Below are 72,089 nucleotides of genomic sequence, written 5' to 3'. Positions count from 1 at the left end.
GGCGTGTCCCTCCCCTGTTCTTCTGATAGGCCGCAGGCACTAATGCCTGCAGCCTATCAGAGGCCGGCTCAGGCAGCGCGATGATGTCATTATCATCGCGACGCCTGAGCCCGGCAGCACACAGCAGGGACACAGGCCGGAAAAGGCTTGCATCGCTGCTGAGCTGATGGAGGTAAGCATTAGTTTTTTTGGGGTTTTTTTCCTCTTTGCGGGGGGGGGGGGGGGGCTGGCACTATGGGGGGGAGATCTGGCACTATGGGGGAACTAGCACTATGGAGGGGCACTATTGGGGAACTAGCACTATGGGGGGGCACTATAGGGGGAGCTGGCACTATAGAGGGAGCTGGCACTATAGGGGGGGCTGGCACTATGGGGGGAGATCTGGCACTGGGGGAGATCTGGCACTGGGGGGAGATCTGACACTATGGGGGGAGATCTGGCACTATGGGGGAGATCTGGCACTATGGGGGAGCTGGAACTATGGGGGAGCTGGCACTATGGGGCAGCTGGCACTATAGGGGGAGCTGACACTATAGAGGGAGCTGGCACTATAGAGGGGGCTGGCACTATGGGGGGAGCTGGCACTATGGGGGAGATCTGGCACTATGGGGGAACTAGCACTATGGGGGGCACTATAGGGACAGCTGGCACTATAGGGGGAGCTGACACTATAGAGGGAGCTGGCACTATAGGGGGGCTGGCACTATGGGGGAGATCTGGCACTATGGGGGGGCTGGCACTATGGGGGAACTAGCACTAGGGGGAGCTGGCACTATAGGGGGAGCTGGCACTATAGGGGGGCTGACACTATGGGGGGGCTGGCACTATGGGGGGGAGCTGGCACTATGGGGGCATTTCTTACTGGCACATTATGGGGGGGCACCATGGGGGAGAGGAGCACTATGGGGGTATCTGGGGGCTCTAAAGGGGCTTTTTTTTAATTATTGGCACATTCTGGGGGGCACTATAGGGGAGAGCAGCACTATGGGGCATCTGGTGTTACTATAGGGGCATTATTTGGGGGCACTATGGGGAAGTGGGGGCTCTAAAGTGGTCTTATGTATTGGAACATTATGGGGGGCACTATGGCATTTGGTGGCACTAAGGGGGCATTTTTTACTGGCACATTATGGGAGGCACTATAGGGGAGAGCGGCACTATGGGGGAGTGGAGCACTATTGAGGCATATGGTGGCACTAAGAAGGGGCATTTTTTTACTGGCACATTGTGGGGGAGGAGCACTATAGGGGCATCTGCTGGGGGCACTAAGGGGCATTTTTTTACTGGCATATTATGGGGGACACTATGGGGAAGGGGAGAGGAGCAGTATGAGGGCATTTACTGGGGCACTATATAGGGGTATTTTATACTGGCATACATTATGGGGACATTAGCTCAACTGCGGGCACTAAGCGGGGGTATTTCATGTACTGTCATATTATAGGGAAAATTAGTACTACTAGGGGGTATTATGGGGAGCTTTACTACTACTGGGGGCTATGAGGAACATGATTACTAGGGCACTATAGGGGCATTATTACTACTAAGTGTGCTCTGGCAGAGAATTATTTCTCTTGGTGGGATTTTGGGGAGCACTGTTACTTTGGGGGCACACTGGCATAGTATCAGCTTAGAACAATTATTTTGGGGGGACATTATCTTTATACTATTAGTGTCTGGGCGCAGTTATTTTTATTTTTTAGAGCACTGTGTGCCAATAATTGTTTAAGGGGCACTATCTGTGTGGTAGCAGTATTCCCAGGGGTACTGTTTCTGCAGTATAGTATTGGGGGCACTATCTGTGTGGTAGTAGTATTTCCAGGGGGACTGTTTCTGCAGTATAGTATTGGGGGTGGCAGGAAACTAATGTCTGTTTCTCAATCTCTGCAGAGACGGGAGATGGCAGAAAAATCATCATGGCGGTCTGGTCTGAATGGAGAAGATGAGGAAAGAGAACGTCTACATCAAAGGTGACATCACTGGATGTAAGAGGTATGTGGCGCTATGTAGGAGAGGAGATGCCCCTTATGAACCACTGATCACCCCTGATCACCCCATATAGACTCCCTGATCACCCCCCTGTCATTGATCACCCCCCTGTCATTGATCACCCCCTGTAAGGCTCCATTCAGAGGTCCGTATGATTTTTACAGATCCACTGATACATGGATCGGATCCGCAAAACACATGCGGATGTCTGAATGGAGCCTTACAGGGGGGTGATCAATGACAGAGGGGTGATCACCCATATAGACTCCCTGATCACCTCCATCATTGATCACCCCCCTGTAAGGCTCCATTCAGACGTCCGTATGATTTTTACGGATCCACTGATACATGGATCGGATCCGCAAAACACATGCGGATGTCTGAATGTTTTGTAATAAATATTATTCAAAACATTGAAAAAAGTTTGTGCATGTTTTCTTAACTTTCTTGGGGGGGGGGGGGGGGTGCCAAATAAAGGGTTCGCCCCGGGTGCCAAATGCTCTAGGTACGCCCCTGCCTAGGGTTCCCAGTCTGACACTGAGCATGGTGTATGTGCTGTACACATCTGTTTGTCCATTTCGTGGCATCCGCAAAAACATAGAACATGTCTATTTTTGTCCTCTTTACAAACAAGGATAGGACTGTTCTATTATGGGCCTGATGTTCCTTTCTGCAAAATGTGGAACATGCACGGCCTGTATCCCGGTTTTTGCGGATCCGCAATTTGCAGACGGCAAAAAACGGTCACTGCCATGTGATTGAGCCCTTAGACTTAGTTCACACTTCAGTGATACGGTCAGTGTTTGGTCAGTGATTTCCATAAGTGATTTTAAGCCAAAACCAGGCTTGGGTTAAAAACACAAAACAGATGCAGATCTTTCACTTATCCCATATATGTCTGTGGGGGCTCCACTCCTGGTTTTGGCTCACAATCACTGATGGAAATCACTGACCAAACACTGATTGTGTGAACTAGGCCTTAGAAATAGAAAGCTAAATAGCCAACTCTCCCCAGATTGAGAAAGCCAGCTGCAGTTTCCACTATGAAGCGCCAAATAAATACTTTACTGGTGGTAATGATAACGATTAAGGGATTTACACCATTTTAATGTGCTGGAATTCATCTTTACTTACCAGATATTAAAGACTTCCGAAAATGTATGATGTTGTACAAATTTCAACTTTCATTTCTTAAAATGAATTATTAGACGATAGGAGCAATCCTTGCATCAATATTGTGACCTATTCGGGCTCATATGAAATCACTGATACATAATAGGTTCTTATAAGATAATTACACTTGTAAAATACAGACCTGTCAGAGTGCCAGTCCTATTGTGTTGGAGACTGGCATCTTGACTTGCTTGAAACAAGTGTGGCATGCATATCAGTTAAGTATGAGCGGATTGAAAGAAATAATTAGCTGTGTGTGCATTACGGATGATAATGAAGGTACCACTTATAATCAAATCTACAAGGGTCAATATAACACCTCTCTAATTTTTATATAAAATTAACAAAATCATAATGGAAATTAATCATTAAAGGGGTTGTCCACTTTCTTGCTACTGTTGGCCAGTATGTAGGTTAGATGACTATAAGGGTCCATTCACACGTCCGTTGTTTCTTTCCTGATCTGTTCTGTTTTTTTGCGGAACAGATCTGGACCAGATCTGGACCCATTCATTTTCAATGGGTCCTGAAAAAAAATCAGACATTGTGCTGTCCGATTTTTTTCAGGACCCATTGAAAATGAATGGGTCCAGATCTGGTCCAGATCTGTTCCGCAAAAAACGGAACAGATCAGGAAAGAAACAACGGACGTGTGAATGGACCCTAAGGTACATACTTTGTTGATATTCTGTGCTCTTCACTGTATTTAATAATCCATACCGCTTGTTTCCTAGATCTTCTGTGCTGTCCACATGAAGGTTCTGTCCATAAGATGGCAGCTGATGGAGGGTCATGTGACCAGGCACATCACTCAGCCTCCTCCATTGTAACACACTAAACGCCAAACAGTGCAAGTGCAGAAGGCAGGAGTAATGTATTTGAATTGAGGAGACATCACATGGAGGTGATCTGCCTGGTCACATGACCCTCCATCAGCAGCCATTTTATGGACAAGACTTCTGTGTGGACCGCACAAAAGAGTTTGCAAATGCAGCGAGCCCTTGTGGGAGCTGGTGCAGAGGATGGGAGTGTTAGTGGCCTGGATGAGATTTTGTAATGTCACGGTATGCTCCCTCAGGCCTTTGCTCCCTTGTTGGGTGTAGTTAAAGGTTCTTGTGAAGAAACAAGGCAGAGCTTGCAGAGCAGGCAGAGATGTCCCAGCTAGTGTTGAGCGTGAATATTCGAATAGCGAATATTAATCGCGAATATCGCAACTTCGCAAATATTTCTAATATAGTGCTATATCGAATATTCATCATTATTTTACATCTGAATACATGATTCCTCCCTGCTTCTTTCTTGTGGGTCAATGAGTCATTGGCCCACAAGCAACTTAAGCCAGGAGGAATCATGTTTTCATATGGAAAAAAAAGGACAAATATTCCAAAAAACAAATATATAGCAATATAGTGAATATATTCGCGTTATTTAGAATATTTTTTTCCCCCTATCTGTACAGTTGTTCGCATATTCCTCCCCGACAAGCTTCCCCGTCACCATGGGAATGCCTGCGGGTTAGAAAATACCGTCGGATCTGAGTTTTCCCTGAGATTGTGAAAACTCAGATCCGATGGTATATTCTAACCCACAGGCGTTCCCATGGTGACGAGGACGCTTGTCGGGGAGGAGTATGCCAAAGTGGAATAACAGTACACATAGAAAAAAAAAGACGAATATTCTAAATAACGAATATATTCGCTATATTGCTATAACTTTGTTTTTCAGAATATTCGTCATATTCTAAGACAAGAATATATAGCAATATATTGAATATTCGTAAAATACGCATATTAGCCAATAGCCATAGCTAACCAATAGGAAAGTTGTCTAATACAGTAATAAAAAAGAAAAAAAATCGCAATACGCAAATAATTAACTCGCATATTATTTGCGATAAATAGAATAATGACGAATATTTGATTTTGACGAATATAAGACGAATATTCAATTGAATATTCGCAAAATATTGCAAAACCGAATATGGCACCTCCCGTTCATCACTAGTCCTAGCATGAGCTCAGTGGATGGTTAAAGCAATGGCCCTCAATTAATTCTCTCTTTTGCTACAGTCCCTTATTCTAGGATAACTGGCTAGCAACTGTCACAAAGTCTGCAATGCACACGACTGTAAAAATAGGGCACTTTTTTCGAAAGTCTGTGAAAAAAAAGATGTGTCCGTGACTTTTTTTGTGGCTGATGGTACTTGAGCAGATCATTATGTCTGTAATTATCATCATTTTATGGCGCACAGTCTCACACTAAAGACTACTAATGCTTTCATATCAGTTTTGAGCCATAGACATGTATTATTTATAATCTTTATCATTTATCATTGCGGGTTTCCAACCTGTCCGTAAAAAATGTTGTCTGTCCGTGATTTAAGGATTCATTGTCCAGAAAAAAAAAAGAAAATTTCAGGTTGGCAGCACTGGTTCTAATAATACGATTGGCCAAATTGTACCTGTAGCATGCAGGGTGTCTTTTAGACGTTTTCCCTCCACTGCCGCAGTGCCTGTAATGCTTGAGGTTGGTCACCTTGCTGGCTAGAACGCTGTGGTCTAGTGTCCGTTAATCTGGGGGTGCATCGGGTGTCTTGGCTTGTTATCCCATTGCAACAATAGGGAGTGTAATGCTTGACGCTGATCGCTCTGTAGCTTTACAAGTTTGCAGTCTCTCGTAGGGTTCCTCACGGGAGATCTGAAAAAGGCTCTTACAGTAGGAGCTCTGCCATGAGCTTCCTTACTCCACTCTGTCTAGCCTCACACTACTGAAATTTTCTGGCACCAGGAGGTTGGGCCTGGGTAGAAGTCCTGGTCACATGCAGCTCATGTTGGAACTCTCTGGGTATGTAGTTCATTATATGAAATATAGTGCAAAACATTACATGAACATACATTACCAACAATTTGCAGATATCCCCAGCTGCACAGGAGTACTGCACAAACAAGGAGGCATACCTTATGAAATTGGCCAACCTCTTCAACTTGTAATGTATTGTTACGTAGTAAAATAACTTAACAATCCCATATGAATGAATGGAGTGGTGGCTGTGCATACATGGTGCACCCTCTAGGACTGTGTTCCTCAACTCCAGTTCTCATGGCCTGCCTGCTGTCATGTTTTCAGGATTTCCTTAGTATTGAGCAGGCGATATAATTAGTGTTAATGCATCAGGACTTACCACAGGTATTTATTCTGTGGGATATTCTCAAATCATGACTGGAAGGTGGGCCCTGAGGACTGGAGTTGAGGAACACTGTTCTAGGACTTTGCCGGCTCTATTCTAAGTATAGATGCGGGTCCCAGAGGTGGGACCCGCACCTATCAGACACTGGTGGCATATCCTAGTGATGGGAAAACCGATTTAATAAATTAGGCGCATCTTACTCCAGCACACAGGAGACCAAGACTGATGTAGACAATGCTTGTCTTAATAAATCTCACCCTATATGTCCTTCCTGAGTTTTCTTTTGCAACCCTAAAATATGCTCATAGATTAAATAGTTTAAAGGGTACCTGGACTTTTTGAAAAATGTATACGTCATAGCGACATATAGCAAAGGTTTTGATTGTTCACACTCTCGCTGATTGCTGCAGGAGACGGACTGGAGTCGGCTCATAGACTTTCTGTTGAGCCAGTTTCCTGCAGCAAGCAGAGGCAGCACTCTATTTCTCCTTGTTCTAATGATCGATGGGGCTGTTCATTTTAAACCTGATGAAGGGGGTTGCTGTCCCCCGAAACACGTTGTTTTTAATACATTGAATAAATAAGATGATCTACTCCATTGCTTCGTGTCATTTGGATCCTTGCACCAAGGGGTCCTCCTGCACAATGTTATATCAAATGTTTTTTTTTTTAAGTACAGAGACACTTTAAATGCCTTCTACATGGGCCAATGATCAGGAATGAACAACGCCTGTAAAAATGACACCAATCACCCAGCAAATTAGCAAATGATCATTTGTTGGGTGATTGTAACTTTTATGAGGCATGAAAAATCATCAGTTGTTGGCAGCACATTGCCCTGTGTAACCAAGCATGTGCGGTCGACAATAATGAACCTGTATGTGGTGAATAAACGGAGCTAAACAAGCGCAGATCAATTTCAGATATCTGATGTCAATCAGCTATTGTTTCATCCCCAAAAATGTGACCATAATGTGTGTTTGAGATGAGATTGTCCATGGACCAAAAAGCACAGAAACTGATAAGAGTGATGACAGTCTGTACACTGAGGCTGAATATAAGCAACTGGAAATAAATTAAAATAAAATAAAGATGGATTAAAAAAATCACCAGTAAATAATGGTCGTAGAGTCTGTCAAGTTGTGAACAATCCCATTCTCTAAATAAAGGAAATGTGTCACCCACATTTTTTTCTGCCAAAGCCAGATAGTGACGCATACATTTCTTTCTAATCTGCTGTTAATTTTCTGATTGTAGATTTTTTTATTCTATTTCCTGAACATGATTATGGGGGTGGCCGTCTTGCCTGAGGTGTTCTTACCAGCATTTAGAGAGCATTTAGATATGCTTTATGGCAGTCACAGGGGCCATAAACACAATGGACAGGAGGGGATTTCGTTGACTTCTATGGGAGAGTTTTCTAGGCATGCTATGTGTAAAGAAGAGGCAGCACAGTATAATGGGAACATTGTTGTAATGTTCAGCAGGTGCCATGTTACTAACCTCCTCAGAGGGGGATAACTAAGTTCTTCACAATACCTCATTCTTCACAATGCCTCTGATAGTGAGGATAGATTTTCCTAAGGTGTACACCAGACCCTGGTGTAGGAAGTGGAGGAGGGAGTGGAACATGATGAAATGAGAAACTGGGTGTGGACCCACTAGACTGGCCTCCAGATAGTACGGGAAACCCAAAGGGGGCTAGGTGGCCAGTGGCTGATCAGATGGAGGCAAGGTCCGGGTACAGACTCTAAGGTCAGGGCAGGCAGCAATATGGCGAAGTCTGTAAACGAAGTCCAGGCAAGTGGCAAGATAGCAAAATCCGTAAGACAAGATACAAGGTCAAGGCAGGTGGCAGTAAGGCAAGGTCCATTAAACAAGATCCAGGGTCCACAGTAATGGCAGAAATAACAGTGACACCTTGGCTCACAGGAACCAGACAAGGATAGGAACCAAAGTTACTCAGGTGCCTTTCTGTAGAAGGAGGCGCCTTTAAATACATCCTGCAGACCAGCCATAGGCTGGGGAAGATGGGAAGTGTGCGCATGCTGCCTCACATAAGGAGGAGAGACTTGTCCGCACACACCCTATATGCACACAAGGAACTCTGAGCCAGAAAGCAAGGATTGGCCATAGACCTTACAGGGAAATTTCCTGGTGGGCCGATGCCCAAGAGGCTGGCCAGTAAAAGTTTTTGGGGATATACTTTCTGCTGCCGACAGTATTTTGTGTTGGACTGTGGTATTTAGCTCTGTTGGGGTGGTATGATGTGCTGCAATATGGTATTGCTGGCCCTGTCTAATTTGGAACCGACTACAAAACAGGGCCATTTATAAGTATTTTTTCCAGTGCCACTTTAAGTTCCCAGTCCGCCCCTGGTGTAGACCCACTCTGCCAACTAACTGGTTTGGCTTAGGGCTAAATCTTAAGGGTGTTATTCTGTCATTCTAATCCTTCCTGTAATGATAAGCAGATGACTACAGTAAAGTGATCTGTACAGACCAAGTAGTGCCACCTATTATTAGACTGTGTGGCCAGTGCAAAGATGCAGGATATTATGTTTATTAATTTAGATATTGACCTGGAAAATGAAAAATAATTTCGCCAAAAATTCTTTAAACATATATTTTACATAAAAAAACGTGATTTAAACAATAGGTCATTTTCTGATGACACATTCTCTTTCAACCCTTACAAATTTGATGGATGTAAACCAGTCGCCAAATGTACAGCTGCCTGCCTAATTTTACTTGTCAGATCAGGAGACTGAGCAAGTTGGAAGACAATTCCAGTGACAACCATAAGGGCAGCCATATTGGATTACACAGAGCTGTCCTAGAAATTGGTATCACTAAGAACGGTTTTGTTATATTTTTTTTTTACAACTTGACAGAGGACAGAAGTCAAGGACTTATATTTAAAGGTGATTTTATTTTTTATTCAGGGGAATATCGTGGTGCCTGGTAAGAGACCAGTGTGATATAGACTAAAATTGTATAACAATTACATAGAACATACTCTAAATGGCCGCATCATGATCCCTTTTAAAACGAATCAATCTTTGGGACGGATTTTGTACAATTAATGATCTTTGATCCTCATCACTATGGGATGTTCTCATGGCTTTCATTTCCACACTGTCCTCTACACCTTCTGCATTTTCTTTGCATTATGTCCCTGATAAAGGCACACAAGAACTGCCGACACTTGCCAAGTAACATCAGACATCGGGCTATTAAACTGTTAAAAGCAGGAAAATAAAATGATAGGTCACTAGAAAGAAAGACAAAGAAAATGAGGATGCTGAGGATTCCTGATTCCCAGGAGGAGTATTGTATGATACATTATTACAAACAGCAGCTACAGAGGGAACTAAGGTTTCACATGAATCACCCTCTAAATTATTCATGTTCCTCTGCAGAACCTGTCCTCCAGAATGCACGGCTTGCATGTAGACAGGAAGCTGCCAGATATGTAGACAAAGATTATCCATCACGATGGCTAAGAACTATTTTCATTTGTCCGACATTGTCTTGCTATGCCGTCCTGTGAATATACACTCAGGTGGTTTTGGCATATAGCAAGATACTTTAGAATATTAAAGGGTTAAAGGGGTTATCCAAGGCTTAAAAACACCTTAGAGAGTGGTCTTTACTTACTTACTGGTCCCTGCTGCTGGCTTCCCACTCCATTGCTCACCGGCTGTCTCTGCATGCTCTGGAATCAACATCCTGTTGATGAGTGCCACATAACCGCTGCAGCCAATCACTGGTCTCAGCAGTGACCTGTCACCCATGTGGTACATTGCTAGATCATGTGCCATACAGGTGACAGGTCACCCAGTGGCAGGAACTAGGTAAGTATGAACCCCACCGCAGGTCAGCCACTCTCTGAGGTCTTTTAGGCTCTTGGATAACCCCTATAATTTGTATTTTTAAGTGGGATCCTAACAACAATTAAAGAATAATAAATAATAAAGAGAAAGAATGAAAGTTTGTGTCATGGGGAGGATGGGGTGCAACTAAAGCTACAAGCCGGATGTGATGGGAGCGGAAATTTAAACTTTAGTCTTCACCCACATTACTGGGAAGACTAGATAGACTTTAATTGGTTCTAAAAAGGACCGTGTGATAGCCGTTAAAGGGTATAGTTTCTAGAATTCTAGAGAAGAGTTGCCAATCCTGGAATCCCCTTAAACAGGGGAAATTGGTTTCTATTTTATGAGGGTTTTTTGCCTTCTTCTGGATCAACTTTGTAGGATAACAGGCTGAACTAGATGGAGAGATGTCTTTTTTTAGCCTTACAAACTATGTTACTCTGGATTTTTTTCACAGTTGTGTAAATAAGGCCTTACGACGGGTTTCTGTGTTCAGGTTTCTGGTGCATTTTTTTTAAGTCAAGGCCAGAAACAGATCATAGATGGAAGACTCATACTGTATAAAGGAAAGACTGAATCGTTTCCTCTTTTTGAACCTACTCATGTGTTTGGCTCAAGAAATTGAACCTGGAATCCAACCTTACCATAATAATTACTTAGTTAGAAAGGCATATACATTAATTTACTGCCATCAGATGTTAGAAGTAGAAGTTGCTTGACCCTCCGCCTTCCATCCATGTAGAAACAACATGCATGTTAAGCCAAAAGTGCATGCACTTGGTGGACTGGGTGCAACGATTCTTGGCCAACAACTTTCACATTTCTACTATCTAATGGTCAGGTTAAAGAGAACCCGTCAACATGTCTGTTGAAGTAAATACTTGTTCTCTCCATAATATAAAAATTTGAATAAAATGGCTTATGTATGTATAAATGCTGCCAGGATTTACAGAGTGTAGGTAAGGTAAAATAGAACTTACAGGCTTTCTACATGAGTCCAATGCAGCTTATAAGTGGATTTCCATGGAACCATGGAATTAGTGAATCAAGTCATAGAAAATTAGTTATCTCCAAGCTTAGCATTTCCACCCTATTTTGCTCTCAAAACGGCAAAGATAGGAGATCTGAATGGGTTACTATAGCCTGGTGTGATACCCTCACCATGTACTATACAATAAATTACTGCCAGGTCATTAGTCTATCAAGGATGAAATAATGGAGGGTTTTATAAGTAAGATGTACATTGTTGTATTGGTGATTCAACTCTGCCAGACATGAAAGAACTAGGTAAAAGTTGATTCAAATGGCATGAATCATCATATGTAATCTACATACACATAGAGACCTGTACTGTAAGTAAAAAGCTTTAAGCACGCAGTACTCTATGGGTTGTTGGCAAACACCCAATTTTGACAGTATAGTAGCTTCTAAAAACCCATATTCCATATGTTTGTATCAGACACTTAAAATTTCTAAAGTTTTCTATAAAACTGCATTTTAGATCATGCTTAACATAAATTCATGGAGCTTTCCAGTGGCAATCTATATTCTGTAATACTATTGTCAGTCACTTGAAGAAATAGCATTGTCCAGTGAGTGCAACCCCTTTCATTGTACATTGAGAAGCCACTGTTGCTGATACAGTTCTTTCTCAAAGGGTGTGTCCTTTTTACTGCAATTCTCTCCCTATCACAACTCAGCACGGTGTACCTTCTCAAAGCGTGTGTCCTTTTTACTGCAGTTCTCTCCCTATCACACTTTAGGGTGTGCTTTATTTATCAATGGGTGTGTCCTTTTACTGCAGTTCTCTCCCTATCACAGATTAAGGGATGTGTCCTACCTCAGGGGGCATGTCCTTTCTGCTGCAGCTCTCCCAGTAACTGTAACAGCTCCTAAATATAGCTAGTGGATGGAACTGAGTATTCATACTTACCAATGATTAAGTTGGTAAAACTGGGGCATCCAAAATCTTGCCCCTAGGAATGCCCCAACTGCACCCACTTATGGGCTGGCCTGTCATTAACCATGCCCATTTTAAGCTTGGGGAAGACCGAATTTTCCGGGAGTGTCTCTGAAAATCAGGAACAGTTGGCAACTGCATGTGCATCCTTTTCAGCGATGTTATTGAGTTTGACAGAGAAATAAGGAAAAAACTAACAGCAGGTGGTGCTATACAGATAAATTTAATTGAATAACTAAGTGGCTTTACTAAATTTTTTATTACATGCCATTACTTGAATATTCAGATCCAGGTGCTAGTTTGAAAACTGTAGAATATATTTCATGAGACAACCCCTTTAAGTTTTACCCAAAGAACGACGTGTAGTAGATCCTGTTTAAATGCCCTTCAGTGTGCAGTGTACAGTATATTTGATAACCTCATGGGTATAGGAAAATCTAAAATATGTGGAAATTAAAGTGAATCAGTCTTTATACAATAGCCAGATACTAGAAGTACTGTAGACTGACGAGCTTCTAGAAATCCCCAAGAGAAAATAAAGGAAAAAATGAACAAAAATAAAAACAAGCCGTTGTCTCCAAGGATTGCTAGCAATTAGAATCATACTGGGAAATCAAATACCCCATTCCTTCAATATTTCTTTAAGCATACAAAATAAGACACTCTATAGATTCTGAAGTGCCGTTGCCAAAACTATTACATTGGGCCGCAGGCATAGGAATGACCTACTATAAAGGCGGGTGGGGCTAATAGATCCACTGTATGTGTCTATGGGACAACTGTCTCTTTCTTCTTACTCAAAATTCATAGTCAATTGCTGGGGGAACGACTGACCTCGAGCTAGCTCAGTCATAAACAATAGGAAAACAGTACAGTGATGAGCCCATCTGTTCTAGAGGAGAGAGACGAGGAAGCACACAACAAAAGGCAAAAGCAATGGAGCTGACATGCAAAATATTTAAAACTTCACACTCTATCGCTTCCACGGTCCTACGTTTGGAGACTAGCAGATGTAACATATGTTCAGGGCTTGTGGTTAGTGACACTGTAGGATCAAACTTTTTGCGTTACTGTACTAAGTGGAAGTAGCTGCACCTATAACAGGAGGCTGTTTTTCCATCATTTTAAAGTCTTTGGCTGGTTGTCTTGGTGGACATACTATTCAGGATAGGTCATCAATATCTGATCGGTGGTGATCTGACTCCCGGCACCCCCACCTATCAGCTGTTTAAAGACGAGGTGGCACTCGTACAAGTGCTACTTCCTCTTCAGGATTACAGTGTGTGTTGTGGAACAAGCACTTGTAATCACACTGCACTTGAAACGCAGCAGCAACGGCCAGGGCCCCTTTTGTAATTGGTGGTGGTACCCAGGTGTAGGAATGGCAGAGTGGTATAGGGTGGCCTAACATGTCCCTTTATGTTGTATGAAAGTGTCACGGTGCTCCTACCTGGATATGGCTGGACTCCAGGTAGGGATCTGCATGACTAGTTTCTGCAAGGAATCCTTTTATTGGCGATCTCGTTGTCTCTAAATGTGCATAGTCCGTTCTCAGTGGTAAGTAATGTAGGGGCCTGAAAGTTTGTGAACCTTTTTAGAATTTTTTTGTATTTCTGCATAAATTTGACCTAAAACTACATCAGATTTTTCAGACAAGACCTAAAAGTAGGACAAATTAATCACAAATACTGGACTTTATCAATTGTTTATTGAGGAAAATTATTCAATATCACATGTCTATGAGTGGCCAAAGGATGGGTACCTTGATTAGTCCTGCACATTGGCTTGGAGGAATTTAAAGCCATTTCTTGATACAGAATAGCTTCAACTCTGAGTTTCCTCCTTTGAACTGCTCGCTGCAGGATCTTCCAACATTTCTTTTGGATTAAGATAATGACTTTGACTTGGCTATTTCAAAACTTTACCTTTATTCTTCTTTAACCATTCTTTGGTAGAATGACTTGTGTACTTAGGGTTCTCTCGCAGCATGATCCACGTTCTCTTAAGATTAAGCTCACGGACAGATGCCCTGATATTTTCCTTTACAATTTGCTGGTATAATTCAAAATTCATGGTTCGATCAATGTTGGCAAGATATTTTTAAATATAGAACATTCTTGAGGGTTCACAAACTTTCAAGCACCACTGAACCTTACTTTGCATCCAGTCTTGGATGAAAATAGTTATATCAAGGATTCAGTTGAGGTCTTATTTGTGCTGGTACTTTTAGAAATATTTACAGTGGTCAGCCCTAATAAATAGTGATATGTTGTTCATCCTGGTGGTCCTATGGTACAAGCCCATGTGATCTCAAATGGGTCTGAGTTAGAAACTGAGGCTTGACTCATCTAGCTCAAGTGATAAAACAGCATCCTGAGGTATGTGGTCTAGTAGTAAAGTAGCATCTAGATGTTGTAGAAGCACCTGGTCCAATTTAAGCACAGGCAATATGGACATAAAATGTACTTCCATCCGTGTTCAGTGTTGTCATCTCCTACAAGCCATCCAGCTGATTTTTGTAAATGGTTCATGGGGATACCTTTTGTTCTAGACCAGTGTATGTACTGCTTTAAATGAAATATACCTAAAGGCCTAAAAATCTAAAGTGATAAAATATTAATTATTTAGAATCCTAGGGAAGTAAACTGTCTCGATTAATTAGTTACGCTTACTCTTCAAGGGATTCAATGATAAAATGAAAACTTGGATGAGTTGTTGTGCATTGCACAGATACATTTTGAGAAAAAGCAAGACCTGTATTTTTCCATAAAAATGTATATGAGATATATTTTATTATAGAGGTAACTACCGGTAGGTGCTTGTATCAGGCCCTGGACCTTGAAGGGGTTTCAAGTTACCTCTTAGGTTATAAATATGTATATATTCAGAACTAAATGCATTATTTCAAGGAACACACCATAAAGAGATATGTGCCACGAGGTAAGAGCTTAAATGGTAGTACTGATAGGAGGCATCATGTCGGTAGAGATGTTTGTTTAGTGGAGAACGACTACAAGGAATGTCTGCAGGACCACAATGTGTTACAAAAAATATTGCATGAGTTTACACATAAAAAATGTGAACATTAGGTATCAGTGCATCAATACCAAATGATATATTAAATACTTATTAAAAATAAAGAAATCACAGTTATTCATGATAAGTAATGTGGTATTGATGCAGTGTGCATTAATATGTATACACTAATGTAACTGTAATTGTGGAGGCACTGCTTCTCACTCTGCCTCTCATCTCCCTTGCTTTACAGAATCTCTTCCGTCTCCCTAAATGTGCTGTCTAAAAGATAAACTGTTGCCCATCGCAACTAATCACAGCCCAGCTCTCATTTTACTACAGTGCTTCTTACAATAGTGTATGTTCACCAATCTTTGGCTCTCCAGCTGTTGCAAAACTACAGCTCCTATCATGCCCTGATGGATGTAGGATGTCAGTGCATAAGAGAAGCTTAGGAAGCACAGGTCTACAGTAGTGTAAGAAGCTCTGCTGACTTCAAAAGGGTTTTTCAGGATTTTTATACTGATAACCTATCCTCTGGATAGGTCATCAGTATCTGATCGGTGAGGGGTCCTACACCCGGGAGCCTCACCAGTCAACTTTTTGAGAAGGTACTGATGCTACTGTAAGCGCTGCTGCCTTATCGCAAACTTACCAAGCACAGCGTTGTGCATTGTATAGAGGCTGTGCTTAGTATCGCGCTCAGCCCCATTCACTTCTATGGGGCTGAGCTGCTCCTAGGCCACGTGGCTGATGAAAGAGACATCACTGGCCTAGGAAAAGTGTGAGAAGGCCGCGGCGCGCTCACAGGAGCATACTTCCCTTTCACGTTGGGCCTAGCTGCAGCCTCTACGAGCATAAGGGTCCATTCACACGTCCGCAAATTGCGGATCCGCAAAACATGGACACCGGCCATGTGCGTTCCGCATTTTGCGGACCGCACATGGCCGGCACTTTTATTGAAATGTCTTTTCTTGTCCGTTTCTTGTCATTGCGGAACAGATCCGAACCCATTTTGCGGACGTGTGAATGGACCCTAATTGTTACGGTATTTTTCCCATGGAGATCAAAAACTTCACTAAAAACACCACTGTATGGTGTGCAGTCCTCATAGTGTTTGGGTGACGTAAGATACAGCAAAATAACTACTTCACACTCAATGTGCAATAAAAAGTGATAATGTCCCTTTAAGACTGAGATGTGAAGTGAAAACTCTCGATGGCACGCGAGTAACTGGGGGGTCCTGGAATTAATATTGCAGAACAGCACTGCCCTGATTTTTAATTGTCTTTCCTTTGTCACATCCATTTATAATAACACTTTTTTGTATAGAGCTGTTTTCTACCAGACAATGACAACAAAACAATAGCTAGACATATTTGTCATCGTATCACAAATGACTCTTGACAACCACGTTCACTAATTTAAAAGAGAATTTTTTTCCTCGATTTGAAGTAGCTTAATGAAAACCACATGCACAATTTAGAGAAGCCACAAGCTATGCTTTCTAGACATGCTAATGTATTATGCATGGCTGGGGGTGTTGACAGCACGGCGCTACTGTATGTCAGGGTTACTTTGTGCTGCACGCACACAGTACAGTCCTTACAGATTTCTTGATTATTTTATCTGGTTGTACTACAGTGCATGAAGGATCTGGCTAACAATGGCGGCTCCTGTAAGATAGATGTCTTCACTTTATATCCTGGCAGTAATCCCGGGGATAGTATTCTTCTTCTTATTCCTCTGCACTGTACATAATCAGGGAATGAATACAGTAATAGACCTGATAAGTACAAGCATGTGGTGTGAAATTTAAAGAGGACCTGTCAGCAGCATCAACCCTGCTATACCAGGCATACTGCCTGTTGGGGATCATCTTGCTTATTAAAACGATACCTGGATAGCGAAAATCTGTTACGCCATTCCACAGAAAACAGAATTGAATTCCATATGCAAATAAGAGCTTCAGTGCACCGAGGGGTGGAGAGGGGGCGTGGCAAATGCAGGAAAGTAGAGGAGTTGAGGTGCACTGAGGGGCTAGGGCCCACCTCCTTGTGCACTGAGGTCCTAATTTGCATATGGATTTAAACTCTTTTTTCTGTTTACACTTGAACGGTGAAACAGATTTTTGCCATCTAGGTATCGTTTTAATCAGCAGGATCAGCCCTTAATAGGCATTATGCTTGGTTCAGTGGAGTTGATCCTACTGATCGGTCCTCTTTAATAATATCAGATTTAGTACCAGTATTATAATTTACAGTACCATTTTAGGAAGGGTTGTGATTATAGATCAGAAAACCTTTTTATTGCTTTTTGGTTAGTGTTCAAAACATCTGTAGACAACAACCCTACTATACAGTACATTAGGAAAGTATTCAGACCCTTTCACCTTTTTTTACATTTTGTGATGTTGTGGCCTTGAGCTAAAATAAAAATTGTTTTTCCTCATCGTTCTGCACTCAGTATCCCCTAAGGACAAAGTGAAAACCTGAAAAACTAAAATCTTGCATTGACGTAAGTATTCAGACCCTTTATTCATTTCTTAGCTGAAGCCCCTTTGACAGTGATTGCAACCTTCGGTCTTCTTGGGCATGATGCCACAAGGTTTGTACATCTGGATTTGGAGGTTTTCTGACATTTTTCTCTGCAGATCCTGGGAACCTCTGTCAGGTTGGATGAGGACATTTGGTGGACAGCCATTGTCAGGTTTCTCCAGAGTTATTCCATTGGGTACAAGAACAATTATGAAGGCCACTGTGCTCTTGGGAACTTTCAGTGCAGCAGAAATTATTTTGTATCCTCCAGATCTCTGCCTTCACACAGTAATGTCTCTGATCTCTACAGGCAGTCCTTTCCTCCTCAAGGATTGGTTTCTGCTCTGATATGCATTGTCAGCTGTGAGACCTTATACAGACAGCGGTATGTCTTTCCAAATCATATCCAATCGACTGAGTTTACCATAGGTGGACTCCAATTAAGGTGCAGAAACATCTCAAAGATGATCAAGAGAAGTAGGAGGTCCCCAGAGCTGAATTTCAAGTGTCATAGCAAAGGGACTGAATACTTATGTCCATGTGAACATTTACTTTTTCCTTTTTAATAAGTTTCCAAACATTTCTAAAAATCTGCTTTCACTTTCTTATTATGGGGTATTGAGGGCAGATTGTTGGGGGAAATTAGATTTTTATTTTTTATTTTAGCACAAGGCCACAACATAACAAATGGGAAAAAAGTGAAAAGGTCTGAAGACTTTCTGAATGAACATGAACTGTTCTGCATAATAACAAACTTTTGGAAATTCTAACAAATGCCGAGTGCTGCACAACTACCAGGTACAAGACAGTGACTTTACCACTTACCCCTTAGGCTAGGTGCCATTTACGGTGAACTAAAATGGAGAGTTATATAAAAATGGTCTAAAATTAGAAAGTGCAAAATAGAATAAGCGTGAAAACTGTGAGCTAAAAATAAGCTAAATAAATATTTGTGAAATTTGGTGTGAAACGCTGCATCAACTTATTTTTGACAAGTTCTTCAAACCAGTTTTTAAAATGCTCCACTCTTCATACTAAAATGTCTATTAACTGTTTTTATAAGTTGGACATACAATATTTCTGGCACGATTGCCTTCAAGAATCTGATGGAAGGATAGTATTCCATTGTTTTGCTTAATGAATATCCATCTAAATGCTAAAAATACCAGAAAACAGAAACTTGGTGTACCACCACTGACCTTTACAAACCATGTGCTGGACCTGACTCAGAGCAAAGGTTTCACAAACCATGTTCTGGACCTGACTCAGAGCAAAGGTTTAACTTTTGGTACTCCAACCTATTGGGATAACAATACAATAGAAACAAAACAGTAGTAATAGCTTTCCCAATGCTAAAACATAGTGTAAAGTGAGACTAGAAATTCTAAAGATGCACCCGATTTATCACAGTGGCTGGTGCTGGATGACAAATTTGGTGCACCAATAAACTATCTATTCTAAGCTTATATCACCTATTAGTCTTGCATCTTAAAAACACCAATTTCCCACTAAGTCATGCCCACTTTCCAGTAACCCACTCCCATTGTCAAAATGGCTGAAAAAAGTGTCTAAAACCCTTGATAAATGAGGTGTCAGGCATGTTGCACCAGAATATTTCAAAATTTGAATAAATTTGTCCCATGTGCTAGTGTCCTGATCGTAGGGGGCCCACAGAGAACAGTATAACAGGCAACATGTTGCATAGCCTTGTTGTAAAGTTTCTTGAGAAATTTTCAATCAGATACAATAAATATGCAATTAAATTACTCCTAATTGGAGATGAACGACTCATATTTGACAAGAGTTTTGTAAAAATTCAAGGTGGATCCAAATCTAAATTCTTGGTAGTTCAATTTGGGCAAATTTTGGAGAGAGAGAGAGAAAATAACTAAAAATGAAAAACTGAGAGACAAGAGAGAAAAAAAAAGAAAAATGAAAAACTGAGAGAGCCCTAGGAGACCTCATATTACATGAATTGCTCATCTCTACTTTTAAAACAACCAAGAAATCTGTTATAGGGCATCTGTCAGCAGATTTGCACCTATGAAACGGGCTGACCTGTTACATATGCGCTTGGCAGCTGAAGGCATCTGTGTTGGTCTCATGTTCATGAGTGCCCGCATTGCTGAGAAAAATTATGTTTTATTATATGCAAATTAACCTCTAGAAGCAACTGGGGCATTGCCATTACACCTAGAGGCTGTGCTCTCCCTGCAACTTCCACACCCTCTGCACTTTGATTGACAGGGCCAGGTGTGATGTTTTTACTGCCTGACCCTGTCAATGAAAGTGAAGAGGGCACGGCAGTTGCAGAGAGGGCAGAGCCTCTAGATGTAACGGCAATACCCCTGTTGCTCCTAGAGGCTCATTTGCATATATTAAAAAAGATCATTTTTCACAGTAATGCGGACACATATGAACATGGGACCAACGCAGATGTCTTCAGCTGCCAAGTGCACATGGAACAGGTCAGCCAGTGTCATAGGTACAAATCTGCTGACAGATGCCCTTTAAGCTTAAAGGGACTCTTTCACCTAGTTTGGGACCACTAAACCACTAGCATGCCATTATGCAACTATTTGTATAGAGTCCCAAACCCTCCCATAGCAAACCCATCTAACCCGGCAATGAAAATTAACAGGCAAAGAGTCCTGGACTCTTCTCTAGCAGTACCCGACCCATGCACACTGGGCTTATGAAGCTGATGTTTTACCTCACTTCACTATGTATGGGCCTCTTGTGCAGTGAATACGCAGTGAAGAGAAGTTTAGCACAGGTCAGCCAGTTACAAATCTGCTGACAGATACCCTTTAAGACTTATATCCAACTTCCTGTACTTTATTCGCAATTCCTCCTCCTAGATTTTGAATGACTAAAGTAGATATTGAAAATTCCTTGAAATTCCACTATAATTCTGGAGGACAAAAACCAGATCCATCAATTATGTATCACTAGAGGCCGGCTCCAGCATGTCATGTACTGACTGTGCTGTTCAATTATATGTCTGTGATATGTTTTCTTGGAAACCAATTTTCAAGACACAGTGCTGTTTTCTATCCTGAAAAAATACTGCATTGAAAATCAAATGTTTTCTCCTATTGATGGTGTCCCTGATGTCTACGAGAGCCCTTATTGAAAAATGCAGAGGGTTTTAGCTGATCCGCGGCTCTGGTGCTTGGTACTTCTTGAGTAAAGAGCTCAGTGACAGGGTGCGCATATTTGCCGATTACAAGGCTCGTATTGTTTAAGGAATAAAATTGTTTTAGGAGCAAAATAAATTGGCTTTCCCTCATTCACTTTTCATATTGTAGTAAACTGCTGTTACAGGGGGCACAAATGAATGGTCTCCCTTAGTGAACGTCTCTATTATGACACTCATTATTGAGTAATATTGTAATAATAAAGCATTCCCTTTATATTACTTGCTGTCTGGTATAAATAATAAACTATGATGGACTGCACAATAATAATTGGTTTAATTCACGGCTATTAATGTCTAGATATAACACGCTTGATACCTTATAAAAAGAATGAATTGTCAGATTAATTCCAACTATTAGCATGTCATATTATGATTGTGGTGTATTACTGCCAGACGGAATATCAGTCATTTCTCCTGGAAAATAAAAGCACAGGTGCTGTGCTTGGTTAGCTGTGAGGAGGCCACAAGCCCCCCAGAACACTGCAACCTTGTAAAACTGCTAATCAACCAGGGTGCGAGGTGCCGGACCCCCACCAATCAGATCATCAATATAGAAGTCCCAAAAAAAAAACTTTAAAGGAGCTGGGATTTAGAAATCCCTTTTTCAGATATTCTTTAAGGACAGTTTGAGGGGATCGCTAATTTGGGACCTCTGTTCAGAGGAGAGAGCACTAAATGACACCACGTTGATATATTACATGGACAGAGGAGGGCAACTAAAGTATTTCAGAGTAATGGGGGGGACTACAGTACCCTAAAAGATTATCAAAATTAGGGTTATTCAGTTTAGAAAATAGACAACTGAGGGGAGATCTAATTACTATGTATAAATATATTAGGGGTCAGTACAGAGATCTATCCCATCATCTATTTATCCCCAGGAGCAGGCTCGGACTGGCCCACAGAGGTACAGGTAAATCCCCCAGTGGGCCCCTAGTCTCCGACCCCCCCAGCACAAGTGGCACATAACCAGTGTCGGACCGGGGTACCTAGGGCCCACCAGTAAAATGTATTTTGGGGGCCCACAGTACGGATACATTGAAATATAATAAATAATCTAACAAGTTTTTTATATGAACATAGTCTGGTTGAGGTGCTGTACATTGAATATATGTATATAGTGCAGTAAGTCTATTGTGTTATGTGCCACTTGTGCAGGGGGTGGTAGACTAGGGGCCGAACTTGCTCAGGGGCCCACCGGGGGATTCCCCTGTACCCCTGTGGGCCAGTCCGAGCCTGCACATAACACAGCAGACTTACTGCACTACATACATATATTCAGTGTACAGCTCCTCAACAGCCTATGTTCATATAAAAAACCTGATAGATTATTAAAGAAACTTCCCAGTTTATTATAATAGACACGATCAGAGCGGAGATGTCTTCTAGGTGTAGAGGAAAGCTGCCAGTGTCCTCTTCTCCGCAGGACCCTACAGGGACCCCCATATTCAATCATCTGGTAGCATCTTGCTGCTGTGTGAGCAGGTAATATCTGAATATATCCGTACGGTGGGCCCCCAAAATAAATTTTACTGGTGGGCACTAGGCACCCCAGTCCGACACTGCCCAGGACTGTGACGAGGGGACATCCTCTGCGTCTGGAGGAAAGAAGGTTTGTACACAAACATACACTCACCTAAAGAATTATTAGGAACACCATACTAATACAGTGTTGGACCCCCTTTTGCCTTCAGAACTGCCTTAATTCTACGTGGCATTGATTCAACAAGGTGCTGATAGCATTCTTTAGAAATGTTGGCCCATATTGATAGGATAGCATCTTGCAATTGATGGAGATTTGAGGGAAGCACATCCAGGGCATGAAGCTCCCGTTCCACCACATCCCAAAGATGCTCTATTGGGTTGAGATCTGGTGACTGTGGGGGCCATTTTAGGACAGTGAACTCATTGTCATGTTCAAGAAACCAATTTGAAATGATTCGAGCTTTGTGACATGGTGCATTATCCTGCTGGAAGTAGCCATCAGAGGATGGGTACATGGTGGTCATGAAGGGATAGACATGGTCAGAAACAATGCTCAGGTAGCCCGTGGCATTTAAACGATGGCCAATTGGCACTAAGGGGCCTAAAGTGTGCCCAGAAAACATCCCCCACACCATTACACCACCACCACCACCAGCCTGCACAGTGGTAAAAAGGCATGATGGATACATGTTCTCATTCTGTTTACGCCAAATTCGGACTCTACCATTTCAATGTCTCAACAGAAATCAAGACTCATCAGACCAGGCAACATTTTTCCAGTCTTCAACAGTCCAATTTTGGTGAGCTCGTTCAAATTGTAGCCTTTTTTCCTATTTGTAGTGGAGATGAGTGGTACCCGGTGGGGTCTTCTGCTGTTGTAGCCCATCCGCCTCAAGGTTGTGCGTGTTGTGGCTTCACAAATGCTTTGCTGCATACCTCGGTTGTAACGAGTGGTTATTTCAGTCAACGTTGCTCTTCTATCAGCTTGAATCAGTCGGCCCATTCTCCTTTGACCTCTAGCATCAACAAGGCATTTTCGCCCACAGGACTGCCGCATACTGGATGTTTTTCCCTTTTCACACCATTCTTTGTAAACCCTAGAAATGGTTGTGCGTGAAAATCCCAGTAACTGAGCAGATTGTGAAATACTCAGACCGGCCCGTCTGGCACCAACAACCATGCCACGCTCAAAATTGCTTAAATCACCTTTCTTTCCCATTCTGACATTCAGTTTGGAGTTCAGGAGATTGTCTTGACCAGGACCACAACCCTACATGCATTGAAGCAACTGCCATGTGATTGGTTGACTAGATAATCGCATTAATGAGAAATAGAACAGGTGTTCCTAATAATTCTTTATGTGAGTGTAGAAGAGGATTCTTTACGGTAAGAGCAGTGAGACTATGGAACTCTCTGCCTGAGGAGGTGGTGATGGTGAGTACAATAAAGGAATTCAAGAGGGGCCTGGATGTATTTCTGGAGTGTAATAATATTACAGGCTATAGCTACTAGAGAGGGGTCGTTGATCCAGGGAGTTATTCTGATTGCCTGATTGGAGTCGGGAAGGAATTTTTTATTCCCCTAAAGTTGGGAAAATTGGCTTTTTTTTTTTTTTGCCTTCCTCTGGATCAACTTGCAGGATAACAGGCTGAACTGGATGGACAAATGTATTTTTTCGGCCTTATATACTATGTTACTATGACGGTACACTGATTTTAATGGGAACTGTGTAAAGCCTCATTTTTTGATGCTGCTAGCCTTGATCTATATCGATTTATGGCTAGCCTTTCATAAGAGAGTCCTCCAGATGACTACACTCTTTTTCAAAGAAAAAGATCCAATATCACAAACTTATATTTGTTGCTACAATGTCTAAGAGTCTTGTAGAATATGTCCCTCAACTCCAGTCCTCAGGGCCCACCTAACGGTCAGGTTTTCAGGATTTCCTTAGTATTCAGCTGGTGATATAATTTGTTTCAATGCATCAGGACTTAACACAGGTATTCATTTTGTGGGATATTCTCAAATCATGACTGACCGGCAGGTGGGCCCTGGGGACTGGAGTTGGGGAACACTGCGCTAGAGGATAGCATCCCATAGGGTTAGAGTTATACGTGAGCTTTGTTTGATTTTCAAGTACTCGCTCTACTCCACCACTGTCATTTACATAATAACATGTTAAACACACTATATAACAGCTCTGAGTTTTCTGTATGTCTTCATTTTCAGGGCTCATGCACACAACCGTATGTATTTGCGGTCTGCAAAAAACGGATCCGGAAAAAATACTGATGACGTCCATGTGCATTCGGTATTTTGCAGAACGGAACAGTTGGCCCCTAATAGAACAGTCCTATCCTTGTCTGTAATGCTATTTTTTTGCGTAACAGACATACGGAAACGGAATGCACATGAGTGCATATGGTTCCATATATGGTCCGCAAAAAAAACGGAACGGACATGGAAAGAAAATGTTCGTGTGCATGAGCCATAAATTACAGACTTTTGAAAAGAATTGAGAACCGCACTCAATTATTTTAGCGTTCAGGTGCCAACCAAGGGCTGTAAATAGCCAATTATAGATACGGTAAGTAAATTTGAGGCACACTATTTTCAGTACTTGCAAATCAGAAAATTTATTTATTAGCATATTGTGCTATGATCCATTTGCCCAATCTGCTTTAAGGTTTTGAACATAAACCGGACGTTTCGGTCGCACAGGACCTTCATCTGCGGTTTTATCTACAATATAATGATCAACAAGAGCAGGATTATAGCACTTATAACAATAAGATTAAGTGCAAAAGATATAAGTGTATATACATAAAAGTCAGCCCTGAAGAAATTATGAAAAGAGTCATACATTGAGTTGGGGGTATATGGAGTATACAGAGTACGTATGTAGGACCACTTCACATGTAGATAACAAGATAGCCAGATGGCACACGTCTATGGGATGATCGATATCAAATCAGAGTAGTACTTCATAAGTCTCGGTATGCTCCCCCAGCCTCATATAAATAATAGAAGCAAAATAAACGCAAAATAAACCACCACTTAGAAGAAATGGGTATCTGCATTAGCTTTCAGCCACATTCCCATTTAACCCTCTCGATGTTAGTTGTATATTAGAAAATTCTCATTGCAGATGCTGATAATCAGAGGCATATATCGCAGTATATATTGGCTTGCTCTGGGGTCTTTGTAAGGTAAGAGACCTGAAAAGGAAAAAACCTTATTAGAGTTGCTATATAGTAGTCAATACCTGTTCAGACGGATGTGGGTTCGTGGGGCGCTGGATGCGTGGCGTCTGGGTTGGAAGGCCGCTATTTAAGGCTGTATGGGGTTCCCTGTATGGGGCTAGCGTGTGCGTTCCACCTATGACGTTTGCGTCAGCGCTGCATTCCACTATGTTTTCTATGGGCCTGGCTCTGATACGATCTATAGGAAAAAGGCCAGTGTAAAACCGTAAATGGTGCGCTTATATTTTATATCGAGGAGTACACTGTGATCTTGTCTACAGGGAGGGTGGGGAATGGTGGCGAAATAATGCAGTTTAATTAGAATCAGGATATAATAGATATATCTAATAAGGAATAAAACGTATAGGTTAAATGATAGCGGTTATTATTCTATAATAAATCAGGTAGAGGGAAATTATAACCAGGGATGGGTGGTGGAGTAGAGAAGGGGATGAGGAGGGGGGAAAAAGGAGAGGGGGGGAGGGGAAGGGGGGCAAAGATTTCTCACCCACACCCGTTGCAGACAAAAACAATTTTCAGCGAGTCTGTGGAAAAAAAGGAATAGTATTTAGATCATCTTCCTTACAGTCATCAAAATATAGACAAATAATAAATACAATTGGGATATTAATGTGGAGTTCCGAGAACCAATTCAAGTATGAAATAAATTCAAGTATTGATAAAAAAAAGTCACATTCACGGTTCAGACCATTAGGCGAAAGTGTCCCTAATTTATGGATCCAAAAAGCCTCCTTCTGTTTTAGGAGGAGTGTCCGATTGCCGCCCCTCCTTGGTCGATCCACTTGTTCCAAAACTTGGAACCGAAGTTGCGAAATTCAGTGTTGCCTGTCCGAAAAATGGTGTGGGATCGACAAAAAGTTATGTTTAAGTCTGATGGTTGACTTGTGCTTGCTTATTCTGTCTCGCACATGTTGAGTGGTCTCCCCAACATATGCGAGACCACATGGGCATTTTATTAAGTATGCAACATAATTTGATTCACAAGTAAAGAACCCTTGGATTGCGAAGGCCTGTCCGGTACGTGGGTGTGTCACGTACTCTCCTTTTGTTACATTCGAGCACTGTGCACAGTGCAGACAGGGGTATGTACCATTTCGTTTGCTCCGTAAATGAGTCTGTATTGACGGTCTAGTAAGACTCCCTATGTCCGCCCTGACTAGTTTATCCCTAATGTTGGGGGGTCTCTTATAGCAAGTTAATGGGGGTTGTTGGAATTCCTCTATCTCAGGGTAGGATTTCGCTAGTAGGGGCCAATTTAGTTTGAAAGCCTGTTGTATCTTTGGCATAAGGGGGTGGTATGTGGTTATGTATGTCACCCTCTTTGAATTCGTAGGGCGTGGACTACGAGTCTCATTGAGGCTATTTAGGGCTTTTTTCAGAGTGGTCTCCGGATAACCCCTATTGGAGAATTTTTGGGTTATTAGGTCAAGACGTTTGATTTTGGTTGCGTCATCAGTGACAATTCGATTTTCTGATTTGCAAGTACTGAAAATAGTGTGCCTCAAATTTACTTATCTATAAATTACAGACTAACCTCTACATACATTGTATGACCACACTGTACTGACTCTGACCTCACAATCAGTCACAAACTAACCTGCTATGCTCATTGCACTCATTCTATGACATCACTATCAAATATATGCTACATCAGAAGCATAGCTATAGGCACAAAGGCTCAGCTCCCTCACCACACTAATAAAACTCTGGTGGGTGTCAATGTATTTTATTATTATTATTATTATTATTATTATTAAAGCGCATTCATTCCATAGCGCTGTAAATATGAAAAGGTTATACATACATAATACAGACAATTGCATTAAGCATAAACAAGACGAGTTACAAACTGGTACAAAAGGAGAGAGGGCCCTGCCCGTGAGGGCTTAAAATCTAATGTATGCATTATTATTCCTACTTCCCTCCTACTCACTAGTGCCTCTGGGGTTCTGAAGTTCTGGAGTTGAGGAGATGGGGGGGGGGGGGGTGGGGGTGGTAAGAAGTAACCATACCAAAAATAATGGTGAAGGTCTCCAGACCTCAGGGGCTGTCTATGCAGACTACAGGGGGTATAACTTTATGGGGACTACTGTGTAGAAGCATAAAGGAGGCAGTTCTCGCTTTGTGGGAACATAAAGGAGGTTTAATTAATGTGTGGGGGCACAAAAAAGGGCATTATTACTAGGCACAGAGAAGCCCCTATTTTTTTTATAGTAGGCACAATGGAGAATTATCACTGTGTTGGTGCACTATTATTTTTAGGGGATCAAAAGGGAGTACCAGTATCGTTTGGGGCACAAAGTGGGGCAATATTAATGTGTAGGGTCACTGAGAGGGACATTGGAAGTAGCTGCAGGATGGGGAGTTTGTGTGCAGAAACAAACCATAGCTAGGAGGAGTTTTCATGGTCGTCTGGGTCTGAGTAGAGAATAAAATGTAGAGAAGACTTTCACTGTTTAAAACTGTTATCTGACCAGTATTTTCTGACTGTGGGTGGGTTCATGTTTTTACCACTCGTTTAACATATACAAAAAGTATGTCAGACAGTGGTATCTGTTTACCATAGAGTTTCCCCCCAAAAAGTATATGTAAACATATAGGGTTTTTTTAAGTTTTTTTTTTTGTTTCTTACTAGACTCTGCACGATACAAAAGTGTGGAGTGAACCCTCCCTTAGAGCTTTTGTTCCTGATTTTTAAAGACCCAGCAATGCAGCTGAAAGGGAGTTATTGGTAACAAAATAATTAAAGTGGACAAGGGGTTAAAACAATGACAGAAGTTCCCTAGTACCCTAGTGCTCGTCTCCTCCTGCGCTGTCTTTTGCTATCAATATAACATTAAAAAATAGAGACAGACAAAAAAGATTATGCGATAAGCTGGAACGTGTACAGAAATTACTGACTCCCAGAACACATTATGAACAGTGTTATAACCACAAAATAAACACATTCAGACAAGCGTGTGAACCGAGAACAAGCCACCGAACATACACAGGGCCGGCTAATACTTCATGTCTGGAAATAAAGATTTGCACAGACTTCTATTCCTCTGATATATGTAAAGCATTGCTTCCCAGATCTAATGTGCACGTATGGACATACACATACATCATCTCTGAGCAGACTTCCATTTGTAAAGGTTACTTGTAATGTAGTTTTTATTCCACTACAAGTGTAAAGTGCAGCACAGCAACTATAAGGGAAATCCACTAAAAATGTATCTTATTTATCATATATTAGTCCCCTCAGAAGACAGGCCTAACTTAGTTCCCCAGTGCAAAATCTAACAGCCCCCCCCCCCCCCCCCCACCTACTATCCGAAATATCAGTGACATTCAGTCATTTTTTTTGCTGCTGGTGGCAGCGACATTACCTGCGCTACATATTGGGCAGACTAGATGGGCCAAATGGTTCTTATCTGCCGAAACATTCTATGTTACATCTCCAATATAACGTTAGCGCATCCAAAATATCTGTGACATTCAGTGCAATTTTTTTTGCCGCTGTTAACAGCGACATTATCTGCGCTACATCTCTTGTGTAACATGTGCGTAGCCTAAAAATATCTGTGACATCGAGTGTACTTTTTCTGTAGACTGTGTCTGCTGCGGACAGTTACATTATCTGCACTACATCTCCTGTATAACGTTTGTGTATCCAAACATTTGCGTATCCGAAATTAGACATTTAGTCAAAATTTTTTGCGGATGATGGCAGCTGCATTACCTGCGCTACATCTCCTGTATAACGTTTGCCCATCATAAATTTGGCATACACTTACAAAACCTGCGCTACTGTACGTGGGACATACTTGCAAGCATATATAACATTTAATATGCGCACAAGGCAAGCAGTAAGGGAAGGGGAAGTGGCCGTGCTGCTGATGGTGCACGCAGAGGCCGTGGCCCTGGGCACGGTGAAACGATACCTAGCTTCATGTCCCAGTTAGCAGGGCGGCGCAGGACACCACTCTCGAAGTCAGTGCGACCAGGTGATCGGTTGGATTGCAGCAGATAATGCTTCCAGTCGGTTAAGCCTCACCCTGTCTTCCACAAAGTACAGTCTCAGTAGCCAAGAGTCTGGTCAACAGAATCCGTACCCTGATACTCCTTCCACCCACCATGGAGAGTTTTGGCAAACAAGTGATCCCACACTCGGATATTCCGAGGAGCTGTTTTCATCGCCATTCCTTAATTTGGGCCTCTCGCTAAGCCCTCTTGAAGAGGGACATGAGGCAATCTTGGGCCCTGATTTGCAAACTCTGGAGCATCCACAGTCAGAAGAAGATGACAGTGGGGAAGGGCAATTAGTGTTTCATGAGGTGGATGATGATGATGAGACACAGTTGCGAATAAGTCAACCGCGATTAGTGTCTCAAGAGGTTCATGATGAAGATGAGACACAGTTGTCAAGGAGTTTTTAGGAAAGTGCAGACTATAAAAGAATTGTCATTTGCAACCTGTGCCGTACCAAAATGAGCAGGGGCATGAACACTAGCAACCTCACCACCACCAGCATGATCAGCCACATGGCATCAAAGCAACCTAATATGTGGGCCAAATACCTGGGTCCACCGCCAGTGTCTGCGAGTCACACCACTGCGTCCTCTTCCCCTGTGTTACGTGCTGGCCAATACCCTGTCCAAGATGCAGGTACACTTAACGACTGACACAAGGACAAGTGCTTTTGGCCAAAGACGCTACATTTCCCTGACGGCACACTGGGTGAACCTTGTGGAGGCCGGGAGCGAGTCGTACCCTGGGATGGCACAGGTGCTACCGACGCCAAGGATTGCGGGCCCTACTTCCATCAGGGTTTCCACTACCTCCTCCTCCACTTCCACCTCTGAATTATCATCTTGCAGCACCAGTCAGACATTAGTCAGTAGCTGGAAGCAGTGTAGCACTGCAGTGGGGAAGCGGCAACAGGCCGTGCTTAAACTGATCTGCTTAGGTGACAAACAGCATACCGCCGCAGAGCTGTGGCAGGGGATAAGGTACCAGACTGAGCTGTGGCTCTCGCCACTCAACCTAGAACCAGGTATGGTTGTGTCTGATAATGGCCGTAAAGCCTCATGCAGACGTCTGTGGAACACGGTCCGTGAGATACCGGATTGGCATTTCAGGAGCACACAGCGTCATTGGTTGCTATGACGCCATGCGCCCCTGCAATGCCAGTCCGGTATCTTACGTACCGTGTTCCACGGACGTCTGCATAAGGCTTAACTTGGTGGTGGCTTTGGAGCTCGGCAAGCTCACACTCATACCATGCCTAGCCCACGTTTTCAACCTAGTGGTTCAGCGGTTTCTCAAAACCTACCCCAATTTGCCTGAGCTACTGGTGAAGGTGCGCCGCGTGTGTGACCATTTCCGCAAGTCATCGACAGCTTCCGCTGGTCTGGCAACACTTGCAATTGCCAGCTCACTGACTGTTGTGCGACATGAGCACGAGCTGGAACTCCACGTTCCACATGTTGGCTAGAGGGCAGTAGTGGAATACCAGCTGCAACATGGTCGTCGCCTTTCCAGTCAGCTTGCGCTCTTCACAAGCGTAGAGTGGGCATTGATGTCTGACCTCTGTGAGGTTTTAAGAAACTTTGAGGAATCAACACAGATGGTGAGCGGCGATAACGCTATTATAAGCGTAACCATCCCACTTCTGTGTCTACTCAAACACAGTAGTGAAATCTCGCTGCTCACAATTAAGGCGGGCGTTTTGCATGTGGAAGAGGTGGAAATGGGGGAAGACAGAACACAGGGTGATAGCCAGACCACCCTCAATTCGTCTTCTCAACACAAATTGGATGATGATGAGGAGGAGGAGACGGTTGCCTCGGCTACTGATGGTAGTACCCATGGAAGTTTTATTCTATCTGTTCAGCGTGGATGGGTAGAAGAGGAGGAAGAGGATGAGGAGATTGAGAATCATCCTCCTGATGAGGACAGCAAAGTCTTGTCTGTTGGGACTCTGGCACACATGGCAGACTTTATGTTAGGCTGCCTTTCATGTGACCCTCGCGTTGTACGCATTTTGGCCAACACTGAATAATGGTTATTCTCGACCCCCGCTACAAAGAGAACTTCTCAGCTCTCATTCCTGTGGTGGAGAGGACGAGCAAAATGGTACAATACCAGAAGGTCCTTGTGGAAAAATTGCTCCAAACATTTCCAGCTGACAACGCTGGCGGCAGAGTACGTAGTTCCTTGGGCAACCGAGGAGGGGAGACGAGAGGAGCACACAGCAGTTCCAACAGAGGCAGGGCAACACTCTCCAAGGCCTGGGACAGTTTTATGACACCCCGCCAGCACCCTCAACCTGATACGCGGCCTAGTGTCACAAGGAGGGTACATTTTTTGAAGACCGTGTCAGCGTCCTCAGTGATCTCTCTGTGCCTTACAATTATTGGGTGTCCAAGCTGGACATGTGGCACAAACTGGAGGTGCTGGCCTGCCCTGCTGCCAGCGTTTTTGTCCTCCTCCTCCTCCTTGATCATATCAACACGCTTATTAGGCTGCCCTTTCTCCTAATGTTTTAGAGCGTCAGCTCAGCAGCAGGCCCTCACCCATAATGTTTTAGAGGGTCACCAGCAGGCCATTGCCCATAATGTTTTTGAGGGTCACCAGCAGGCCCTCAACCATAATGTTTTTGAGGGTCACCAGCATGCTCTCAACCATAATGTTTTTGAGGGTCACCAGCAGGCCCTCAACCATAATGTTTTTGAGGGTCACCAGCATGCTCTCAACCATAATGTTTTTGAGGGTCACCAGCAGGCCCTCACACATAATGTTTTAGAGGGTCACCAGCAGGCCCTCACCTATAATGTTGCGGGTCACCAGCAGGCCCTCGTCCATAATGTTTTAGAGGGTCACCAGCAGGCCATTGTTCTTAATGTTTTAGAGGGTCACCAGTAGGCCCTCACCCTAATGTTTTAGATGGTCAGATCAGCAGCAGACACTCGCCCCTAATGTTTTAAAGGGTCAGCTCAGCAGCAGACCCTCACCCCTAATGTTTGAGATGGTCAGCTCAGCAGCAGACCTTCACCCCTAATGTTTTAGATGGTCATATCAGCAGCAGGCCCTCGCCCTAATGTTTTAGATGGTCAGATCAGCAGCAGGCACTTGCCCCTAATGTTTTAGAGGGCCATCTCAGCAGCAGGCTCTCGCCCCTAATGTTTTAGAAGGTCAGAGCAGCAGCAGGCACTCGCCCCTAATGTTTTAGAGGGTCAGCTCAGCAGAAGACCCTCACCCCTAAGGTTTTAGATGGTCAGCTCAGCAGCAGACCCTCACCCCTAATGTTTTAGATGGTCAGATCAGCAGCAGGCCCTCGCCCCTAATGTTTTAGACTGTAATATCAGCAGCAGACACTCGCCCCTAATGTTTTAGATGGTCAGATCAGCAGCAGGTCCTCGCCCCTAATGTTTTAGATGGTCAGATCAGCAGCAGGCACTCCCCCTAATGTTTTAGAGGGCCAGCTCAGCAGCAAGCCCCCGCCCCTAATGTTTTAGAAGGTCAGATCAGCAGCAGGCACTCGCCCATAATGTTTTTGAAGGTCACCAGCAGGCCCTCAACCATAATGTTTTTGAGGGTCACCAGCAGGCTTTTGCCCATAATGTTTTTAAGGGGCATCAGCAGGCCCTCGCCCATAATGTTTTAGAGGGTCACCAGCAGGCCCTTGTTCTCAATGTTTTAGAGGGTCACCAGCAGGCCCTCGCCCCTAATGTTTTAGAGGGTCAGCTCAGCAGCAGGTACTCACACCTAATGTTTTAGATGGTGAGCTCAGCAGCAGACCCTCACCCCTAATGTTTTAGATGGTCAGCTCAGCAGCAGACCCTCACCCCTAATGTTTTAGATGGTCAGCTCAGCAGCAGGCCCTCGCCCCTAATGTTTTAGATGGTCAGATCAGCAGCAGGCACTTGCCCCTAATGTTTTAGATCGTCACATCAGCAGCAGGCCCTCGCCCCTAATGTTTTAGATGGTCAGCTCATCAGCAGACCCTCACCCCTAATGTTTTAGATGGTCACATCAGAAGCAGGCCCTCGCCCCTAATGTTTTAGATGGTCAGATCAGCAGGCCCTTGCTCCAATAGTTTTTGAAGGTCACCAACAGGCCATCAATCATAATTTTTCAAGGATGTGTATGATGCCCTCCTTTATGTGTAATAAAGGGTGTATTGTAGTGCCGATTTCACATAGTGAGTGTAGGATTGAATTTTTGGCAGCCCTTTCACATAGTGAGTGTAGGAGTCCCACTACCTGAACAATTGTACCACAATGTAAATGAGGCCCTCCTTTATGTGGTAAACAGGTTGTATCGGAGTGCCTCTTCCTTGTAATTTTTGGCAGCACTTGCACTTTATATACAAGTAAATATACAGGAAAGAAACAATTTTCCTCTAAAATCAATTTTATCTTCGGTTTGGTGCGTATTATTGTCAGTCTGTAAAAGTGGCGTACTACTCGGACAACTGCGTTCCCAGCAGCAACCTGGGAGTCCAAGATGCATCCAGACATCCTCCCCATGCTGTTCCCGAACCATTTCAGTGGTGTTTCCATCAATTTCTGACCTTTTCATGTAAACAAAACTGTAATACCCAGCACAGCCACTATAAAAAGTATGGCACTGTGCAGAATGGGGCAATGTAGACAAAGGAGCATTGCATCACTTACCTGAGCACTACCTCCGCTTTAAACAGCTGCCTGGTGGCGGTATGTAGAGTTGAACTCCAACAATCTGATATTGATGACCTATCCTGGTACAGGTCATCAATACCGTAACCCCAGAAAACCTCTTTAGGGAAATTTTACAAAAACTATAAAGAGAACATTATGAAATTGCTAATATTGAGAAGAAAGCTACTGTAGTAGGTAATACACATGAAGATGGATTTAAGAGCAACTCAAAGTTAAGAAAGAACCTTTGCAATAAATTCCAAAAGAAGCATCGGGGGCCTTTGAAAAATCTAGTATACTTTTTTGGACCATTTCCAAAATGCTGAAGAACTACCGAGGACCATGGCCAGAGTCAGTGAGAATGATGGCACATAAATCCTGCAATTATAGCCCATCTATATTTCATTTCCCATTCAGAATTAGAATGGGGCTTCTTATGCCAGGCTCCGTGTATATGCAATATATGGAGGAGACACTTTGATCTTTTAAGATCTATGTGATGGAAATGGACTTTGGTCCTTACTCTTTTATTCTTTTACCAGGTGATGTAGAAAATGCAAAGATGAAACTGGTAATTAAAACAGTGTGTTCCCTTCCATCTAGCACACTATCTCTAGGATTGAACTTCTAACCTGACATAAATATATTGCATATTGTAACCTGTTCCTCCTGATTATTAACCTTCAGCATGGCAACCCATAAATCATCACTGAAACAGCTGGCGTTCAGCATTGCCCCAAAGCTGTATGATTATGATCGTTTTATATATATCTTGCTATGCAGACATGAAAAATGCATTGAAGAGTCTGCTACTCTAGGACTTATTGTAATGAATTTTCACTAAAACATAGATCATGCTTAAAACTGGTGTCCGCTGATTATAATTCAGCCATTTATATTTCCCTGAATTACCTTGTCGAGATCCAATGCTTTTTCTCTAGTAGTAGGCAAAAACCATGATTTCAGTGGTCAGCTATGGGCATCACCGGATTTCATTAATTATTGCTTCGGGATTATTTAACTAGAACTATATAATGAGCAAGGGAAATTGAAAGGTACACATACTTTGTGTGCCAGGGAAGCACCGATTTCTGATTTTGACTCCCCTATATACTATATTTTTTCTAAACTTTTGTTAATGCTACCACGTCCCTATACCACAATGCTCTCCTAATCAATTAAGCACAAGCTCACCCTCTCCCTAAACCTAATATACACTGACAAGCAAAAGGGTAACAATGTTTGGAAGTTTTGACTATCCTCAGATTCTTGTCACGTAACTGCATTGTTACTGTTTTGCTTCTAAAATTCAATTTTTAAATTTGTATTATTTATTTATTTATTCTCCCCAACTAACCACTTTGATCTGTATCAAACGATTCAAGATGTGAACCGACTTGCTCGGAACCTTACTATATAGAAACGTTTTCAAACAGTTAAAAAAGATAATGATAATGATCTGCAGCAAGATCTTTCTCTTGGACAGATAGAAATCCATCCTTCTATGGATTTCAAAGAGATAGCACATGTCTCTTACCTTCAACACTTGCAGTGTGAACAGGAGCAAGAGACATGCGTTAACTCGACCACCTCTTTCAGGATAGTCCATCAGGATTTCTATCCGGTGCAGTCGAGATCCCCTGCACTCGATAGGTTCCAGGACCTCATAGTAAAGGATTTAACTGTTTTGAAAAGAAAAAACACATTTAAGGGCTCTTTCACACCTGCGTTCTTTTCTTCCGGCATAGAGTTCCGTCGTCGGGGCTCTATGCCGGAGGAATCCTGATCAGTTTTATCCTAATGCATTCTGAATGGAGTGAAATCCGTTCAGGATGCATCAGGATGTCTTCAGTTCCGGAACGGAACGTTTTTTGGCCGGAGAAAATACCGCAGCATGCTGCGCTTTTTGCTCCGGCCAAAAATCCTGAAGACTTGCCGCCAGGCCGGATCCGGAATTAATGCCCATTGAAAGGCATTGATCCGGATCCGGCCTTAAGCTAAACGTCGTTTCGGCGCATTGCCGGATCCGACGTTTAGCTTTTTCTGAATGGTTACCATGGCTGCCAAGACGCTAAAGTCCTGACAGCCATGGTAAAGTGTAGCGGGGAGCGGGGGAGCAGCATACTTACCGTCCGTGTGGCTCCCGGGGCGCTCCAGAGTGACGTCAGGGCGCCCCACGCACATGGATGACGTGATCGCATGGCACGTCATCCATGCGCATGGGGCGCTCTGACGTCATTCTGGAGCGCCCCGGGAGCCGCGCGGACTGTAAGTATACCGCTCCTCCGCTCCCCGCTCCTACTATGGCAACCAGGACTTTAGTAGCGTCCTGGGTGCCATAGTAACACTGAAAGCATTTTGAAGACGGATCCGTCTTCAAATGCTTTCAGTACACTTGCGTTTTTCCGGATCCGGCGTGTAATTCCGGCAAGTGGAGTACACACCGGATCGGGACAACGCATATGTGAAAGAGGCCTAATGTATCAGAAGGTCAAATGAGGTCCAGCAACTTGAGTTCCAAAGAAAGGGTTGCTTTAAGGGTACTTTCACACTAGCGTTTTTCTTTTCCGGCGCTGAGTTCCGTCCTAGAGGCTCAAATCTGGAAAAGAACTGATCAGTTTTATCCCCATGCATTCTGAATGGAGAGTAATCCGTTCAGGATGCATCAGGATGTCTTCAGTTCAGTCTTTTTGACTGATCAGGCTTTTCTGAAAACCGTAGCATTTAGTATTTTTACCTCCGGCCCAAAATCCTGAACACTTTGACTGAACGCCTGATCAGGCCTTTTTCCCATTGACTTGTATTAACGTCGGATCCGGCGCCGTGTGTTCAGTCAAACCGGATCCGGCTTTTGCATGTTAAACCCGAAAAATGTGTCCATAAATGGCGGATCCGTTTTTTCCAATGCATTTTTTTCATTGTGATCAAAATCCTGATCAGGATTCAAATGCAATCCTGTTTTTCCGGATCCGGCGGGCAGTTCAGGTGTCGGAATTAAACGCCGGATTTAAACAACGCTAGTGTGAAAGTAGCCTAAGAAAGTTAATGCAGAGATCCGATCTGGTAATTAGGAGGGCTGATAAGGGGGGAGCTGTGGTATTATTAGACAGCCAGATATACAAAAAGCAGGTGACTGATATGTTGGATGATATTACTACATACCGTCCATTAACCTGTAACCCCCTCCCCTCTTATCAGGCTTCTTTGTTAAAAATATTGAAAAATAGCTTTGCACTTGGAATATTATCAGAGAAGGAGATTGACTACTTATATGTAAAATATCCAGTGATCGCCATTTTTCATGCACTTCCGAAAGTACACAAGGGAATACTGGTTCTCATGAGAACCATTGTGGCTGGAATCGGGGCTTATTCAGAAAGATTCTGTGAGTGGGTGGACTCCCTCCTACAGCCACTAATTCCATACATCCCTGGCTTTATTAAGGATACCAGAAGGGTCCTGCAGTCATTTAAGGATTTTCAGTGGAAAGAGGGGTATATGTGGATTACTGCGGATGTAGTCTCCCTGTATACAAATACACCACATGATCTTTCTTTTAGCTTGCATTTTGATTCTGAGACCATTTTGTTTCTAGACCTCAAATTAATGGGGGATGTGGAAAATGGGGGATGTCATATTCTAGGTTCTTCAAAGTAGCCACCTTTTGCTTTGATTACTGCTTTGATTGCTTTGCACACTCTTGGCATTCTCTTGATGAGCTTCAAGAGGTAGTCACCTGAAATGGTTTTCACTTCACAGGTAGGGCACACAGGTTTAATAAGTGGGATTTCTTGCCTTATAAATGGGGTTGGGACCATCAGTTGCGTTGTGGAGAAGTCAGGTGGATACACAGCTGATAGTCCTACTGAATAGACTGTTAGAATTTGTATTATGGCAAGAAAAAAGCAGCTAAGTAAAGAAAAACGAGTGGCCATCATTACTTTAAGAAATGAAGGTCAGTCAGTCCGAAAAATTGGGAAAACTTTAAAAGTGTCCCCAAGTGCAGTCACAAAAACCATCAAGCGCTACAAAGAAACTGGCTTACATGCGGACCGCCCCAGGAAAGGAAGACCAAGAGTCACCTCTGCTGCAGAGGAAAAGTTCATCAGAGTCACCAGCCTCAGAAATCGCAGGTTAACAGCAGCTCAGATTAGAGACCAGGTCAATGCCATACAGAGTTCTAGTGGCAGACACATCTCTAGAACAACTGTTAAGAGGAGACTGTGTGAATCAGGCCTTCATGGTAGAATATCTGCTAGGAAACCACTGCTAAGAACAGGCAACAAGCAGAAGAGACTTGTTTGGGCTAAAGAACACAAGGAATGGACATTAGACCAGTGGAAATCTGTGCTTTGGTCTGAGGAGTCCAAATTTGAGATCTTTGGTTCCAACCACCGTGTCTTTGTGCGACGCAGAAAAGGTGAACAGATGGACTCTACATGCCTGTTTCCCATCGTGAAGCATGGAGGAGGAGGTGTGATGGTGTGGGGGTGCTTTGCTGGTGACACTGTTGGGGATTTATTCAAAATTGAAGGCATACTGAACCAGCATGGCTACCACAGCATCTTGCAGCAGCATGCTATTCCATCCGGTTTGCATTTAGTTGGACCATCATTTATTTTTCAACAGGACAATGACCCCAAACACACCTACAAGCTGTGTAAGGGCTATTTGACCATGAAGGAGAGTGATGGGGTGCTGCGCCAGATGACCTGGCCTCCATAGTCACCGGACCTGAACCCAATCGAGATGGTTTGGGGTGAGCTGGACCGCAGAGTGAAGGCAAAAGGGCCAACAAGTGCTAAGCATCTCTGCGAACTCCTTCAAGACTGTTGAAAGACCATTTCAGGTGACTACCTCTTGAAGCTCATCAAGAGAATGCCAAGAGTGTGCAAAGCAGTAATCAAAGCAAAAGGTGGCTACTTTGAAGAACCTAGAATATGACATATTTTCAGTTGTTTCACACTTTTTTGTTATGTATATAATTCCACATGTGTTAATTCATAGTTTTGATGCCCTCAGTGTGAATCTACAATTTTCATAGTCATGAAAATAAAGAAAACTCTTTGAATGAGTGTGTCCAAACTTTTGGTCTGTACTGTATGTGAAACTTTGACAGAGATTGGGGTGAGATAGTCTCAGATGGTATCAGGTATGTCGCACGGAGAGCACCTAATTTAGGTAAACTATTGAGCCCCAGTCTGTTTTCGGATAAATCCCCTACAAAGCCCACCTGGTTGAAATATATTGGCAGCTATAAATGTGGTCTTACTAAACCCTCAAACTGATTTTAAATTGAGAGATTAGTCAACATGTCCTACGGTGTAGGACATGTCTAAGCCCGGGCAGCACGCCAAGGTTTCTCAAGTAGCCCGGGACCTAACACTCTCCTACCTGAGCCATATGGGCAATACCAGGAGCCAGTGGGCAAATTACAGGAGCATGAGGCGGACTCACAAACAACTCACCAGTTACCTCCAGCATGTAGCCATGCTTGCAATGGGAGGAGGGAGGAGTCTGCGAGTCCCACTCAAGACTGGCTGATATGGCCCAGGCCTCACAGGTGCACCTAAATGTGGCCTGTAGATGCAAAACAGGCGCATTTGAATTGGAGTTTATACACCTCCAAGAATCTCTATATGTACAAACTGAAAAGAATGGCGTGGTATTAGCAGGAGGTGCTCAAACCCACATGCAGTCGTGCATATATATACAGTGGGATGCGAAAGTTTGGGCAACCTTGTTAATCGTCATGATTTTCCTGCATAAATCGTTGGTTGTTGCGATAAAAAAATGTCAGTTAAATATATCATATAGGAGACACACACAGTGATATTTGAGAAGTGAAATGAAGTTTATTGGATTTACAGAATGTGTGCTATAATTGTTTAAACAAAATGAGGCAGGTGCATAAATTTGGGCACCACAAAAAAGAAATTAAATCAATATTTAGTAGATCCTCCTTTTGCAGAAATTACAGCCTCTAAACGCTTCCTGTAGGTTCCAATGAGAGTCTGGATTCTGGTTGAAGGTATTTGACCATTCCGCTTTACAAAACATCTTTAGTTCATTCAGGTTTGATGGCTTCCGAGCATGGACAGCTCTCTTTAAGTCACACCACAGATTTTCAATTATATTCAGGTCTGGGGACTGAGGTGGCCATTCCAGAACGTTGTACTTGTTCCTCTGCATAAATGCCTTAGTGGATTTTGAGCAGTGTTTAGGGTCGTTGTCTTGTTGAAAGATCCAGCCCCGGCGGAGCTTCAGCTTTGTCACTGATTCCGGGACTTTGGTCTCCAGAATCTTCTGATACTGAGTGGAATCCATGCGTCCCTCAACTTTGACAAGATTCCCAGTCCCTGCACTGGCCACACAGCCCCACAGCATGATGGAACCACCACCATATTTTACTGTAGGTAGCAGGTGTTTTTCTTGGAATCCTGTGTTCTTTTTCCTCCATGCATAACGCCCCTTGTTATGGCCAAATAACTAAATTTTAGTTTCATCAGTCCACATCACCTTATTCTAAAATGAAGCTGGCTTGTCCAAATGTGCTTTAGCCCACCTCAAGTGGCACTTTTTGTGCTGTGGGCGGAGAAAAGGCTTCCTCTGCATCCCTCTCGCATACAGCATCTCCTTGTGTAAAGCGCGCCGAATGGTGGAACGATGCACAGTGACTCCATCTGCAGCAAGATGATGTTGTAGGTCTTTGGTGCTGGTCTGTGGGTTGACTCTGACTGTTCTCACCCTTCGTCACTTCTGTCTATCCGAGATTTTTCTTGGTCTGCCACTTCGAGCCTTAACTTGAATTGAGCCTGTGGTCTTCCATTTCCTCAATATGTTCTTAACTGTGGAAACCGACAGCTGAAATCTCTGAGACAGCTTTCTGTATCCTTCCCCTAAACCATAATGGTGAACAATCTTTGTCTTCAGGTCATTTGAGAGTTGTTTTGAGACCCCCATGTTGCTACTCTTCAGAGAAAATTAAAAGAGGAGGGAAACTTACAATTGACCCCCTTAAATACTCTCTCATAATTGGATTCACCTGTGTATGTAGGTCAGGGGTCACCGAGCTTACCAAGCCAATTTGAGTTCCAATAATTAGTTCTAAAGGTTTTGGAATCAATAAAATGACAACAGTGCCCAAATTTATGCACCTGCCTAATTTTGTTTAAACAATTATAGCACACTTTGTGTAAATCCAATAAACTTCATTTCACTTCTCAAATATCACTGTGTGTGTCTCCTATATGATATATTTAACTGACATTTTTTATCGTAACAACCAGCGATTTATACAGGAAAATCATGACGATTAACAAGGTTGCCCAAACTTTCGCATCCCACTGTATATAGGGGAGCAAATCCTGCACTTGTGGCCCGTTGCTAATGGCGATCCCCAGCAAAAATGCATACGGTGGAGGATGCCCGCAGCGAACCACAAGTACCACAATAGACATCCTACACAAGGTAGCATTTATGTGGATGTGATAATCAATATAACAATATTACAAAATAATAGCAAAGACAGGTGCACTCTGCAGTCTCAGCACCTCCTGCTAATACCACGCCATTCTTTTCAGTTTGTGTATATATAGAGATTCTTGGAGGTGTATAAACTCCAATTTAAATGTGCCTGTTTTCCATCTACAGGCCACATTTAGGTGCACCTGTGAGGCCTGGGCCATATCAGCCAGTCTTGAGTGGGACTCGCAGACTCCTCCCTCCTCCCATTGCAAGCATGGCTACATGCTGGAGGTAACTGGTGAGTTGTTTGTGAGTCGGCCTCATGCTCCTGTAATTTGCCCACTGGCTCCTGGTATTGCCCATATGGCTCAGGTAGGAGAGTGTTAGGTCCCGGGCTACTTGAGAAACCTTGGCGTGGTGCACGGGCTTAGACATGTCCTACACCGTAGGACATGTTGACTAATCTCTCAATTTTAAAATCAGTTTGAGGGTTTAGTAAGACCGCAGAGTGCACCTGTCTTTGCTATTATTTTGTTATATTGTTATATTGATTATCACATCCACATAATTGCTACCTTGTGTAGGATGTCTATTGTGGTACTTGTGGTTCGCTGCGGGCATCCTCCACCATATGCATTTTTGCTGGGGATCGCCATTAGCAACGGGCCACAAGTTCAGGATTTGCTCCCCTATATATATATATATATATGCACGACTGCATGTGGGTTTGAGCACCTCCTGCTAATACCACAACATTCTTTTCAGTTTGTACAGCTATAAATGTGGTCAGAATAAATGCATTTGTTGTTCCCATATGCAAATGAGCAGGACATTTTGCTCTACAGCAAATGAAAATACATATAATATCAAGTCATACTTGAATTGCAATTCACAATTTGCGATTGATCTAGTCACATGTGTAGCCTGTAACCTGCAATACATGGGTTGTACATAAAATGCGATCGAAACACGAGTATGTAAGCATATTTCAGATGCACCACATCATATGACAAGAAACGTACCTGCAGTAAGCTTACACTTTGAGGTAAAGTATCAAGGGAATATCTCCAGCTTACATGTTCAGGGGATTGAAATGGTTACTCCGCCAGTGAGGGGGGGGGGGGCGATCACAGAAAAAAACTTCTGAATGGAGAAACATTCTGGATGCATGAACTGGGCACCTGTGTCCCATGGGGTCTACACAAGAGATATGATCTGATTTTGCAATATTAATGAGAGTTATCCTTGACAACTGAGGCCACAGAGGCCCCCTAGAAATGGAAGATGGGTTACTGTAGGTTCTGGTAGACTGAGAGTTGTGGATAGAATATATGTCCCACAGTCTATGGCTCTCCATAATTAATTTGCAGCACTTTCAGAGCGCAAGAGCAACATGGAGGATGGCTCAGGCACAGTGAGAAACAATCATCTCCCATGCCTAAAGTATGCGAAACTGCAGCCAAAGACAAAAAGGATAAGGTGAGGACTGATAGTAAGCAGCTGTTGGTGGGCGATTCTATCATAAGAGGTGTGAAGTTTGAGGAAAATGGTTTTGTGAGATGTCTCCCTGGTGCTACCGCTAGCAGGGACAGACGACATATATTTAATATTGTTAGGTAAGCAAAGCAGGAAAGGGAGGTGGATGTTATTGTCCATCTTGGGACAAATGATCTGGCTTGCAATGAGGTTTCAAAGGTGAAGGAAGCTTTTCACACACTTGGTAATGATATACGGGAGGTTGCATCGACTGTTTCATTCTCTGCAGTTTTGTCTGTGCATAACTTTCAGCATGACAGGAAGATGCGCATTAAGAAATTCAATGTATGGCTTGGGGAATGGTGTCTGAACCAAGGGTTTGGCTTTGTGTCTCATGTTAGATCTCGCTGGAATGGAAAAGAACTGTACAAGAAAGATGGTTTACATCTTTCTCTCAAGGGAACAAATGTCCTCAGTGAACAATTCAAAGTGTTTTCTAAGGAGCATTTAAACTAGGAAAGGGGGCAAAAAAGTGATAATCCAGCAGTCTGACTGCCCCCCGGAACAATGCCAGAAGATGCCAGTAGCACATAGATTAAGAAATGACAAGCTCAGAGTCTTGTCTACAAATGCTCGCAGTTTAGGGAATAAGGTCAATTAACTTGAGTCTATAATTACATCTGAGAATATAGATTTAGTGTCTGTTACTGAGACATGGTTCAATGGGAGTAATGACTGGGATATAACAATACCAGGGTTCTCTCTATATAGGAAAGACAGAAAAGGCAAGAAAGGGGGAGGTGTGGCCCTGTATGTGAAAGATAGCATAAAATCTAATATCATAAAAGTTAGCGAGACCAATTTAGAGTCAGTTTGGGTTACGTTGCAGCTTGATAATCATAAGGTAACTCGTGTAGGTGTGATATATATACCACCTAGCCAAGTCAAAGAATTAGATGAAGTCAAAGAATTAGCTAAGTGACATTGAAAGGGGAAGTTATCATTATGGGAGACTTTAATCTTCCTGATGTAAACTGGAAAACCAAAATAGCTAGTTCTGCCAGGAGTACAGATATTCTAAACTCCCTACTGGGATTATCTCTACAGCAAGTAGTTGAGGAGCCAGGAAGGAGGCCATTTTAGATTTAGTATTCACAAATAGGAATTTGGTATCTGATTTTACTGTAGCTTGGGATCTAGTGATCACCAGTCAGTGTGGATTACTATAAGTGACTGAGTCACACCACACAAAAACAAAAGTTTTAGATTTTAGAAAAACTGACTTTTCTAAAATTATATTAGTGGTATACGAGTCCCTATCAGATTGGAACAGTTTCAATGTCGTTCAGGAGAAATGGGACTACTTAAAAGTGGCACTATTGAAGGCAACAGATAATTGCATTAGGCTTGTCGGTAAAAGCAAAAAAGGAAGAGGTACTGTGGTACTCAGCAGAAGTGGCCAAAATCATTAAAAACAAAAAGATAGCATTTAGTAATTATAAAACAAAACAAAACGAGGATGACAGGCAAATTTGTAAGATTTGGAAGAGAGAGGCCAAACAAGTTATAAGAGCTTCTAAAGTACAGGCAGAAGAGAAATTAGCCCAGTCAGGGAAAAAAGGCGATAAGGCATTCTTCAGATACATAAATGAAAAAAGGAAACTAAAACAAGGAATTACCAAATTAAAAACAAAAGAGGGAAGGTATATGGAAGAAGATAAAGAACTAGCTGACTGCCTCAATGAATACTTCTGTTAAGTTTTTACAAAGGAAAATGAAGGAAAAGGACCTCAGTTAGGAAGGAAGACTAATTAATCTTTTGATGCCTGTGTCTTTACAGAGGAAGAGGTTCTAAGTCAGCTGTCTAAAATTAATACAAATAAGTCACAGGGGCCTGATGGGATACACCCAAAGCTATTAAAAGAGCTTAGCGGTGAACTAGCAAAACCATTAACAGATTTATTTAACTAATCACTGGTAACAGGAGTCGTCCCAGAGGATTGGAAATTAGCAAATGTTGTGCCCATTCACAAGAAAGGTAGTAGGGAGGAATCGAGCAACTATAGACCAGTAAGCCTGACATCAATAGTGAGGATATTAATGGAAACCATACTTAGGGAGAGGATTGTGGAACATCTAAAATCCCATAAATTGAAAGGTGAAAAACAGGGAGATCATGTCAAACCAATCTTATTGATTTTTTTGATTGGGTGACTAAAATAATAGATGGCGGAGGTGCAGTAGATATCACTTATCTAGACTTTAGTAAGGCTTTTGATACTGGCCCACATAGAAGGCTTATCAGTAAATTGTAGTCTTTGTGCTTGGACTCCCATATTGTTGAATGGATTAGGCAGTGGCTGAGGGACAGCAACAGAGGGTTGTAGTCAATGGAGTATATTCAGACCATGGTCTTGTTACCAGTGGGGTACCTCAAGGATCTGTTCTGGGACCCATATTGTTTAATATCTTTATCAGCGAAATTGCAGAAGGCCTCGATGGTAAGGTGTGTCTTTTTGCTGCTGACACAAAGATTTGTAACAGGGTTGATGTTCCTGGAGGGATATACCAAATGGAAAAGGATTTAGGAAAACTAGAGGTATGGTAAAAAATCTGGCAACTAAAATGTAATGTTGATAAGTGCAAGATAATGCACCTGGGACGTAAAAACCCAAGAGCAGAATATAAAATCAGTGATACAGTCCTAACCTCGGTATCTGAGGAAAGGGATTTAGGGGTCATTATTTCAGAAGACATAAAGGTAGGCAGACAATGTCATAGAGCAGCAGGAAATGCTAGCAGAATGCTTGGGTGTATAGGGAGAGGCATTACCAGTAGAAAGAGGGAGGTGCTCATGCCGCTCTACAGAGCACTAGTGAGACCTCATTTGGAGTATTGTGCTCAGTACTGGAGACCATATCTCCAGAAGGATATTGATACTTTGGAGAGAGTTCAAAGAAGAGCTACTAAACTGGTACATGGATTGCAGGATAAAACTTACCAGGAAAGATTAAAGGACCTTAACATGTATAGCTTGGAAGAAAGACGAGACAGAGGGGATATGATGGAAACTTTTAAATACATAAAGGGAATCAACAAGGTAAAAAAGGAGAGAATATTTTAAAGAAGAAAAACTACTACAAGAGGACATACAGTAGTTTTAAATTAGAGGGGCAAAGGTTTAAAAGTAATATCAGGAAATATTACTTTACTGAGAGAGTAGTGGATGCATGGAATAGCCTTCCTGCAGAAGTGGTAGCTGCAAATACAGTGAAGGAGTTTAAGCATGCATGGGATAGGCATAAGGCCATCCTTCATATATTCATAGTATTCAGTATATTGGGCAGACTAGATGGGCCAAATGGTTCTTATGTGCCGACATGTTTTTATGTTTCTATGTTTCTACAACTGCCTTTTTTTCTTTTACAAAGATAAATAGTTTTTTTTATTGTATATGCAGTTTTTTTATGTAGGTGAAGCGTTAATGAGTGTGGTGAATATCCAACTGCCTACTCCAGGTGAGCCTGCTTAGCCTGCCCGATGTTTGATGGGAGGCAGGGGGGTTTATATGGAGTGGTATTTGTAGAGCACATTTGTCATGAGTAAGGACTGTAATCTGTGAGTCCGAAACGCGAAGACTGTGTACTACTGTCCTGTGTATGGAAAACTTTTAACCGCTAGAATAAAGAATTGGATTTTAGAAGCTGGACCTTTTTTTCACACTGCTTTTTTTCTGTAGTAGGCAAAAACCATGATTTCAGTGGTCAGCTATGGGCATCAGAGGATTTCATTAATTCTTGCTTTGGGATTATTTAACTAGAACTATGTAATGAGCAAGGGAAATTGACAGGTACACATACTTTGTGTGCCAGGGCAGCACCGATTTCTGATTTTGACTCCCCTATATACTATATTTTTTCTAAACTTTTGTTAATGCTACCACGTCCCTATACCACAATGCTCTCCTAATCAATTAAGCACAAGCTCACCCTCTCCCTAAACCTAATATACACTGACAAGCAAAAGGGTAACAATGTTTGGAAGTTTTGACTTTCAGGCTCCATATCTCACTATCCTCAGATTCTTGTCATGTAACTGCATTGTTACGGTTTTGCTTCTAAAATTCTAATTTAAAATTTTTATTATTTTGTTAGTATTTTGCAAATCCACCTTTGGCTTTTAACACTGCCTGAATACTTCTGGGCATGCTCTCAATCCAATTCAATCATGTCTCGACCGTAATCTGTTCCCAGGTCTCTTCTACACGTTCCCAATGTTGGTGCATACTGGTTGACTCACTTGGGTACAAATACAGTCTTTTCTTCAACTCTACTAACAAGTGTTCGATTGGGTTGAGGTCTGGGGACTGTGGGGGTCAATCCAGCACCTTTAGTTCATTGTCATTGAACCATTTCTTGCTTCAAGTCAATGTCCTGCTGGAACACTATGTTGTCCTTTTAATAGTACTCGAGTGTATGAAGTAACTCATCTTGTAGGATACTCACATATAGCTCAGCATTGAAACTACCATCGATCCTCGTCAAGTATCCAACACCTTTGGCTGTGAAATAACCCCATATCATCAGCCTTCCTCTGCCTAACTTGACAGCTCCTTCAATTTCTCGATCCGTTAGCCCCCTTTTCCCTTCCAGATCCATTTGCACCCACCAGAGCCCAGTCTATTGGATTTCATCTCATCGCTCTAAATAACCTGTTACCAATGTTCTACTGTCCACTGTTTGTCCTTTTTTGCAAACTCGAGCCGACGCTTCTTATGACTATATTGAAGTCTAGGCTTCTTCATTTTTTTCCGGGCCATCATTCCAGACTTGTGTTATGCATGTTGCATGGTGCTTGCCTGGAAGTCTGTGATCTCACTATTATGAAGTCTACGAGCCACCTCCATTGCCATGTTTGTTGTGCCACTACTGATAGCCTTTGTGATGAGCCAACTTGTTGACTCCGATATTTTGCCTGGATGTCCTGTTTGTGAATATGGGAGCCAGTTGTCAATCGGTTTTTCCTACCCCAGTTCTAGTTGCAGCATTTCAAAGTAAAACATAGTTTGTCACCAGGGAGCCCATCAACTTTTCATGATTTGGGCAGAATAAATCTGACTGGTTCCCTGTAATTTTACTTACTTAGCATACTTAATACATTCATTCATCCATTCAGCCATCATATGCCCTTACGTATAAAGTATTTACATACTAGGTCAATTCTGTCACAAATTAAAAGAAGGAGTTGGTTAAAATGATTGTCTCAGGCTCTGTTCATATTGATTTTTTTCTTTATGTACAGCATGTCCACCATGAAGGCTTTTGGCACATATGTCAGAGGTGTCCATATGCTTCCAGTCACTGACAGAGGACACAAGTGTCCTTTTGGCCTCCACCAGACTGGCTTGCATAAAGTCCTGTTTTTTTTTAACGCAGAGGAAAGGGCAGTAGACTTCACTTATATACTATAGAGCAGGTTCACCGTAAACTAACATGTATGGCACACCCCAGTATATGCTTTTTTAGCATTAAGGTCTATAGTCGAGGTATGGCCTACAATGGCATAAGTGAGGCTTCTATGTTTTGGCATAAACAGTGGACATAAAGTGATCAGAACTAAATGTGAATAGAGCATAAGAACAAGTGCAGCAAGTCCCAGAGGAGCTGATATAGAGGATTCGGGTGGAAGTGGTCCTGTTGAAGTGTTTTGTCATGGTGTACTCCCTCACACCATTGCTCCCTGGGAATTGGTGCAGTGGAAATGTAGTATTGAAGGATGAGGCCAGAACTGAATGTAACAAAGTCTTTTTTAACTAAGTGCAATGTAGAACTTCAAATGCATTCAATAGCAGCAAATTTTGACTGCAATCTGAGGCATGTTGTATGGTTGCAATTTAGCACTTAAAGAGGACCTTTCATTGGTTTGTAGTAAGTGAGATAAATATCTGTACCTGCGGGGTACCCCCCCCCTCCCCCCCCCCAGTTGTCCGGCCACCCTGCCTGGTTCTTTAAAATAGCGTTCCTGCGTCCCGTTGTGGACCCCCGCAAATTTTGCACTCAGTATGCTGAGCATTGGAGCAATGGGAAAGAGATGCAGTCTTTCTCTGTGGGCGTCTCCTTCTCCCCTGGCTGTAGCGCTGTCTAATCGCAGCATGGAGCATCACAGCCAGGGAGAAAAAATCTCTTTCGCTGTGACGCGCTGCGCAGCGGGTGCCATAGCCGCCACGTTTCTGCTATTTTAAGGCTGATTACATACATTTTCCCCCTCAGATGCGACCACAGCATTTTCGCAGTCCGGAAGCGGAAGTTGCGCACTTCCGCTCCAGTAATAGGGTTCCTGACTGAGATCGGGGAACCTGTTATATCTATGAAATAGCCCGAAGCCTCAAGCAGGCTTCGGAGCTTATTTCAGGACTATACCAATACAGGCCACCAGTTGGCAGCATTGTATTGGTATAATGCAAATAACGTCTTCAATGATGGCTATATAGCCGTCAATGAACACAATGGGCAATCTAATGATTGCCAGTTATTGTCACCCAAGGTGACTTAAAAAAAGTTTTAAAAAAAGTTGGTAAAAAAGTTTTTACAAATAGAAAAAAATATAAAAACATAAAAGTTCAAATCACCCCCCTTTCCTTAAAATAAAAATACTTAACCAATAAAAAAAAAACACCATGGGCAATGCCGCATGCAAAAATGCCCATACTGTTAAAATCTAACAATATTAAAGGCTTACAGCAAATGGCGTAATGGGAAAAAAATTAAAACAGCAAATTTGCAATTTTTGTCACTTCAACTACGCATTTTTTTAAAATAAAAAGTGATCAAAAAGTCGCACACCCTTCAAATTGGTATCACTGAAAAGAACAGATCATCCCACAAATAATGAGCCCTCACACAGCCCTGTACACATAACTACAAAAAAGTTATAGGGGTCAGGATATGGTTATAAAATGTATTTATTTTTTCTTTAAAGGTTTTTATTTTTTTTCAGTAATAAAACGCAAGAAAAATTATACAAGTGTGGTATCGTTGGAACCGTACTAACCTAGAGAATGAAGATAACAGGTCAATTTTAAAGCATAGTGTACAGTGTAATAAAAAATTAAAAAAACTTTAGCAGAATTGTGTTTTTTCCCAATTCTACCCAATTTGGATTTTTTTTTCTGCTTCCCACTACATGGTATGCAACCATAAAGGCACCATTAGAAAGTACAACTTGTCCCTCAAAAAATAGGCCCTCATGAGGCTATGTGAATGGAAAAAAAAAAAAGTTAGGACTATGGGAAGGTGGGGAGTGAAAAACAAAAACGCAAAATGAAAAATGGCCTGGGCCAGAAAGGGTTAATGTGGGTTGTAGCTGTTCACTCTGCTGTTTGTCAGCTCAAAGATTCACTTGAGGCCTAGGATAAAGCTTTTTTCTCTAGAGAATCTGCAACCAGAGCCCAGACGTGTGCTTCCTTTCTCCTCTGTCTCTGGACAGGCACCCCCCCCCCTACTGGCAACAAGCAGGACCAGCCAACTCCTACTAAGAGGAGAGAAATAGGGTGGTTAGCCCTTGCCATCCATATCCTCACTGGAAGATACGTCCATAGCATACAAAAATACATAAAAATCCAATATAAAACACATTACAATACATAAAAAACTATATACACTAGTAGTAACTCAAGATCTGGACTACTACACAAGGACATATGAACATCATAGAATTATAAACTCTAATGTTATTACACGGCAAAGTCTTGGTCTCATGGCAACAAATAGGTGTGTGGTGAGGACCAATGACCCAAGGGTTTTGTTTCATAAAAAAATATTAGGGTAACACACTAGTGGTTAAAGGGGTTATCTAGTGTCTAAAAGCCCCTTGTATAGTATATACTTACTCCACGACACCGGCGTCACTCCTGATCCCCACATGGACACCGCTGCATCTCCCCGTCTTGCGGATGAAAACATCTGGTGACTGGGGGGAAGAGGGGCAGCCAACAGCAGGCCACGAAGGGGACGAGCCTCCCTAGCATCACGGGTGATGCTAGGGAGGCTCATCCCTATTGCGGCCTGCTATTGGCTGCTCCCCCCGTCATGAGATGTTTTGATCCGCGGGCATTGGGGGGCATGTTTTAGATTGGATAACCCCTTTAACTCTTCAATTTCAGGATAAAGTATTGTGGTATGGACATCACCAGCCAAGGGGCGAGCACATTTTAGGCTACATCTGCCCTTCTCTGTAATTTAATCAGGAAAAAACAGCATATTGAGATACCCAGTAACATCTTAAAGTTATTATATACATTCAAGTCATAAAAGACGATCATCTGACTCCTTAAAGAAAAGTCATGTAAATGGTAGCTTGCCTTCAATGATACAGTGGTTTGATAAGCCACATTCTTCTCATTTCTGCTCACCAATTATCCCTCTTGCTGATCGCATAAGGGAGATGGACTGCACATTAGGAGCACATAAGATCTCCCGTATTGTGGCCTTTCTATTGAGAAACAAATAATAATCCTTCATGTGCCACATTGCGGTATATTACATACGAAAACCTCTCCCGGTATTGTGACATTTATTGCAGCTAGGATTTAAAATGCAAGAGGAGGAATGTATTAAATTAATACCCTGGCAGCTACCTCTAGTAGTAAAAGCAGAGAACCTTTTAAAGCCATCACTCTCTATTCCCTGCTGTATAATCTGTCTCCACTACACATGCCATGCTGTTAAGCAGCAGTTTTTGCTCTAGCAGACATAAGCAAAGCAACCCATGTAGTACATGGATGCCCATTCATTGGAATGGTTGCCATGTAATATTACTCTCCCCCAGTGCAGGGTAAGTGCATAGCCACCCAAATCTTCTCTTGGCAAAATTAGGTGTCAACTAGGGACTTTTATATAATCAGACAACCGCTTTTAGACTTTAAGGGGTGACCGCTCCTTTACAAGTGATGCCTATCTCATGATAGGCCATCTGTGAGTAGTTTACATTACAAGACTATACATTGCTGTATCGGGAGGGTTGCTATGACCAGGTCTGCTCTGCCACTTTATAAATCACTAGTCAGACCACACATGGAGGACTGTGTACAGTTCTGGGCTCCTGTGAACAAGGCAGACATAGCAGAGCTGGAGAGGGTTCAGAGGAGGGCAACTAAAGTAATAACTGGAATGGGGAAACTGCAGTACCCTGAAAGATTATCAAAATTAGGGTTATTCACTTTAGAAAAAAGACGACTGAGGGGAGATCTAAAAACTATGTATAAATATATCAGGGGTCAATACAGAGGTCTATCCCATCATCTATTTATCCCCAGGACTGTGACTGTGACGAGGGGACATCCTCTGCGTCTGGAGGAAAGAAGGTTTGTACACAAACATAGAAGAGGATTCTTTACGGTAAGAGCAGTGAGACTATGGAGCTCTCTGCCTGAGGAGGTGGTGATGGTGAGTACAATAAAGGAATTCAAGAGGGGCCTGGATGTATTTCTGGAGTGTAATAATATTACAGGCTATAGCTACTAGAGAGGGGTCATTGATCCAGGGAATTATTCTGATTGCCTGATTAGAGTCGGGAAGGAATTTTTTCCCGCTAAAGTGAGAAAAATGGCTTCTATCTCACAGGGTTTTTGCCTTCCTCTGGATCAAGTTACAGGATAACAGGCCGAACTGGATGGACAAATGTCTTTTTTTCAGCCTTACAAACTATGTTACTAGGTGGGGAATTTCAGACTGCTGTTTTCTATCAACCTTGCCTGTGGTTGCAGTAAGTATTCTTGGCTCTATACTGTGCGACTTTATTCTGACATTTCTGGTTATTCACTTCTGGCTTGTTTTTGGATTTACCCTGGTGCCTGCTGTTCCTATTTATTTAGGCTATCCTGGTAACTGACTTTAGCTCTCTTCTGGATTAATCGTTCATGTACTACACTGAAAGTGTATGTCTTTTTCCTGGTTTACTTCTTTTCGTACCTCCCATGTAATTCCAGTCGGTCTACTACTTAGTCTAGCAGCCAAGTCCATCCTACCTTGTAGTTGCTCTGTTGAACGCCTAGGGGAAGCCTTAGTTTCATATAACCCAGAGGGGTTTTGGAAGGCTGATAGCAGTTTTAGGCTAGGTCTACACGACGACATTTGTTGCGCGACAAAAAGTCGCGCGACAAATAGGGCGCAACATTTGTCGCGCAACATTTTGTTGCACTAATGTCGCGCGACAATTTTTATAATGGCAGTCTATGGTGTCGCACTGCAACATGCGACATGCTGCGACTGCGACGCGACAGTCGCAGAAAAATCCATCTTGAATGGATTTTCTGCAACTGTCTTGTCGCAGTCGCAGCATGTCGCATGTTGCAGTGCGACACCATAGACTGCCATTATAAAAATTGTCGCGCGACATTGGTGCAACAAAATGTCGCGCGACAAATGTCGTCGTGTAGACCTAGCCTTAGGGTTCCCTGGCTCTGGTCTGGACAAAGACTCTAGTATTTCCTAACGCCATCACTATCTAATTGGTGAGAGTCCAACACTCCGCACCCCTGCTGCTCTGCAGTCAGCACTGGAACTACACATATCTGTCCGTTGTGCAGTGGACAGAGCTAGTTACCTCCATGCTGCTCCTATTGAAGTGAATGGGAGCAGGACTGCAGCATTCAGCTCTGTCCACTGCACAACAGACAGAGCTGTTTAGTTCTGGCTTAAACAACTGATCAGTAGGGTTGCGGTGTGTCAGACTCCCGCTTATCAGATAGGAGAACAGGCCATCATCTGTAAAGCAGTGGACAACCCTTTAATGGGTGAAAGGGTGATGATGATATGATCATTCACAACTGGAAAAGACACAAGAAGTATAAACAGAATTTTATATGCTTCCTATTCTAAAATAGAATTTTAAGTTTCTCTGAGATGGAAAATAATTTAGTAAATTTTACAGAGAGAGTTTTATCCTGTGCTCATTGTCAACTCCTATTGAATAATGCCCCTGGAAGAAGTCAAGAAGCGAAATGTGTGTTGGGTCTGGGGTGGAGGTTGTTGACAGGTGCATACATCATGTATATGAATGGACGGTCATTTTTCAAATTAAAATGTCCTGGAGTTTGATTTCTCTCATGATCTACATTACTGTGGCCTTCCACTGGTGTGTTAGCAATCTTGTCAGATGTCATGCACACGACTAGTGTTGATCACGAATATTCGTACTTCGAAAATTTGCGACTATTTAGAATATAGTGATATATATTCGTAATTTCGAATATTCAAGATTTTTTTTTAATCAGTACACATGATCCCTCCCTGCTTCTAGCTTGTGGGCCAATGAGAAGGCTGCAATATCTTTGACTTTAGGAGTAGTGTTGATTGCGAATTTTCGTAATGTGAATTTTTATCACGAATTTTTACAATTGACGAGTAAAAATATGATTCCTCCCTGCTTCTTGCTTGTGGGCCAATGACTCATTGGCCCACAAGCAAGAAGCAGGGAGGAATTCTGACTTTAGATGGGAAAAATGATGAATATTAAAAAAAAAACTAATATATAGCACTATATCGAATATATTTGTTTTTTCTAATATTTGTAATATTATAAAACAAGAATATATAGCAATATAGCGAATATTCGAAAAAAAAACTAATATAGAGCAATTTAGCTAATATAGTGCTATAATCTTTTTTTTTTTATAGTTGACATTTTTTTCCAATCAACTTCAGATGAGAAAAAAATTACAACTATAAAAAAAAACATTATAGCACTATATTAGCTAAATTGCTCTGCATTTGTTTTTTTCAAATATTGGCTGTATTGCTATATATTCTTGTTTTGGAATATTACAAATATTTGAAAAAACAAATATATTCAATATAGTGCTATGACTCATGTTTTTACTCGGCAATTGAAAAATTTGCTATAAAAATCCGCATTACGAAAATTCGCATATTACGCGATCATTACCTTGCCGATTTTTCGAGTGAAAAAAATCGTAGAATATAACGAATATTTTAATTGGTGAATATTCTACGTATATTCTACAAAATATTCTCGAAATATCGCGAATTCGAATATGACACCTGCCGCTCATCAGCACACACAACAACATTTTTTGCAGATAGCACACTGATCCATTCATTACTATGGTGCCACGCACACATCCATATTTTTTGCAGATCCGTGTGGCTGTGCTGGCAAATTATAGAACATGTCCTATTCTTATCCGTATTGCAGACAAGAATAGTCCTTTCTACTTATGCAAGTGAGAAAAATGCGGAATGCACATAGAAGTTATCCATAGTTTGCCAATCCATTGTGGACCAAAACACGGACACAGCCCTAGGGCTCATGCACAAGGCTGTTGCCCTGCTGTGCCGTGCCCGTATTGTGGCCCTCAAACAGCGAGTCCGCAATATGTGGGCACTGGCCATGTGCTTACTGCATCACGGATACAGACCCATTCGCTTGAATGGGTCCTCAATCTGGAAGGTGCCGTGCGGAACAGAGGAACAGAACCCCACAGAAGCACTACTGAGTACTTCCGTGGGGTTTCTCTCCGTGCTTTCGCACCGCAAAAAAATAGAACAAGTTCTATTCTTTTGCGGTCAGACGAATTACAGACCCATTCAAATGGAATCCGCATGGATGTTGCCCATGCATTGGGGAACGCAAATTGCACGGAACGGACAAGCAACGGCCATGTGCATGAGCCCTTATACTGTGGTAGTTGCTGCAAAGACATAACATCTGGCACTAACCTCCTTCGTCTGTTCAGATTTTAATTGGTTTTATATTGTCTGTGACAATGTGTGCTTTTTATATATGCAATTTAAGTGATTTTGTTTATACATCTTCTGAGGGTGTATCATTTCTATTGGGTTTTTGTAGGTGTTGCAATGTCTCTTTAATAACCTGCTGACTACAAGGGAAAGGATGGGAAATCACAACTGAATATCTGACTATAAAATATTTTTCTTTCATTCTTTGTCTGTGGTTTGATTATATTAATTTTAAGCTATATTGAATTTTAAGCTATTCTGAGTATATTTAAAGTCTTTCTATGCCGTTAGTGGCTTCCCCACTGGTCTAAGGTTCAGAACTGGTCCACACGATGGGAGATGTCATAGGTTAGTCTGTTACATGGGAGTTCAGAGAAAAACTTAGAGAAGGAAATTGATGGAGACAATACAGGTTACTGTGACTCATAACGCAATGATAAAGATAGGGGAAACATATTTTTTAAATCATGTGGTTAAAATATATTTACTAAATATATAATATAATGTCCGAAAGCAAAATAGATTTGACTTATTGACCTGTGTGAAGTTGGCACCCCATGTTCTTAAATTTTAAAAATAAATACACCATTCGTTTGTGCTGCGTTTGTGCTGGTTTGTGCCGCAAAAATGAACGTTTGTGCCGGTTCGGTTCCTGAGATATTGCGCGTTAGATTTTTATGAAGCCCCGCCCATTTTCCACCCCATGTTCTTAAATTTCAAAAAAAAAATACACCATTCGTTTGTGCTGCGTTTGTGCTGGTTTGTGCTGCAAAAATGAACGTTTGCGCCGCTTTGGTTTCCGAGATATTGCGCACTTGATTTGCTGAAACCCCGCCCACTTTCCACCCCATGTTTTTAAATTTCAAAAAGAAATACACCATTCGTTTGTGCTGCGTTTGTGCTGGTTTGTGCCACAAAAATGAACGTTTGTGCCGGTTCGGTTCCTGAGATATTGCGCGTTAGATTTTTATGAAGCCCCGCCCATTTTCCACCCCATGTTCTTAAATTTTAAAAAAAAATACACCATTCGTTTGTGCTGCGTTTGTGCTGGTTTGTGCTGCAAAAATTAACGTTTGCGCCGCTTTGGTTTCCGAGATATTGCGCACTTGATTTGCTGAAACCCCGCCCACTTTCCACCCAATGTTTTTAAATTTCAAAAAGAAATACACCATTCGTTTGTGCTGCGTTTGTGCTGGTTTGTGCCACAAAAATGAACGTTTGTGCCGGTTCGGTTCCTGAGATATTGCGCGTTAGTTTTTTATGAAGCCCCGCCCATTTTCCACCCCATGTTCTTAAATTTCAAAAAAAAATACACCATTCGTTTGTGCTGCGTTTGTGCTGGTTTGTGCTGCAAAAATGAACGTTTGCGCCGCTTTGGTTTCCGAGATATTGCGCTCGATTTGCTGAAACCCCGCCCACTTTCCACCCCATGTTCTTAAATTTCAAAAAGAAATACACCATTCTTTTGTGCTGCATTTGTGCTGGTTTGTGCTGCAAAAATTAACGTTTGCGCCGCTTTCGTTTCCGAGATATTGCGCGCTTGATTTGCTGAAACCCCGCCCACTTTCCACCCCATGTTTTTAAATTTCAAAAAGAAATACACCATTCGTTTGTGCTGCGTTTGTGCTGGTTTGTGCCGCAAAAATGAACGTTTGTGCCGGTTCGGTTCCTGAGATATTGCGCGTTAGATTTTTATGAAGCCCCGCCCATTTTCCACCCCATGTTCTTAAATTTCAAAAATAAATACACCATTCGTTTGTGCTGCGTTTGTGCTGGTTTGTGCTGCAAAAATTAACGTTTGCGCCGCTTTGGTTTCCGAGATATTGCGCTTGATTTGCTGAAACCCCGCCCACTTTCCACCCCATGTTTTTAAATTTCAAAAAGAAATACACCATTCGTTTGTGCTGCGTTTGTGCTGGTTTGTGCCACAAAAATGAACGTTTGTGCCGGTTCGGTTCCTGAGATATTGCGCGTTAGATTTTTATGAAGCCCCGCCCATTTTCCACCCCATGTTCTTAAATTTCAAAAAAAAATACACCATTCGTTTGTGCTGCGTTTGTGCTGGTTTGTGCTGCAAAAATGAACGTTTGCGCCGCTTTGGTTTCCGAGATATTGCGCTCGATTTGCTGAAACCCCGCCCACTTTCCACCCCATGTTCTTAAATTTCAAAAAGAAATACACCATTCTTTTGTGCTGCATTTGTGCTGGTTTGTGCTGCAAAAATTAACGTTTGCGCCGCTTTCGTTTCCGAGATATTGCGCGCTTGATTTGCTGAAACCCCGCCCACTTTCCACCCCATGTTTTTAAATTTCAAAAAGAAATACACCATTCGTTTGTGCTGCGTTTGTGCTGGTTTGTGCCGCAAAAATGAACGTTTGTGCCGGTTCGGTTCCTGAGATATTGCGCGTTAGATTTTTATGAAGCCCCGCCCATTTTCCACCCCATGTTCTTAAATTTCAAAAAGAAATACACCATTCGTTTGTGCTGCGTTTGTGCTGGTTTGTGCTGCAAAAATTAACGTTTGCGCCGCTTTGGTTTCCGAGATATTGCGCTTGATTTGCTGAAACCCCGCCCACTTTCCACCCCATGTTCTTAAATTTCAAAAAGAAATACACCGTTCGTTTGTGCTGCGTTTGTGCTGGTTTGTGCAGCAAAAATTAGCGTTTGCGCCGCTTTGGTTTCCGAGATATTGCGCTCGATTTGCTGAAACCCCGCCCACTTTCCACCCCATGTTTTAAAATTTCTAAAAGAAATACACCATTCTTTTGTGCTGCATTTGTGCTGGTTTGTGCTGCAAAAATTAACGTTTGCACCGCTTTGGTTTCCGAGATATTGCGTGCTTGATTTGATAAAACCCCTCCCACTTTCCACCCCATGTTTTTAACCCTGACTCTAGACCCCCCAGGTGTGCTGCAGCTTGCCCCCCTCCTGCCCCCTTTCACAACTTTTTTTGGGGCACAAGCATATTATATATTTTTTTCTGCATACGCTGACTGTGGCCGGGACTCTTAGCGTCACTGTTAGCGCATCGCACGCCCCACCGCTGATCAACTTCGGATGGTTGATCAGCGAGCTTGAATTAAAAAAAAAATCAAATTTTTGGGCCTTTTTTATTTTTTTGTCTGTAAGGTTTAGGGTAAGTTCCCGAACACCCGTCCCCACACACACCAAATAAAGTTTATCACACACACACACTCCCCTATGGCCTGCCGGATGTTCTAGGCGGCATATGCCCAGCTTGCCTCCGAGTCCGAGAGCCCCAGTGAGGACGATGATAACCCCACTTTCCTTTTGTCATCCGCGTCCTCCTCATCATCTAGCAATGATGATGAGACCCCAAGGCGGCGGAGACGCCGCCAGGTGGAGCAAGGAGACCGCCATGCTAGGGACCCTGTGGCCCACACTAGTACGAGAAGGTCTGGGGCTCGTACTAGTTTTCCGGCCCACCAGTTAAGACCACCGGAGCCTCCTACCGGTGAACTTGTCTGGTATACCCCAGAGCGTTTTGAGCCTGTGATTCCTGATTTTGTAGGCCAACCAGGAATCCAGATTTCCACAGTGGGCTTCACTGAATGCGACTACTTTAGTCTTTTTTTCAGTGACCCCTTTGTGAATCTGATGTTGGAGCAGACGAACCTGTACGCCCCACAGTTCATTGCTCAACATCCGGGCTCCTTTTTGGCTAGGCCTGGTGGCTGGACTCCGGTCTGTGTAGCCAAGATGAGGACGTTTTGGGGCCTCGTGCTGCATATGGGCCTAGTCAAGAAACCTAGTGTCAGGCATTACTGGAGTGGGGACATCCTCTACCAGACCCCACTTTACAATTATGCAGATAATGCAGCATGTCCCCCCCAAGGTGATCCTGCCTATGACCGCCTGTACCAAATCAGGTCGGTCATCGATCACTTTGGGGCCAAATTTGTGCAGGTTTATGTACCTGGAAGGGAAGTCGCGGTTGATGAGTCTCTCATTGCTTTCAAGGGGAGACTCATTATCCGCCAGTATGTTCCCTCTAAGCGGGCGAGGTATGGCGTGAAGCTGTACAAACTTTGTGAGAGTACCTCAGGGTGCACTTACAAGTTTCGTGTGTACGAGGGGCGAGATTCCCGTATTTAACCCCCAGAAGGTTCCCCCAATCTGGGTGTTAGCGGGAAACTTGTGTGGGACCTTATGCACCCACTGCTAGATAAGGGTTACCACCTTTGTGTGGATAACTTTTATACTAGTATCCCCTTGTTCCAGTCTCTCGCCGCCAGATCCACGTTCGCTGAAAAATCAACGCGGCCTCCCTGCCCACCCCCTCCAGGTACCTATCCCTAGGGGTGCGACCCGTGCACTTACCAGTGGAAACCTGTTGCTGGTCAGGTATAAGGACAAGAGGAATGTCCTTGTACTGTCCACAATTCACGGTAACGGCATCACCCCTGTCCCTGTGCGAGGTACCGCAGCAACGGTCCTCAAGCCTGATTGCATCGTCGACTACAATCGATATATGGGAGGAGTTGATCTCCCTGATCAAGTCCTCAAGCCATATAACGCCATGCGCAAAACCCGGGCATGGTATAAAAAAGTTGCGGTCTACTTGGTACAGGTTGCCTTGTACAACTCTTTTGTGCTGTCCCGGAGCGCTGGCAACACAGGGACATTCCTTCAGTTCTATGAGGCAGTCCTCAAGGACCTGATCTTTTCTGACCGGGAAAGAGCAGGCCAGAGTACCTCGGGAACTGGAGGCGCCCAGATCGTCCCTGGCCAACACTTTCCAGGTGTGGTCCCCCATACTGGAAAGAAGGGCGGACCCAAAAAAGGTGCAGAGTGTGTCACAAGAGGGGGATACGGAAGGACACCACTACTCAATGTGACACGTGACCCGATCATCCGGGCCTCTGCGTTATTGGTTGCTTCAAGGAGTACCACACTTCCATGGAGTACTAAATTTATGTTCCCCTTCCCCATTTTAGCCACTGACAATCGGATATAAAACTATGGGGATAGGATACTAGTATAAAAGTTATCCACGTACAGGTGGTAACCCTTATCTAGCAGTGGGTGCATAAGGTCCCACACAAGTTTCCCGCTAACACCCAGATTGGGGGAACCTTCTGGGGGTTAAATACGGGAATCTCGCCCCTCGTACACACGAAACTTGTAAGTGCACCCTGAGGTACTCTCACAAAGTTTGTACAGCTTCATGCCATACCTCGCCCGCTTAGAGGGAACATACTGGCGGATAATGAGTCTCCCCTTGAAAGCAATGAGAGACTCATCAACCGCGACTTCCCTTCCAGGTACATAAACCTGCACAAATTTGGCCCCAAAGTGATCGATGACCGACCTGATTTGGTACAGGCGGTCATAGGCAGGATCACCTTGGGGGGGACATGCTGCATTATCTGCATAATTGTAAAGTGGGGTCTGGTAGAGGATGTCCCCACTCCAGTAATGCCTGACACTAGGTTTCTTGACTAGGCCCATATGCAGCACGAGGCCCCAAACCGTCCTCATCTTGGCTACACAGACCGGAGTTCAGCCACCGGGCCTAGCCAAAAAGGAGCCCGGATGTTGAGCAATGAACTGTGGGGCGTGCAGGTTCGTCTGCTCCAACATCAGATTCACAAAGGGGTCACTGAAAAAAAGACTAAAGTAGTCGCATTCAGTGAAGCCCACTGTGGAAATCTGGATTCCTGGTTGGCCTACAAAATCAGGAATCACGGGCTCAAAACGCTCTGGGGGTATACCAGACAAGTTCACCGGTAGGGGGCTCCGGTGGTCTTAACTGGTGGGCCGGAAAACTAGTACGAGCCCCAGACCTTCTCGTACTAGTGTGGGCCACAGGGTCCCTAGCATGGCGGTCTCCTTGCTCCACCTGGCGGCGTCTCCGCCGCCTTGGGGTCTCATCATCAAAAGGAAAGACGCGGATGACAAAAGGAAAGTGGGGTTATCCTCGTCCTCACTGGGGCTCTCGGACTCGGAGGCAAGCTGGGCATATGCCGCCTAGAACATCCGGCAGGCCATAGGGGAGTGTGTGTGTGTGATAAACTTTATTTGGTGTGTGTGGGGACGGGTGTTCGGGAACTTACCCTAAACCTTACAGACAAAAAAATAAAAAAGGCCCAAAAATTAGATTTTTTTTTAAATTCAAACTCGCTGATCAACCATCCGAAGTTGATCAGCGGTGGGGCGTGCGATGCGCTAACAGTGACGCTAAGAGTCCCGGCCACAGTCAGCGTACGCAGAAAAAAAAATATAATATGCTTGTGCCCCAAAAAAAGTTGTGAAAGGGGGCGGGAGGGGGGCAAGCTGCAGCACACCTGGGGGGTCTAGAGTCAGGGTTAAAAACATGGGGTGGAAAGTGGGAGGGGTTTTATCAAATCAAGCACGCAATATCTCGGAAACCAAAGCGGTGCAAACGTTAATTTTTGCAGCACAAACCAGCACAAATGCAGCACAAAAGAATGGTGTATTTCTTTTTGAAATTTTAAAACATGGGGTGGAAAGTGGGCGGGGTTTCAGCAAATCAAGCGCGCAATATCTCGGAAACCAAAGCGGCGCAAACGTTCATTTTTGCAGCACAAACCAGCACAAACGCAGCACAAACGAATGGTGTATTTATTTTAGAAATTTTAAAACATGGGGTGGAAAGTGGGCGGGGTTTCAGCAAATCAAGCGCGCAATATCTCGGAAACGAAAGCGGCGCAAACGTTAATTTTTGCAGCACAAACCAGCACAAATGCAGCACAAACGAACGGTGTATTTATTTTTGAAATTTAAAAATATGGGGTGGAAAGTGGGCGGGGCTTCAGCAAATCGAGCGCAATATCTCGGAAACCAAAGCGGCGCAAACGTTAATTTTTGCAGCACAAACCAGCACAAACGCAGCACAAACGAATGGTGTATTTCTTTTTGAAATTTAAAAACATGGGGTGGAAAGTGGGCGGGGTTTCAGCAAATCAAGCGCGCAATCTCTCGGAAATCAAAGCGGCGCAAACGTTCATTTTTGCAGCACAAACCAGCACAAACGCAGCACAAACGAATGGTGTATTTCTTTTTGAAATTTAAGAACATGGGGTGGAAAGTGGGCGGGGTTTCAGCAAAACAAGTGCGCAATATCTCGGAAACCAAAGTGGCGCAAACGTTCATTTTTGCAGCACAAACCAGCACAAACGCAGCACAAACGAATGGTGTATTTCTTTTTGAAATTTAAGAACATGGGGTGGAAAATGGGCGGGGTTTCAGAAAATCAAGCGCGTAATATCTCGGAAACCAAAGCGGCGCAAACGTTCATTTTTGCAGCACAAACCAGCACAAACGCAGCACAAACGAATGGTGTATTTATTTTTGAAATTTAAGAACATGGGGTGGAAAATGGGCGGGGCTTCATAAAAATCTAACGCGCAATATCTCAGGAACCGAACCGGCACAAACGTTCATTTTTGCGGCACAAACCAGCACAAACGCAGCACAAACGAATGGTGTATTTCTTTTGGAAATTTAAAAACATGGGGTGGAAAGTGGGCGGGGTTTCAGCAAATCAAGTGCGCAATATCTCGGAAACCAAAGTGGCGCAAACGTTCATTTTTGCAGCACAAACCAGCACGAATGGTGTATTTCTTTTTGAAATTTAAGAACATGGGGTGGAAAATGGGCGGGGTTTCAGAAAATCAAGCGCGCAATATCTCGGAAACGAAAGCGGCGCAAACGTTCATTTTTGCAGCACAAACCAGCACAAACGCAGCACAAACGAATGGTGTATTTTTTTTAGAAATTTAAGAACATGGGGTGGAAAATGGGCGGGGCTTCATAAAAATCTAACGCGCAATATCTCAGGAACCGAACCGGCACAAACGTTCATTTTTGCGGCACAAACCAGCACAAACGCAGCACAAACGAATGGTGTATTTATTTTTAAAATTTAAGAACATGGGGTGCCAACTTCACACAGGTGACTTATTGTACAATCCATAACTCATTACTATACAAATTCTCGGGTTTCTTACTTCTTGTATACCGTATGGTACGTATGTTCTCTAGGAAGGATCTGATCATAACCTGGATCACCTGATATCGGGCAGTTCATTCTGTCAGTTCTGGAGAATGCCATGCAATTGACAACAGCAGAATGGGCCATAAGGCTAAATTACAAGAACTCATCTGACTTGTTCTGACACCAAAGATGAAATCCAGGTGTATTCTATGTTCAACGTCAAGTCCTAAATATAACCCCACAGCAGAAGGGAAAAACAAACCATGGACTAATTTTAAAGGAGCTCTACCATTTAAAAAATAGTCATATATTAGCAACCTATATATAAATATTCTATACAATTTTTAATAAAAATTGGGTGGATGGTTTTCTGGATATAATTTTTTGAAGTCACTTCATGTCCAAGTCCTCCCCCACCCCCCAAAGTAATAGTTTACTCCCCATCATCTTTCCCATCCCCCTCAAGAAATCACATGCAGGGTCACCCCCCATCAAACACACACACCCAAAGTTGTCAAAAGCTTGCTATCCATCAACCGCTCCAGCAATCACATGCCATGCAGGCTCACAATCCTCCGTCCCAAAGTTTTCAGAGTTTGCTCCCCATCATCCCCACCATCCCCCTACAGCAATCATATGTCACGCAGGCTCACCATCCGCCCCAAATACACATTTCCGCCCAGACTTACTATCCTCTTTTCATCCACTGGCCCCTGCCCATGACATACTTGACTTAATCTGATTCTCCATGGAGAAGACCAGAAGATGCGGAGCAGCAGTATGCAGGCAGCCAGTGGTGGGCCTAGCAGATATGTATGGGTCATCTGAAGTTTCTTTATTACAGGTCCAGGCCAGCGCCGAGGAAGTGAACTTTCTTTGTGGATAAGTCATAAATATATTTTCTTGGATAACCCCTTTAATGTGTCATAAATACAAAAGGAGCATACTTTGATCAAGTTGATAATAATTGTGAATTACCGGTAAATGATTCCACCCAACACAAGCCACTCATTATCTTACAGTTGTGTTTTATGGATGCAAGAATGCTTGTTATTGTAGTCTATTACCTGTAATGGACTTCAAATTATTTTATTTTGAATATTAATCTTTTCAATGTGAAAATAAATAATATTCACCTGTCTACATAATAACCCGCAAATGCATTGTACCAAAATGTATTACAAAACATTAACCATGTAAGTGTTCTGTTTATTCCCCAGTTAATGGGATTTTTTTTTTTTTAACTGGAAGGTCGCGTTTACTAGGCCAGGCAGACATTTTAGACCATTTCTAATAGTACATATTGGTCTATTTATTTGCCATTGCTTGTATATGCCATCATATTTTGCAGTATCAGTGGCATAAAAATGTAATTTCTTGGATTTTCCAGTTTTCCATTGCATGGCACTGGCTCTGACCTTCTCTACTTTACTTGCCTCTACTCAGTTTTAGTACCAGGTAGTTTGTTTTCCACCTTGGATATGGTTCCCACTCATTGTAACTAGTAGTAGAGTAGTAATGATTCTCTCAGTCCAATCACTAGTCAATGGTATGGTTATGGTACCAGCTTGGCATACTTGAAACCATCAAACCGTTTCCATGCAGTGGAAAAAGGGCTTAACTTAGTATCATCAATTTCTCAAGAATTTCAGCAGGACTGGATTTTCTTAGGCATATGTCAGTGAACAGCATTTTTTTAAAAAGGGCGTCTGGTCCTCAGGGTCACATCATTATCAGTCTGATAGAGTTGTTGCAGAAGTCTCCATTCAAAATTTGTGATATATATAATTGTATGAAGCTCTATTCTAAGCATTTTCTAGTTACAGGGTCCTAAAATATTAATCCAGTACTGCTTAGCATTGTGGTTTTGGAGCATGTGCAGGTACTGGGAGAACATGCTGTACAGCCTGAGGGTAGATATTGATGTGGTCAGATTCTGAATCCAGACCAAATTAGATCAAAATACAACCTATAAGTTTGACAGAAAAGGTGAGTTTGTTAGGTTGTGTTTAAGGACTTGGAACATAAGGAAGTGGTGGATAGGACTAGAAAAACAGAAAACAGAAAAATAGAAAACAGAGAATTCCATAAAATTAGGCTTGAGGAGATGATTAGATTGAACAAGTGAAGGTTGAGTGGATGTTGGATGTGGAGAGCTATCTATCAGTGAGGACGGAGATGTAGGAAGGGGGTCACACTTGGAGGAGCTTCCTATTAATCAGCAATACATTGTATTACATATTCCCTTTAGCAAAAATGATCGAAAAAAACGGCACACTGCTCGTATTGGTGAACAAGACCTCAGCAGGAGATTGGTAAGTATATATATTTTTTTATTGGTAACGAATTACGTGTTTTAGGGCCGGACAGACCCCTACGTCAGATTTACACCAATGTAACAATCAAATGGAAAGAAAAAGGTTGGTAGGAAACGGTTGGTTTATGATGAAGGTTCTCTTGGGATATGATTTCTCCATGTATTTAATGCCGATCTTTATATTATTACTTTACTCATTGATATAGTGCTGTTGACATATTTAGCAGTGCTTTACAGGCATTATCATTGCTTGCTGTGTCCAGTGGGGCTCACAATCTAAGGCTACTTTCACACTGGCGTTTCTGGGTACGCTTGTGAAATCCATTTCAGGGCTCTCACACGCGGCCCAAAACGGATCAGTTCAGCCCCAACGCATTCTGAATGGATAAGGATCCGTTCAGAATGCATCAGTTTGCCTCCGTTTAGCCTCCATTCCGCTCTCCAAGCGGACACCAAAACGCTGCTTGCAGCGTTTTGATGTCCGTCTGACGAAACTGAGCCAAACGGATCAGTCCTGACTTACAATATAAGTCAATGGGGACGGATACGTTTTTACTGACACAATATGGTGCAATTTAAAACGGATCCGCCTCCCATTGACTTTCAATGTAAGTCAAAACGGATCCGTTTGCATTATCATGAACAAAAAAAAAAATATATTTTATTTTTTCATGGTAATGCAAACGGATCCGTTCTGAACGGATACAAGCGTCTGTGCAGATACCAGACGGATCCGCACCTAAACGCAGGTGTGAAAGTAGCCTAAATTCCCTATCAGTATGTTTTTTGGAGTGTGGCAGGACACCGGAGCACCCGGAGGAAACCCAGGCAAACACGGGGAGAACATACAAACTCCATGCAGATGTTGTTCTTGGTCATATTCAAACCTGAGCCGCCGTGCAACCCAATGTTTATGAGAAGTTTACTTTTGGGTCCAAAAATTGCATTTTCGAGGTTTGCAGAATATTCTGTATCCAGATATGTATTTTTCTAGGACTGCCACTTGACACAATAGCCTTTCTAATGTAGACAGCAATCAGAGAACCAAGATCTGCCACCCATATATTGAACACATGCTTCTACACAGATCCATGGTAAGGTGTGAACACTGAATGTAAATTGTTCATCTGTTATTGATATCATTACTGTTGCTCGAAAGTTCACCCAATCCAACAAAAACAAACTTTGACAGGCAAAGCAAACATTACTGTTATACATGGCACTAACGTGGCCCAAACATCTGTCATTCTGCCAAAACAAGGCAACCATTTCTAGTTAAGGAAAATACTTTCTGTCTCAATATGCAAATGATATAACACTTCAGAGAGCCGAACAGAATGTGGAACTACACACAATGTACATAGTGTGCGGGCCCTTTCTATATTGTGTTCATAAATAGTTGTTACTTCCTAGTTACTATGTCATAAAATATTTTATGGCTATATACTACTTTTTATGCTAACTGATACATCATTTTATGGTTTGGCAGGGCTCCAGTAGAAAAAACATCACCGATATCTACATTTAATTCTCCACACGGTTGCAGGGGTAGATTAAAGGGATTCTGTCACCAAGTTTTGGGCTATAGAGCTGCGGACATGCACGGCTAGATCGCCGCTAGCATGTCCGCAATATATCTGTCCTATAGGGCTGTGTGCTTTTAATTTCTTTAAAAACGGATTTTATAGATATGTAAATGAGTCTTGAATGTGTCCAAAGGGCTGTACTAACCTTCCTGGAGCCCAGCCGTGCCCAGCCATGCCCGCCTGTGAAGGAGCCCAGCACCGCCTATGTCCTCCGAATCTCCTCCTTTTATCAAATATAGATTGCTGTAACCTTGCGATGCGCGAGCTCGCGCATGCGCAGTGCCGGTATGGTGTTTCTTCCCTGTGCTGGCATCAGCCTCAGGGAAAGAACTGCGCATTGCGAGATTACGGCAATCTATCGTTGATGAAAGGAGGAGATTCGGAGTACATAGGCGGTGCTGGGCTCCTTCACAGGCGGGCATGGCTGGGCACGGCTGGGCTCCAGGAAGGTTAGTACAGCCCTTTGGACACATTCAAGACTCATTTACATATCTATAAAATCCTTTTTTAAAGAAATTAAAACCACACAGCCCTATAGGACAGGTATATTGCGGACATGCTAGCGGCGATCTAGCCGTGCATGTCCGCATCTCTATAGCCCAAAACTTGGTGACAGAATCCCTTTAAGTGGCCCAAAAGCCCAGGGCTGTTCCTCAAACTTGGTCCCCACGAGACAAAAGGGTATACTGCTGAGTATACCCTCCCCTCCCCAGCCATAGTGTTAAATGGATATTAAATTCTGCACATACAGGGTAATACAGCACCACGTAGCTCTTAGATCGAGTGACATCTCCTCTAACGTAGATGTTCTCTTTCCTCATCTTTTTCATTGGAAGCAGAATGCCATAATTCAGCCATGTCTCGTCTATGCAGTGTTTACCACACAGACATCTTACTATTATACATTTTCCATCATCCACCCCCTTAATTACTCTCAGCAGTTATAATGCCCCTATAGCAACCCCAGTAGTTACGCTATGCCCTGTAGTGCCTCCACTAGTTATGTGCTCCCAGTAGTATGTTCCCCAAAAATGCTTATTGTCCCAGTCATGCCTGTTGCTTTAGATAGATAGATTGATAGATAGATAGTGATGATTAATGAGCACTTCCATTAGTGCTTATTAGTATTCGCCTCATAAGACGCACTGACATTTCTTTCCAACTTTGGCAGGAAAAAAGTGTATCTTATAGGGTGAAAAATACGGTACTCGCTTCAATCCCACCATTTGTGATGAAGACCCGACGCCTGTGTTACCAGTTCCTGGGACACGTGGTCATGATGATGTCATTGTGCCACCTAAGTCTACGATGCAGACATGACATCATCGCATTCATTTGCGCCGCTATACAACCTGATAGGCTTCAGGCCTAGAGCCTTGTTGCCTATAAGAGTGATTGTAGTATTCAAACGTGGGGCACTGGGCAAAACAACCAGGGTCCAAGCCCTGCATGTTTACCCAGGTATATTGATGGGTGTTTTGGGTAGTCATGGGCTCCTCAGCAGCATCAGGCCCAGGACAGTCACCCTAAATGACTAGCTAAATGCTAGTGTCTTTCTTGCACTAACTAGAAGAAAGCTTTCATTCAGGAACCTGTAATCTGAAGATGACTCATTGACTTCTAGGGGAGATTGATCTGGACATGCTCTATTACACTGTGCAAAGAGGCAAAGGGAGCTGTGTACATCATATATATACTGATATGCTGGATCCTGTGCTATCAGCCTCCAGCTTTATAATAGAAGTATTACCTTTCATTGTAATCCTGGCTGTAATGATAATGAGATGGCTGCTGAAAAGTGATACTACAGAAGATCAAGTGCCATCCTATTGTGAGGCTTAGTGGCCTAAAATAATATCTTTAATATAAAACCTTTATTTAAAAAATGAAATGATCAAATTATTTAAATCACTTTCTGCCAATACGTTCCCTTTAAGCTTTTAATTATACTGATTTCTTGAATGCATACCTTTATGCCAGACTCATGTGGGGTCATTTATCAAACTGATGTAAAGTAGAACTGGTTTAGTTGCCCATAGTAACCAATCAGATTCTACCTTTCATTTTTGACAGCTCCTTTGAAAAATGAAAGGTGGAATCTGATTGGTTGCTATGGGTAACTAAGCCAGTTCTGCTTTACACCGGTTTAATAAATGAACCCAATAGACTTCAGTTTTCTTATAGACTTAGTAGCTCATATATATTACAAAGCTTAGACCGAATCTAGCAGATCAGCAGATTGCAACAGAGATACAGAAAGGAAGGGTCACAGAAAGGCACAGAGGTGGACGTCCTTTGGCCACATCCCACACTGATGAATGCTTCATTGTGAACAATGCCCTGCGGAACCGGATGATAAATGCCACACAACTCCAGGCACATTTAAGGGAGGTAAGGGGCAACCAATTGTCACGTCAGACCATTCAAAACCGTTTACATCAGCGTGGTCTGTGTGCTAGAAAACTTACATGGGTACCTTACCACAGGCGTCATCGTTTTGCATGCGCCAGGGAGCCTTTACATTGGAGGAACAGTGGCCCTCAGTGCTGTTTACTGATGAAAGTTTTTCACGCTGATCAGAAATGATGGCCGCCAACGATGTTGGAGACGTCAAGGAGGGAGCTATGCATCAGCCAAAGGCAAACAGTGGCTGATGCATAGCTCCCTCCTTGACGTCTCCAACATCGTTGGCGGCCATCATTTCTGGACAGGTGTTTTTAGTCAATATAGAACTGCCCTACACTTTGTGAATGGTACAGTGACAAGCCCATACTACTTGAATAACATCATTAATCCAGTCATTGTGCCTCTGCATGAACAACACAGGCCTAATTTCATCTTTATGGATGACAATGTGCCAGCTCATCGAGGTTGCATTGGGAATGGCTGCTGGAGACTGGGGTACCTCAAATGGAGTGGCCTGCACTTTCTCCAGACCTGAATCCGATTGAAAACCTATAGGATCATCATGGGAGTCACTGGGTAGAGGCTTTTAACTCTGTACCCTAAAACCTCAATGACCTGAGGGCCGCTCTTCAAGAAGACTGGGGTGCCATGCCTCAGCAGACAATAAGTCGACTTGTGAACAGCATGAGACATCGTTGTCAAGGTGTAATTGATGCTCAAGTGAACTTTTTACATTTTCCATAAATTTCACCCGAAAGCAAAATATCCCTAACTTGTTGTGAGTAATGTAAGTGGAGGACAATAGCGTAACTACCGGGGAAGCAGGGGAAGCGGCTGCTTCGGGGACCCGGACTTGGCAGTCAAGTTTCATTATTTAATACAGGCCTGTCCATTATCATCCTTCAACGGTCTGTCTCTCTCTACTCTGTCTTGCGATATAAACCCTCCCACATTCCTGTCAGGACGCTCTTCACCTCACCGCGAGCCACTCCCCTTCCAACCTAAACCTGCTTCTCACCGATCTCTCCCAATGGTCAGATGGGCTGTCAGTCTCCTGGTTCCGCCCCCTGAATTATGGCTCCGCGGTGGGATTCTCTGCAGTGGGAGGGGGTGGCTGTTATGTGGTGAGATGCTCTGCAGCAGGAGGGAATGGCTATGTGGTGAGATGCTCTGCAGCAGGAGGGGATGGCTGTTATGTGGGTGAGATGCTCTGCAGCGGGAGGGGTGGCTGTTATGTGGTGACACGCTCTGAAGAGGGAGGGGGTGGCCGTTATATGGTGAGATGCTCTGCAATGTTGTGTCTTCACTTGCTCTCCTCTGATTGGTGGATGTGTTGTGTTGTCCTTATCAGCCAATAGCAGAGCACTTCCTGATCAGACTCCCCGCAGTCTCCGCCCATTTCATGGCCTCAGCCCACCCAGTAAAGATGATCAACGTGAAAGAGGAAAAGAGAAAAGGAACAGCAGGTAAGGACATGTCTGACATGTCTACCCCTGTATACTGCACTGTACAGCTATATACCCCCTGTATACTGCACTGTACTGCTATATACCCCCGTATACTACATTGTACCACTATATAACCCCTGTATACTGCACTGTACCGCTATATTACCACCTGTATACTGCACTGTACCGCTATATACCCCTGTATAATGCACTGTACCACTATATACCCCTGTATACTGTATTGTACCGCTATATATCCCCTGTATACTGCACTGTACCGCTATATATCCCCTGTA

Source organism: Bufo gargarizans, chromosome 5, assembly GCF_014858855.1.
Source record: "Bufo gargarizans isolate SCDJY-AF-19 chromosome 5, ASM1485885v1, whole genome shotgun sequence".
NCBI classification, from domain to species: domain Eukaryota; kingdom Metazoa; phylum Chordata; class Amphibia; order Anura; family Bufonidae; genus Bufo; species Bufo gargarizans.
The sequence above is the reverse complement of the archived record's forward strand: the minus strand, read 5'-3'. Positions refer to the sequence as shown.